We start from the raw sequence: 72,089 nt of genomic DNA, 5'->3' as shown, positions 1-72,089 counted from the left end.
AATAGAAAGTGGCTGTACGAAAATATAGCTAAAGCAATGAAAATTCCCATTTCCAACATCAGGGCAATAATTCAGAAGTTTCAATCAACAGGAAATGTTAAAAATCTGCCAGGAAGAGGACGTGTGTCTATTGTCGTAATGCACAGCGACAAGGAAAGTTTGAGTGGCCATAGACTCTCCAAGGTTCACAGATGGAGAATTGAAGAAAATTGTTGAGTCTTGGGTTCAGAAAGCCTCAAACAAAAATATCAAACTGCACCTGCATCACCACAAATTGTTTGGGAGGGTTTCCAAAAAGAAAATATCCTCCTCACTCATCCAAAAACAAACTCCAGAATATTCAGTTGTCAGACACAACTGGAACTTCAAAAGGGACCAGGTTGTATGGTCAGATGAAAAAAAAAAAAGTTTTGGGTTTGGTGCACATAGGTATAAAAAAGTAGGCTACCCCATATGTAAAATTAAATACACTGCTGGATCTTTATTATTGTGGGCCTATTTTTCTGCCAGAGGTCCTGGACATCTTTTTCAGATACATGGAATCATGGATTCTTTCAAATATCAACAGATAAAAAGTCAAAACTTGACCGCCTCTGCTAGAAATCTTCTAAAGGGCTGTGGTTGGATCTTCCATCAGAACAATGATCCAAAACAAAAATCAAAATCCATACAAAAATGGGTCACAGAGCACAAAATTAAGTTTCTGTCTTGACCATTCCAGTCCCTTGACCTGAATACTTTAGAAGACTGAAGAGGAGAGTGTATAAAACATGGACTTAGGAATTTGAAGGATCTGGAAAGACTCTGTATGGAAAAATGGTGTCTGATCTCTTGTCGGGTGTTCATCCAAACTCATCGTGCATTGAAGACTTGCAAAAAGTATTGAATCAAAGGTTGCCATTAAATATGTCCAATTTGTATAAGAGAAAAACCTTCATAATGAGATTTTCACTGCATTTTCAATTGTTTTATTTGAATATAAGGTTTGATTTTTGTGAATAAAAAAAAAAATAAAAGGTCAAAAGGATTAATAATGCATATTTATTTTCATAATTATAAACTCTAGCACTTTTCTACTGTGTGTACAGGCCCTAATATCATACAGCCCTGGTAAGAATTGGCACCCTTTGTAAATAACAAAGAAGCCTTTATTTATTTTTTGCAAAGGGTGCCAATTCTGACCAGGACTGATATTAGGGCATGTACACACAGTAGAACAAGTGCTCAAGTTTTCTAGTGTATTTGTACCAATGTTAAACATCACAACTCTAAAAAACAAATTCATGTTTGGAGCCAATCATATTAGTTTAAGATCTTAATTTGAAGTTGTATAGCACTTTTGCTGTTGTTAGCACCATAGCTAATGACACTTCAGCTCTGTTGTGACATCTATGGATTCAGTTGGCTATGTGAGCTTTAATATCAATAAGTCGTTTATTGAGCTTTGCTGGGGAGCCATTCATTTGGACAGTGGAGGTTTAGCTGGTTCTTACAGAATCTCAGCAGGGGTTTTTGCACAGACACTGATTTCTTCCACTGGAAAAATTTCTAATTCTTAGAAATGTATTCTTTGCATTCATATTAATGTTTAACTTCAATGCCTTTGAAATGTCATTTGGTAAAAAATAAGTTTCACGAGTTCACACTTACATCAATTAAACAGGAAAGATTATGCGTATTTGGCGTGCTGTCCAGGGGGAGGGCTCCGAGCTCGGAATTTTGCCCGAACCCGGAGTACTCCTCCCGTTGTTGTAAGTGTATTTGGGACTAGAAGTGAGGAGATGGGGTGGTGGAGGGATGCTGTTAAACTGTCAATGAACGGAGGTAAGTTTGCTGTATATATATACACCTCTTGACTTGTTGATTGAGTTGATTAGCAGAGTGCGCTCCACTCGTGTCTAATTAGGTTTGATTATCTGAGTGTGCTCCACATGTGTTTAATTAGGTTTAATTATCTGAACATGCTCCTCCCGAACTTTGTTAATAAAACATAATTTCATGAGTTCACACTTACATCAATTAAACAGAGGAAAGATTATGCGTATTTGGGCTGCTGTCCAGGGGGAGGGCTCCGAGCTCGGAATTTTGCCCGAACCCAGAGTACTCCCCCAAAAGCAAAAAGAGCAAAGGACAGCTGCCATACTAAAAAAAACCAAACGCAGAGATTTAGCGGGCTGGCGTTTTGAGAATAAGCCTGGTTGCTTGACCAGGAGGGCCTGCTGGCTCACGAACGGCGAGCAGTCGTAATTGGAACAACCAGTCGGGAGGGCTTGCGCCGTTTCTTGACGGGAGCAGTTCATGGCGTCAGACGGTCGAGCCCTACCAGCCGATAAATGAGGAACAGCATGATTTATGCCGCCTGACCAGGAGGGCCCGTGTTGCCTCTGGCAGGAGCAGCTCAGTGCACTAGGCGGACGGGCCCTACTGGCTGACGAATGAGGAGCAGCAAGATTTGGGAATGCCTGATCGGCTTGACGGGAGTAGCTCAAGGCGTCGGACGGGTGAGCTCTGCCGACCGATGGGCGGGGAGCAGTGAGGTCAAAGACGGCCGACCGAGAGGGCCCATGTAGCTTCCGACGGGAGCAGCTCACGGTGTCGGGCTGGAGGGCCCTACCTGCCGGCGGCGAAGTGTCAAATTTTGGAAGCCCGGCCGGGAGATTTCTTGCTGTGTCCGCTGGGAAATCAATAACTGCTGGATGGGAAAGAGGAGGCCTAGATGCATGCTACGTCTGCAGGAGACCAATGCTCGCTGGACGGAAGAGAAAACATAAATGCTCTACTGGGTAAGTTCTCGCTGCGTCCGCTGTGAGACCAAATGCTCACTGGACAAAAAGAGGAAACAGGAAAGAGGAACATGATTACTCGACCTGGAGATTTTCTCACTGTGTCCACTGTGAGACCAAATGCTCGCTGGACGGAAGAGAAAACGTAAATGCTCTACAGGGAGGGTTCTCGTTGCGTCCGCTGGAAGACCAATGCTTGCTGGACGGAAGAGAAAACATAAATGCTCTACTGGGTAAGTTCTCGCTGCATCCACTGTGAGACAAATGCTCACTGGACAAAAAGAGGAAACAGGAAAGAGGAACATGAGTACTCGACCTGGAGATTTTCTCACTATGTCCACTGTGAGACCAAATGCTCGCTGGACGGAAGAGAAAACATAAATGCTCTACAGGGAGAGTTCTCGCTGTGTCCGCTGAAAGACCAATGCTTGCTGGACGGAGAAAGAGGAAACATAGATGCATGCTACGTCCGCTGGGAGACCAATGCTCGCTGGACAGAGAAAGAGGAAACATAGATGGATGCTACGTCCACTGCAGCAGGAAAATTATTTAGCCAGAGAAACAGTAGGGGTTTTAACGAGTGAGTTACGGGAATATTAATTCTGATTAGTGAGGTACTGGAGAGGAGACATCACTGCTGAGGCAGTGGAGAAAATAGCCAGATAAACAGAGCTGCTGCGGGAGCAGAGGAGACATCCCTGCTGCGGCTGTGGAGAAAATAGCCGGAGAAACGGAGCTGATGCGGGAGCAGAGGAGACATCACTGCTGCGGCTGTGGAGAAAATAGCCGGAGAAACGGAGCTGATGCGGGAGCAAAGGAGACATTACTGCTGCGGCAGTGGAAAAACTTACGTAGAGAAACAGTTCCTGCGGGAGCAGAGAAGACATCACTGACGCGGCAGTAGAGAAAAATAGCCAGATAAACAGAGCTGCTGCGGGAGCAGAGAAGACATCACTGCGGCGGCAGTGGAGAAAATAGCCGAAGAAACCGAGCTGATGCGGGAGCAGAGGAGACATCACTGCTGCGGCAGTGGAGAAAATTAGCCAGAGAAACAGAGCTCCTGCGGGAGCAGAGGAGACATCACTGCTGTGGCTGTGGAGAAAATAGCCGGAGAAACGGAGCTGATGTGGGAGCAAAGGAGACATCACTGCTGCGGTAGTGGAAAAACGTACCTAGAGAAACAGTTCCTCCGGGAGCAGAGGAGACATCACTGCTGCGGCAGTGGAGAAAATAGCCAGAAAAACAGAGCTCCTGCGGGAACGGAGGATACATCACTGCTGCAGAAGTGGAGAAAATAGCCAGAAAAACAGAGCTCCTTCGGGATTGGAGGAGACATCACTGCTGCGGCAATGGAGAAAATAGCCAGAAAAACAGCTCCTGCGGGAGCGGAGGAGACATCACTGTTGCGACATTGGAGGAAAATTTTGCAAGAGAATGAGCTCCTGCTGGAGCGTCATTGCTGCGGCAATGAAGTTTTACTATAGAACTGAGTTCCTTTTGGAGCAGGGATATAACACTGCTGCGGCAGTGAAGGCAAGGTTAGCCAGAGAAACTGGAATTATATGAGAGCAGAAAGAACTGCTGCGACAGTGGAGAAGGTTAGCCAGAGACGGAACCTCGCGAAAAGTGCTGCTGAATGAGCTGTAGGCCACCGGTAGGGAAAAAGGTTAGAGGCAGCTGGAGGAAAAGGAAGTGTTATCTGTGTCTGCGTCATCAGCGGAGGTATCGTTACACTTGGGTCCGCAGGCCATGGACAATGGGGAGAGTTAAGAGACGGCGGGATGATATGGCTGAGAAGGTTGAGCTTTCCCCATTAGCTGAGATAACCTCACACTAAGGGGTAGGCATTCGTTGAGAGGAGCGGGCATTGTTGTATGGGATGCGGCGCCTTGAAAAGCCACGGTGTATGGCTAAGAGAAGGGAGGAGGAGAGTGGGGCCTGGCGGGCCGATGCTCGTCTTCTTGCACGTTAATAAAAGACGCGAGGAAGAAGAAATGAGAAATGAAATCCTTGCAGGATTATGCCTATCTGACGTTTAAGTGGCCGAATGAAGATAGCAATTCCCATTTAGAACAGTTTAGACTGTCTGGGAAGGTGGACGTGATCCGAAATATCCTATCGATTTTCCTTGTGCAGTGAGGCCTGGAAACTACTGTTTACGTGTGAGTTTACGCCACAAGGGGGCATTGCGTTAATGGCGGCAAATCATTTGTACAGAAACTATTTAAAACGCATATTCCCGATCAAATTGAGTATCCAGATGACATAACTCGGTCGTGATTCAACAACTGAAGTGATGCGAAGTTCAGCCAGGGATGGAAAACGAGTAGGTTTAGAGCTTGAGCACTCACAGAGTTGACCCGGCAGACGTTGAGAGTGTGGACTAGCCAGGACTGAGTCTAAGGCGCAGCTTACTTAGGGTCTGCTGCGGCGGCCTGACGCTGGAGGATGGCCCGTTCCTTCGCGTGAAGAGGTCGGCATTGCCTTATTGTCCATTTCTCTATGGCAGGAATTATTGAATGGTCCGGTTAAGAGAAATATCCGGAAGAAGAATGCGGATGTTTCGCCCGTGGTGGCAAGGACCCGTTTGTTTGGCCTGACGCCCGGGAGATAACACCAGAGGATTGCAGCAAAGATTCCTGATTCTGAATGACGAAAGATTCTTCATCGGACGGGAAGAGCTCGATTCAGACATGTTAGAAAGGTACTGCGGGCCAAATGCTGTTAAACTGTCAATGAACGGAGGTAAGTTTGCTGTGTATGTATACACCTCATGACTTGTTGATTGAGTTGATTAGCAGAGTGCGCTCCACTCATGTCTAATTATGTTTGATTATCTGAGTGTGCTCCACTTGTGTTTAATTAGGTTTAATTATCTGAACGTGCTCCTCCCGAACTTTGTTAATAAAACATCATTTATTCAAGTGTTCTATTAGTATACTTTTAAACTAAAAATAAGAAAGTATACTTTCAGTCTACATTTTATATACTTCTCAGAAATATACTTTATGTACTTCTCAGAAATATACTTAAAATTAAACTAAAGTGTGCTTGACTTATACTGAGAGAAAAGTCCAAGTATATTTGGCCTGTACTTGACACATACATACATAGTTTTTCATATACAGTCTTATGAAACTTACATTGTTTGAAAATATTGATTAGAATATTGATATAAAACAGATATGTTTCTAATTCTGCGTATCTGAATTTTTGTGTAGGCTAGTCCAGTGGTAGTCTACATAGGAATTTACTTTAATTCTACTTTATTCTTTCCCCACCATTGACTGAATTTTCCAGCTATCCATGTTTTCCCTGTTATACTGTAGGGGGTGCTATGACACATCTTCTAGAACAGAATCTCAGGATCAAAACAAAGGAGAAGAAGAAGCTGAAATAAGTGATAGAAGATTGCTCACGCAAATGTAAAATAACGTGATCATCAAACATTAAACAGCAAGTAAATCAAAACTGGTAAATGTTACCAAATTAAATGTCGAACCCATGAAGAGAAAAACGACTGTGAAGCTTTGGGGGTGTCGGACTCGATCTACTCGATCAGATTCAGAACGATGATCAAAACACAGATGAAGGTGTAGCCTAGTCTTTGACAAAAGTGTGATTTTCTCAACCTTTTTGTTTAAAATGTTTCCTTTCTTTATAAAACTTACCGACATTCAAGTGTTGATAAAAAAAGCATGCATGAAGCTAATAAAATGTTTTTAAAATTAGTTATAAGTACACTTAAAGGTATTTTTCAAGTATAAAAATATAGATCTGAACATACAGTAGTATACTGCAAGTGCAAAAATAATATATAAATAGTAAACTATAAGTATAGTGTTATGTTCACTTAAAAAAACTCACAAGTATACTTGCAGTACATTCTAAACTAGTAGTTTACTGAGAGTACACTTCAGTGTGTACTTTTCATAAACTAAAACATTTACTACTTGTGTTAAAATAGTAAACTACTAGTATACTTATAAGTTCAGTTGTAGTACAGATGCATTACAAAACCTAGTTGTGTACTTAGTTTACTACTGTTACACTTATAGTACACTTAAAAGTATACTTTTATATACTGAAAGTGGGCAAATTTAGTCCCAAGCAGTATTGAAATAGTACACTTACAATTTTACTACAAGTAGACATTCATAGTATACTTACTGCATAAAGTATACTTAAAAATATACTTGAACATTACTGAAGTATACTTCATAATATGAACTTGAAGTATGCTTCTTTTTCATAAGGGAAAGCATCAAGCAAAAAAATTTTTTCCTTATAACTTGAATAAATGTGCAAGTATACATATTTTAATCATCCATCCATCCATCCATCCATCCATCCATCCATCCTCCAAAACCACTTGTCCTCCTATAGGGTTGTGGACATCTTAATACGTTTTTTTTTTTAAGTGAAGTATATATTTTTAAATAATTTCACGTTTAATGTTTCCTATTCGCTTACTTGCATGCTGGTTGCAATACTTTTTGAAGGAAACCTTTCGAGGAAATTAATCATTATTTCAAACTACCTTTGCAAGAATCTTTACTTCTTTAATATGATTTCAGGACAGTTGTGTCATATTAATATTTTTGTCTTTATGCACCAAAAATTCTAAATATTTCAATAAAATAAATATGCTCATTATAGAAGAGTTGTATTCAAGGCAAGCTATTTTTATTATTTATTATACCTTTATTTAACTAGGAGGTCCCATTGAGATTCAGAATCTCTTTTACAAGAGAGACCTGGCCAAGGTAGCAGCCAAATCACAACAAATACATACATAAAAAAAAAGGAACAGATTCTGAACAGATTAACAGAGATCTAAAAAATAAAATATAATCTGTATTTCATGTATGTAAACATTTGTTCATATTTATTAAGAATAATTATTGATGGGTTAAAAAAAGAAAAAGGTAATTATTACATTAAGTGGTTTTAAAGAGAATACAAAGACTTATGTTCACACATCAATCCCTTACTAATGCAACAACACACACTGAGCAACAGACACGTCTTTCCATTAAAATTAATTTCACTTGGATCTAAACTTTCAAGCATGACCACTCTACTCCCTGTTGAGCATCTTTAAAAAGCTCCTTCAGCCTGTACAATACTCTAAAAAATAATAATACACTCCTGAGGCTTTCTCAGAGTGTTGCTGTCATGCCCGTGCCCCACGAGACACAGAGGGTTGAATAGACCTGTTCTGACATATGAATTTGTGAAATAATGATAGCGAGACAGAAATAAGGCCGTAATAAAAGAATCTACCTTCTCTAAAACCTGCTTTAGATAAGGTCCCCTGTACGCAGCTAGAGCATTGAAAGCCACACAGAACAGAGAATTTCCATTTAGGTTAATCCACCCATTGGTTTAGAGGAGGGTGTATGCGCACACACAAATGCAATCACACGTGCACACACAATCTCTGTGTCATACTATTGTAAACACATACACAATATCCCTTTACACACAGTCCCTTTTTTTGGTAAACACACACACATACAATGGCAGCAGGTTTTTTTTTTTTTTTTGATTTGCAGGCTGCTGTTTTCCTAAATTTAAGTGTGAACACTGGAACAGATGTTGGCAAATCGTATAAGGAAGAAATCCCAATACCAGCATAATCCCAAAACACAATGTTATTGCTCCAATCCTACACTGTCATGCACAAAATTATCCAAATCTAAGATTTCAGCAGAGCCAAAAACTGAACCGTTTCCAATCTCAAAACTCATTCGGCCTTACAGAGAAGTTGTCAAACGAGAGAAATGCATTTAATAACAAGCATTAGTTCTCATGGCAGACGCACAAATGGCAGACTTCAGTCATGTTGTCACACAGCCGGCGATATGTTATGCCATAAATTAATACATGATTAACTTACTGTATTTTTCTATGTACATTTCCAAAACTTTCTATGCACTTTCTGTAAAGCTGCTTTGAGACAATGTGTATTGTGAAAAGCGCTATACAAATAAATTTGAATTGAATTGAATTGAATGTTCTCTTCTGGCTGAACAGTAGGCAAAACGGCAATCATTCAGTCATAAACAGTTCATTCCAATTCATGGATTGGCTTTTTTGCACTGTTTCAGTTAAAAGCACAGTGAAATGACCATTACTTGGTATGTGTACTGTATCAAAATGTAACCAATTAAAAGACAAAGTATCTAAACACAAATGTACTTGAGTGAAGGTAAAACATATCAATAATTCATTGTAATTATTTAAAAATAATTTAAAAATAATTTATTTTGGAATAGATCAAGGGAATCAGGCAATGGTTGTTGTTGTTTTTTTTTTTCATTAAAAAAATTAGTTTCATCAACATTTGCATGTTAGCGTAAATGAACTTACCTAGAATTGTTTAACTACTACACTACTATTTATTTTATTTTATTGTTTGGGCCAGTGACAAATAAGGTTTTCAACTGATTAAAAATTCAAATAGGTTAAAACTGCACCTCAAAGTAGTTATTATCTTTATGGGGATGTTTTTTACTTATTACTAAAATCTCAATTTTAAACAATGTATTTTAAGCGGTTTAAGTGAGAAATATGTGACGACACCAGTCAAAATGTCATACGGGATAACGTTAATGCATTTTCTAAATATTATAATATTAAAACTTTTCAAATCAAAAATACTTAATGAATATGTAAAGTGATGCAGTAAAACAATATTTAAAGCTCAGAAAAAAAATCTGCACAACTATTTTTTTCTCATTATATTGTGATTTCTTTAAACCTGACCCTACTTGTTCAAGTTCTTTACACACATTTTAACACTGCAATGTGATTTAAAATGCAAAATGTCTGAAAAAGTTTTACAGGACTTGATATCATGTTATTATTGTTTCCTCAACTCCATGAAGTGAAATTATGCATTTCAATGGGAAAAAACAGCGTTATCCCGCCTGACTTAAATTGTTACCCGGTATGACACCATATGAGTTAACACATGAATTGTCATTTTTACAACACTTACACATAATAATGTTCATAAATAATTAATGTTATGCAATGTTTTTCCAAGGAAATTAATTAGGCTCCACTTTAAAGAAATAGAGATGTGGTTTTCAGTGTGTAAACTGTTACACACAAACTCAGTGTGGTTTCTTCCCAGATTTGGCAAGTAAATACATTTAAACCATTTTTTTTCATGTTTATGAATATCAAAACAGCACAACTTTTCAACATTAGGTTTAATTTATTACTGAAAAGTACCTTGAACCATTTTACTGATCATAGTCAATCTACATCAATATTCATAAATAATGTAAAGGGTTAAAGTAGGCGACCTTCACTCATTTCACTGAACAAATTTACAAAAGCATCTAATTGAACAACATATTTATAAAGAAAAAGCTTATTAATGGGTTAAACACTGAATCACTAAATTACATTAAATGAACACAATGTTATTTTAGACAATGTCTATAGTAAATGTAATGTAACTGTAATTGAATATTATTATGAATTATATAATTTGCTAATATTCAACTAAACAATGTTAATGATATGTTAATATCACCATTTGAATGGAAATTATGCAAATTAAAGCTGAAAACTGTATAAGAATATATTGTCAAACACGTCATCCAAGATAACGGATGACATATTGGGCTAACAACTGTTATCCTATATGACAAAATTGTTATCCGGTATGACAAAATTGTTATCCGGTATGACAAAATTGTTATCCGGTATGACAAAACTCAGATTAAATCTTAATCAGGCGGTATTTTTGGCTACCTATAGAAATCTGCAACCTTTACCTTCAACTTCCAAATATATAAAGTCATGCTAAATAAACATATTGACATAAAATCCACATTATATATGTTATTTTAGCGTTATCCCATATGACACAGGATTTTACTACATAGTGTGCTAGTGAGGAAAAAGGGTAAGTTAAACACATTTTATGAAAGACATAAAAGACTTTCACCATTGTTTGGGGGTCCTTCAGGGTCTTCCTGATTGTGTAACATGCTGTATCACATCGTGTCAAAATAAAATTTACAATAAAATTGCTCCAATTTGCTTGTTATCCCGTATGACATTGGCTGGCAGCCAGTTTTGGGACAGAATGCACCAAAGCATAACAATCTACTGGATGTCATATTCGTTGTAATATTTAAATATATTGTTGTCAAGACTCATACAATAATGCCTGTGGCAGAGATGTTAGGGTTTATTAATTTTTTTACAGTTTGTTTGGCTTTTTTGTATGTCACTCTAAGGTCCGGACAGTTATCCGGTATGACATTATAAGACTATAATGTCTAATAATTCTTACACTTTGTAATACCCTCACTATATGTTCATATCATTTGATAAACAGAGATTAATAGATTCAATAAATGTGCTTTTTATTAAACATTTCCTTATTTTGACTTCATAAAGGGGTTTGGACATCAAAATTGCACGTCACGTCATTGGGCCGTTTACAGATGATGGAAAAATGCTAATGTTTTGTGCATGAAAACTAGAAAAACTAGAAAATTAGTTGCATTTAGATCCTCTTCTTTCTTTATTTGAAACAATGCTGCAGATTTTACAGGTGCAAAATTTGAATACAATTCTAATCTAATATATGAAACAGGATGGGTAGTAGCCTATGTGAATTAGGATGAATCTATTCTATTCATACTCTTATTCGTAAACTTAAGAATACGTGTGATTCATAAAGGTTAAGTGTAAAGTAGGTCTCCCCTCCTAAATTATTTAAGAGTGCTGGTGAGGTATCTTAACCTAGTTAGGAGTAACAAGATAGCAGGGAAACACTTTCCAACAAACATTTAATGTATTGGAGTTATAAACTCCAGGAGAAATAAACGATATTTGATCGTAAAGGTATTCTTTTTGTTACTGACCTTGTAAGAAATTGAATAACTCCTCCCACTCAACAAATAAATGCTCTGACTGCAGTAATGAAAAGTAATAATGACATTTTTGGCAACTGGAAAACTGCAGCAGTGGACCGGTGACGACTTGAACCCATCAATCCACAGTTCATTGACTTATCAACTGATCTACGAACTATGCGGCAAAAACAAGCCACTTTTATGAGGATTTCGGGCTTCCCTGGAGTTGTTGGAGCCGCTGATGGAACTCATGTTTGCATTATCACTCCAACTGTAAATGAGGAGACATATCAATAGAAAAGGATTCCACTTTTTAATTTATTTAACTTTTTAAAGTAAATGTAAATATTGAAATAAATGTTTCAATGTCTTAACTACATGATTTTATTATAATTACATTAAATTATTGGTGTAATGCTACTGCGACCTCACCCTTGCAGGCTCACTATTGGCTTCAGAGGTTGAGGGCGGCCATTTTGGGTTGACATCGTTGTAGTCCTTAGTTTGCAGCACTTAAGTGCCACTTCAGTCAGCACTTAAGAATCAGTCTTAGACTTTACTGAAAGTTGCTTTTAGCTTCTTTATAAAAGTCTACTTTTTACTAAGAATTTTTTGACACTTAAGACAAAGCTTAAGACTATTCTTAAGAGCATTTCTGAGAAGTTATATACATACGGGACCTAATCCTTTACAGTCAACTGAAAATAACCAGATACACAACTTGATTGCTGAAATATGATGAAAATGTAACATTGCAGAGAGTGTAATGCTATCCCGCTACTAAATCAATAAAAATCAATAGAAGTGCCAACATTGAAAAATGTAGCCACTGCCCAAACAGTTATCGTGTCATCAATGTCACATCATTGTAATTCTTCTTGAGCATTACTAATATGTCTTTAGCTGATCAAACATATTTTCTTCAATTAAATGTAGGCTGGTACATGTGCCAGTGTGGTTGGACGAGAGTCCATCTGTGTTACAGAGTTTCCCTTATTTACTTATCGTCTCGGTTACGTATGTAACCCTCGTTCCCTGAGTACAGGGAACGGAGACGTGTCGTCGGGGGAGTTCCCTGAAGAATTGGGATCACGCTAGGGAGCCAATTGTCTTCGAGTGAATTAAAAACAAGCCAATAGACATTGGCATGCAAGATTTGCATTCCGCGACCCGCCTACCAGCGCGGGTATAAAAGGCGTAAGTAAACATTGCACAATGCTTTTCACTGAGGAGCCGAACTGTGTCCAGTCCTTCGCGAAGGTACAGCAACATGGCGAAGGGACGACACGTCTCCGTTCCCTGTACTCAGGGAACGAGGGTTACATACGTAACCAAGACGTTCCCTTTCGCCCTGGGAACTCCGACGTGTCGTCGGGGGAGTTCCCTGATGAATTGGGATCCCTAATAAAACCCCATGGTGCTGGCCCCTTCCAGCGCCCGGCAAAGCTACCCTGCAGCAGTTTCTTGAAATAAGTTGCGGGAGCTAGCACGGGAATCACACTGCTGTTCCGCAAGACCCGCACAGTGGATATTGGATAACACTGGGAAAGTGTTAGCCCAAGAGAGGGGAAACGCTGCGGAAGCCCCAGCCTGATTGAGGAAGGCCAGGAATACACATATGTACTAACCCAGTGGGCTAGTGAAACATATGGCAGTCCCTGAGGTGGTCCCAATCCAAGGGAAGTGGGAGCGTACTCAACAGGGACGACGAACGAGTCCGTCAAGGGGAAGACACGGCTGAGCAGCACGTGGCATGATGGGTCACAGTAGAGACCACTGGAGCACCCAGTCTACTAACAACTCCTTACTAGAGGTAGCAGACCTGGCGCTAGGCGGTCCGCCACGCCCAGCACCGGAAAGGTGAAGGAGGAACTCACGAGGCTAACCAACGTAGGGCGCCAACGGAGCAAAGAACGCACGTATCCGCTGATCGAGGCGGAGTGGCATAGCAAGCCGATACAACCTATTCCCTCGACCCACTTGCCGTAGCCAGAACTCGGGAGGAAACAGGTTCCACATGAAGGCTATAGAACCTAGCGAACGTGTTCGGTGTCGCCCAGCCCTCAGCTCTACAAATGTCTGTCAGCGAGGCGCCTTGAGCCAAGGCCCAGGAAGCGGCAACACCTCTAGTGGAGTTAGCCCGCAACCTGGGAGGACAAGGCTCACCCAGAGACTCTTATGCTCGGGTGATAGCATCCACTAACCAGTGGGCTAACCTCTGCTTGGAGACGGCCTTCCCCTTCTGCTGGCCTCCATAACAGACAAAGAGCTGATCTGACGTTCTAAAGCTTTGCGTTCTGTCAATGTAAACCCGCAGGGCACGGACGGGACAGAGAAAAGCTAGGGCTGGGTCTGCTTCCTCCCGGGGCACAGTGGCGATTCCAGGATTTTATAAATGGGGGGCACAGGGTGGACCAAGATCCAGTCAGGGGGGGCCCATGGGAAATCAGAAAATTCAAATGGAAATAAATACGTGTTTAGAAAATATTAAGCACGAGTTAAAAAAAAATCAGTGACCTAATATAGATGGTATTAAATGTGGCACTGAACAAGAGCCTGAAAATCATTTTGTATTATACATGGATTGGACCACACTGTTTTGTTCTAATAAATAAAAAACATCACCTAGGCATTATTTAGTCATTTAACATGCTTTATTCTCAACACAAACACTGAATGTGTGTGTGTGTGTGTGTGTGTGTGTGTGTGTGTGTGTGTGTGTGTGTGTGTGTTTGTTTTTGTGGTTTACGAGGACTTTTGACCTGAATACGCACCAGCACTATGGGGACATTTGGGTTTATGGGGACAGAGGACATGTCCTCATAATTCCGACAGTGTAGATGTCATTTACTACGTTCCAGATGCTCCCTCTCAAAGTTTGGCGCCATGTCTTTATATACCACAAAACCCTGAAATTTTACCATACACAGTGTATCCCTGATTTCGCGAGTGTCGCCCCTGGAGCCAGGTCCTGGTATTACACCTGCGTCATCAAAAATTAGCATTTTTTACACAAGTGTATGCTTTGAGGCCTGTGATTGGACAGATCGATACCAGTTGGCGGGAAATCGCGAAAACAAAATGGCGCCAGTGGGCGGAGCTTCATTCAGCCCTGCTTGCTTGACTGCATCACTACATACACGTGAGTTAATATACAAAATACTAAGTAGTATTATAATTCTCAATAATTTATCGATTGTGAATAAAATATGTGATGCATAGTAATCCTGCAATGAAACGCATTCCTTAAATATCATATAATAAATTATGAAAATAACTTGAAAGCAGTTATCACTCAGTTTAATAGAGAAATGTGAACTGACAATTATCTCATTAGCTTATTTGCAATTAATAATAAGTATAAACACACTGTTTACTCATAGGCGTACATCATAGATGCTCATTTAAATAAAAAATTATATTATTTTTAAGTTTATTTTATAATATGGTAATCAGTGGTGTAGTGATGCGTCACTTTAATTTCAAGGTTGGACCAGAAACTGCACACGAGAAGACCCGTTTTATCCACTGCACCAGGCTGTTTGAAGCAACTATTACTGAGAAGGTAAGTTATACTGCTGTTTAATCGCTTGTGGGTCAGTCTGGCTTGTTTGTGCGTGTCTTGCAAGATATTTGCTGCTCATTTTGCAGTCAGAAAGCAGCTATAGCGCGTGATGCTAACGGCGCTAGCATAACGTTAGTGATTGTCGACAGATTGCAATAGAGAATCAGCGATATTTGTCCGTTTGAACTTGTTTTCGATTTCAATAGAATTGTAACTGCAACTTTTTGAGCACATAATTACTCTATCCATCATAATAATTCATTGTCATGACTTCTGTTGAAGGGGAGGGGGATGGATATAACGTTAATATATATTATATTAATAATACCACCCAGTGCAGTATCCTGACATGCCGCTGTTTATATAACTAGTTCTGCTGGGTATTAAAGAGATTGTTCAAGATGCGCTATTGTGACTCCTGAATGTAATAACATATTCTGTAACAATAGAACTGTCAATGTTTATACTGAAAACAAACTTGCAAATGAAATGCAATATTCACAATTACTGATTTTTTTTTTTCTGTGACAGCAGACACATCAGATACCGTAATGGATGAAGTTAAAAGGCGAAAGAGAAAGCCAAAGCCTCTGGAGGAGGCCATACAGTTTTCCCTTCTAAAAAAGGACAAAGAAGGGCTTGATGGCAGATTTATTAATGATTATAAAGGTCAGTTAAATAAGTGAGTTTTTTTCACATTATATGCTATTTACAGTGATGATTTTACTTATTCTCTCTTGTTGTTTAGGGAGAGGTGTTTTCAGTTGCCCTGAGTTTGAAAAGGGAGATTTTCTGCTGGAATACAGAGGAGACCTCGTAAGCAAAGAAGAATGTGAGCGGAGGCAAAGAATATATCATGACGCCCTCAAAGTATTCTTGTTTGAGTTTCGCTATGATGGAAAACTTCTCTGGTATGTACATGTATTGAAATTAAATGTACAGTACTATGCAGAAGTGTTAGGCACTTTAATATTTTCACCCCGTAAAAAGGTTTTAAGCCTGTTATTTATATATTTTGCTGTAATGTGTCCTTAAGGAAATGTCATTTTACGTTTCCACACATTAATTTTGCCATTAATTGTTATAATCCAGTAAGATTTATATATGCACATAGAGTCTGACAACACATCAGCGAGTCTGTCTGGGATTAGGCTACATTAAGAAACTGCGGAAACGTCTTTCAGATGCTTAAAGAACCCTTCCTGTAAATCTAACTGAAAAACTGTGCAAGTGTACCTGGACAAAAGCCGTTTTAAACACAAAGTGTTATCACACCAAATATTTATTTGATTTATTTAATAGAGGTTAATTGATAAATAAAATATATTCTTGACATTATTTTTTTTATAGCATCCTGACTTTACAGCCCTTGTGCCTATGTGCCTAAAACTTTTCACAGTACTGTAGCTTTGCAGGAAGGTTTCGTCAAGCGTCTTGGAGACATTGCTGCAGTTCTTCTGGATTTAGTCTGTCTCAGTTTTTTTCTGTTTCTTCATGTAATCACAGACAGACTCAGTGAAGGTGAGATCAGATCATACCAGTTGTCAGACTTGTGCATACAAAAATCTCAAATAAATCTGTGTAAATGTAAACTGATAGTTCCTACTGACACACTACAGCAAAATATATTTGAATAACTAGCTTAAAACCATTTTTTGTTTTGGGTGAAAATTAGCCTGTAATTCCCCATACTACCTTGCCGCAGCGCGATTTTATTCACTCTGCTAGGTAGTCTGGATACCATGGACCAAATTTTCGCCTCATCTAGGGAACCAGTCACAGAACAGGGAGGGAGCAGCAAGACGATGACGACGTCTATGCGACACACCGAAGCAGTTTGTTTATATACCTATGGATCCAATTTGGCAGCAGACGCGAAGTTACCTTTCGATGCAGCCTTACGGCCGTTACACACCGCAAGTGTGAGCGGCATTTGAGCAGCGCGATTTTATTCATGCTGCTAGGTAGTCTGGATACCATGGACCAAATTTTCGCCTCATCTAGGGAACCAATCACAGAACAGGGAGGGAGCAGCAAGACGATGACGACGTCTATGCGACACACCGAAGCAGTTTGTTTATACCTATGGATCCAACATGGCAGCAGACGCGAAGTTGCCTTTCGATGCAGCCTTACGGCCGTTACACACCGCAAGCGTGAGCGGCATTTGAGCAGCGCGTCAGCGTTACTACATCGCCACTGCAGCTGCAGATGTGCCAGAGTATTCACACTGGAAGCGTTTGTACAGTGTCACAGCAGCGGCTCCAAAGCTACATACAAGCGAGCAATTCTTTACAAAGACAACTATACATTTGTTTATAGAAGTTGGTCATTTTATAACATTGATAGTCTTGAAAGTTTGTAATGGGGAGGTGTACAACATTCACATATAAATGTTAAACAACAAAACAACCCAGAAAATGTCTCCAATCTATTAGTTTCAGTCATACTTTCGATATGTTTACAAGACTGCAACTCCGCGGATAAAAAAATAAAACGCACACTCGGGTTTGATTTGGGTTGTGCTAGCCTGTAGCTGTCTGTGTGTTACATAAACTAAAAGAACATTTATATATATTTTCTGGCTAGTTTACTTAAGTTTTTTTTTTATATAATACACAACTTTCACCCAAACTGAATAATTAAAAACAAGTTTTTACCGGGTAGCCTAAATCTTCTATAAATATTTTTGAGTCTTTATTTTCTTTTATTTGCCTACTCAAGTTCTTGTTAAAACTCACTTGACATGCTTATTCTGTGCATTTTGGGCACTTTTTGTGTGAAATCATATTTATTTTTGTCCATCAAAAGTGTGCTTTCACTTTAAAATAGCGTGGAGAAGTGCAGCAAAAACAGATTCGACGCCGAAACCCCCGCTCCACTGCTGCTCACGCGCCGCTCCTGCTCGACGCTGCTCCCGGTGTTAATGCACTCATTGATTAACATGCACGCCGAAAAAAATACGCGCTGCTCACGCATGCGGTGTGAAATGGCCATTAGATACACGCCATCGTGTACACGTAAATCTCTGACCCATCGTCGTCTTCCTCGTCTTCTACTTCTAGGATTTAATGGCGGTTGGCAAATTCTTCCTCGTCTAATTTCTGTCGCTCTACATACGTCATCTGGTATAATTAAAACGATTGGCTATGAGCTACGTACAGGCGCATTTGATAGACATTCGTAGCACACAATAAACGGCTCTGGGCATTCGTAAACCATGCCTCAAATACGAGAAAATGATCATGTGGTTCCCAGACCCAAGTCTCAATCAAACTTGAGTCTGACGTTAGCCAGGCTAGGTGAAAATACTAACATGCCTAAGACTTTTGCGCATAGTGTTTATTTATAATTATAATTAAAATGTGAAAGTGGACATGTCAATGATTATTTAATGCAAAGCTTATTGCACGTTTTGTTATAATTATTATATTTATCAGTTATGTATTATCAATGCTGGGTAATGAGCATTAAATGATTGAACGCAAATAATATAATATTTGATGTTCCAAGGTTTTCAGAACTGATATTCTGTTTTTAACCCTCTGGGGTCCAAGGTGTTTTTGGGGTCCTTGAGATGTTTTGACATACTCTGAAATTTGTGCTTTTTTCAGTTGCTTATAAACAAATTACTGGCTAAGGTGTAATTACACTCTATTTAGCACACACAGGGCTACCATAATATGTTATCAACATGTATGTACATGTTTGTATTTTTGAGAAAATATTGTTTATGCATGGTTATTGAAAAAACTAAAACTTAAAGTTTCTGAAATAAGGTCACAAAACACATACTAAATATGTGTCCACACGACTTTTGACTAATGGATGTTGTCGCCTAGAGTTTTTTCTTCAAAATGATCTGAAAATCATCCTGCCTTATCATTCACATAAAACAATAGATTTAAAAATGATTTAAAAAGATAGATTAAAAAAGATTTAAATTTAAAAATGACACTTTTTGTTTGGAAAGGCAATATGCGCAGGGGTGTGACCTGCTGTGATTCACACCTGAGAAGACAATGGGCCCGCATAATGAGCGCATAATGGGGCTGCATACTAATGACCCTTTCATTCAGGTGTGTCACTGAGCCACAAGAATGCAATGACTATATATATATATATATATATATATATGTATGTGTATATATATATATATATGTGTATATATATATATATATATATATAGGCCTATATAATACAAAATTGGTTCACAGTTCCAATTATTTATTTATTTTTCAAATTGTGCTTGCAAATTGTATAATATCAAATGTAAACATTTCGAGTAATTGTGCAGTTAATTCTCATACTGTTTTTACAGAAAGTTTGGGAATATATTCCAAATGTGTCACTAATAAAACACAATACAAATAATTTAAAGAGGAGGCTTATTTTGAGCTTTTAAGATTTACCTAAGATTTATTTATATGTAGCCTACATATATTTTTGCTATTTTAATAAAAAGGTTACAATTACAACAACAATTAAAATTAACTATATTTCAAATGTAATCTTTCTTTGTATATATTAAAGTATACATTTTATCATACATATTTCACAGTTGCGGATTAATTAGTTTGAATATAGCCTACAATCGAACAAACACTATAATAACATCTTAGCAAACAAGCTTATTTGATGTGGCAGTATTTTACAGTAAAAACGACATCTTGTCTTTCATATGTAACATATCGTTTTTATGATTAGGACATATAAATGTTAATTTGCAGTTTAATACGTTGCTTATACAAAAATATTTTATTTCAACATATTTCAGTCGATTTTTACTCAGCTTTTACCTAACTATATTCCAATACTGAGATGTTCATTCATTCACACACAAAAACGCGATTCATATTCAAACAGTCTTTTTGTTTACAGACACTATTCCATATCGCGATTAGAACAAAGCACTTGAAAATAAATAATGTAGCCTACCTATTCCTCAGCTGGATCCGTTGCTCCTCCAAATGAAGCTACCTGTAGGCTACTTCTGAGGTAATTTTTTCCAGGATTATTATTAAGATAGTATTATTCCTCACAGCGTCGTAAATATGAGTCTCTTTCGGTGGGTTATCCAGCTGATGTGGGTGTGGATCGCCTCAGAGCATTTGTTTTTGAATAGAGCGCGCGCTCTGTGGGCGTGGTCAAATTAACTTTAATGACCTGAGACGAGAACGACTATCATCTCTCTCTTTTACCGTCTCTCTTACCGCCGACCCCAGAGGGTTAATGTCAAAACCATTTTAAAAGGAATAAGACTCCTTTATTGATTGTTGATCTCTCTTTTGTTTAGTGTTGATGCAGCCCAAGATGACTCTTCTCTTGGTACACTTGTAAATGATGAACATATTAACCCAAACAGCAAGATGAAGACGATCCGTGTGGATGGAAAACCTCACCTATGCTTATTTGCTATAAGAAGCATCTGTGCTGGTGAAGAGATCACATATAATTACGGGGATTCTGAGTGGCCATGGCGATGCAAGGTATGTAAACCTTTACAATAACAATTTTTATTTATTCAATTATTTCAAAGGTTAAAAATATTAAAGGTCAAATGTAATGGATTTTATGTTTTACATTACATGTGTGTTGATTACAGTACCGGTATGTCAATTTTTGTGTAGCTTTACACCTGTTTTATGAGGACATCTCAAGAACAGTTCATGCCAATATTGAATACTCATAATTGTACTTGTTAGATAAAATGTAATCACAATAGAAGGTAAATAAAGTAGCCTATTCGGTTAAAATAGACTTTCAATAAGTAATTCTACAATAGTAATTATTTGTCAAGTAATAAGTTTCTTATTTGTTTTTTAAAACTTGTTTCAGATGACAACTGAAAAGACTCAGTTGAGACCCAAACAAGATACAGCAAATCTAAAGGTATCCAAGAAGTTAATTTAATAATTTACTAAGTCCTTAAAGAATAGAACATATTTCAATGTTCCTCAGAAACAGATTGTTTGCCACAGTTATCAGTCACTGAAATATGATTGTTTGTGCAAAAATTTGAGTCCTGATCACTTACTGTACAACTGGCAGATGCGTGTTGTCTTGTATCACTCTCATACATACACACACACACACTTGAACTCAGGGTGCCGTCCAAATGTATCTAGTTACCAGTGTCCCAGTAAAACTAGTGTCCTCACAGACCAGGACCTGTCAAACTAACACATCACACCCAGTCAAAGTCACACATCAGGAACATGTTCGTATGATGTCCTCATAATACTGTCTCCTCATAGACCAGGACCTGTCAAACTAACACAAACACACTGAGATTCTCCAGTCAAGTTAAACATCAGGAACATGTTCGTATGATGTCCTCATAATACTGTGTCCTCATAGACCAGGACCTGTCAAACTAACACAAACACACTGAGATTCTCCAGTCAAGTCAAACATCAGGAACATGTTTGTATGATGTCCTCATAATACTGTGTCCTCATAGACCAGGACCTGTCAAACTAACACAAACACACTGAGATTCTTCAGTCAAATTAAACATCAGGAACATGTTCGTATGATGTCCTCATAATACTGTGTCCTCATAGACCAGGACCTGTCAAACTAACACAAACACACTGAGATTCTCCAGTCAAGTCAAACATCAGGAACATGTTTGTATGATGTCCTCATAATACTGTGTCCTCATAAAACGGGTGTAAAGCTACACACAACACAGACATACTGTAATGAACACTCACATAATATAAGTCATATAAAAAGCCATGAACATTACCATGGGTGACACTTAAACATTTCTCTAATATTGAAATATTGTTTTGCAATTAAACCATTTTGTAATCTTGTATATTATCTCAAATTTGTCATGTGCATATACAGCATTTATTGGTCAGTAACTTTGTATGAGGGACCCTGGTCATCCAGTTCATGTATATTTTGCATTAATTACTGGCTGACTGTACATTATCCCTTTGATATATTTAATATATTATGAATGTTTTATAACTTTTATCTGTATGTGAATTTTTATTTCATATTTTTAGATGAGCGATAAGACCCAGTTCTCATCAGGAAGTGATTGTGCTACTCTGACTGTGGGACTAGACCAGGTAAGTGTGAGTTGTGCTTTAAGAGAATAAGTAGGGTTGGTAATCGCTTAATTATTAATTCCAATTCTGCATATCTACGGTATTCCAATTCTTATTGATTCCAATAAGGTAAAAAAAAACTTGTATATCATTCACATTTATTCTAGGTCTGATTCTAAAACATTTCATTGTAGCTGAATCCCATAAACAAAAATCCAGAGTCTTAAGAACTCTTACACAAGAAAATGTTGCCTATGGTTTAAAAATACCGTATAAACAACTAGCCTAGCTATTATAAATTTCAAGCATTAATAAAGACAAGTAGTAGCTAATAAATTAGCTATCGCACAAATACTACAGAAACTGTAATGAAATGTTACCAAACGTATTCAGTCAAAAACAGAGACTGAATTTTCTCTCTTTTGTTGTTTGATTACCTTTATTAAAAAGACAGCAGCAGGAATATTGCGCTGCTGTAACTTTAAGAGCTGCACGGAACTGTTCTCAACTGTTACATTCATTTAAGACAAAACTGACTGTTTACAAAGATATTTTGACACATAATTGTGTGTATTTGTCCATTCATGTGCAAAAAGATGCAGAATGATAATTGAAAAATACTCGTTTCAGTATCACGCCCTATTCAGTATAAAACGTGGATTTGTTTTTGATGTGTGAGCAGCACAGAAGAGCAATGCTTGAGTCTATGGTTTAAATGAACATTAGAACACTTTTTCTGTGAGTGTGCTTTGAATGTTTGTGCAGCACAGAAAAGAATGCATGGGGCTAGCACTTGAATAGTTCAAAGTCATATTAAAATGCACACAAAGGAATAGATCGTATGAATTTAAATGTTAATTTTATAACTAGTATACAATTCCTGACCGTAAGTATCATATTTTAGAATTGGAATTTTTTTGATTCCCAACTCATGAGCAAATGTAGCAAATATGTTTTTGCAACCTAGGCTTTTAACATATTTAGAACAGTGTTTCAAATGTCTAATTTTATGTTTTGTAGACTCTCCGTGAGGTTGAACCCCCCACTCTTAAAGTGAACACTCATTCAGAAGCCAGAGATGTACATAAGGTATTGTTTTTTTCTCTCTCTAAAAATCAAATGGTAATGGACATATATTCAGGATTTTAACTAAATGCATGAATACCACGTTAATATTTCTCCCTCTTTTTAATGTGCAAGTCACTGCTGTAACCTATGAATTTATTTGTCCACTATAATTAGCTAGTGGTTGAAAATGTGCCATCATACCAGAATTTGTTCGGGCATCATCTAATAATGGTATCATTAGCCATCTTTTGCTTAAGTACCTCATTCATAATGTGAGCTTGTTTTTATTTCATGTTTTCAGTTGACAGTTGTCAGTGATCAGTCAGTGTTAATTGAATCAAGGGTCTGTGCATCCACTGAAGGACTGGAAAAGTTATGTCTGTAGCTATATTTCCATCCACAAGTTTTTTATATGAATTAAGTGATATCAAATGAAAAATGCCTTATGGAAACAGTAAAATTCGATTGAAATTCATGAATATTGACTCAAATGAAATGCGTTCGGTCTCATCGGATTTTATCTTGATCGATATACGGATTATGGGATAAATGCTGATGGAAACGTTATTTGCCGAATAAAAAATGAATTGCGATTAAGTTTTAAGGTTATTTTATGGTTGCAAAACGCCACAAAACATAGTTTTAGTTCATTTCCGCCCAGTATTTCCGCTCTGTTTGTGCCTCTTATATACTGTCTATGGTTGGCAATGAGACATTTTAATTGTTTATCAAAGTGTTTTCTGTGTCGGCTGCAAAGATGAAGTTGACGATACTGACTTGCAAAGAGAAATGCACATTTCCTACGGATTACATAGTTTTATTTTGTTTTGGATGGTTCTGTTTAGAACCTGCTTTCTGTAGATAATAGATATATTTCACAGTTTTTAGGCCTGTGAGGCGAGTGGGCTACGGTTCGGTTCATAATGATATAATCTCCAGTTCAGGGACCGTAGCCTCATCTTGTGATTATCTATTCGTCTGCTATATTTACTTTTTATTTATTAAATCCAGGAAATTGGTTAATGAAAAATTTATTAAAATTAAGATGCAATTAATAAAAAACGATATTCGCTTTAATAGGCTTTGTGCTTTCTGTTTTGAGGTCTCTGTGTGAAAGTTTGAAAGTCTTTTAGTGCCGCTTTCAGAGCGGTCACGTCGGTAATGGAGAACTGTCACACAACTTAGTCTTTTGTCTTATTTTTCGTGTTTGCATTTATGAGGAAAAAACATTTTTAAAAAGACAACTTTTTTTTGTTTGATTTATAGTGGTTTGGGAAAAATATGGATGGATTTATAGCGTGCGCATGACGCGGCAGTCTTCACCACTTCTGACCTGGGGTGCGTTTCCCAAAACCATAGTTGCTAACTAAGTCAGCAACTTTGTTGGTTGCAATGCAATTTCCCATTGCCAACCAACGAAGTTGCTAAAAGGTTAGCAACTATGGTTTTGGGAATCGCACCCCAGGTCAGAAGTGGTGAAGACTGCCGCGTCATGCGCACTGCCGGGAGTGCCGACACAAATGTCCCTTATGATGCAACGATCGTCTAGCGATCTGCATCCGTCATAGCAGTGTGTTGATAGCGTCGTTGTTTTCTTATCATAGCTTGATATGCCGCTATCAGCTGGCACATAAGCACTATTACAACTTGTGCAATATTGATAATTTGTTGGTAGATGGCGCGATCCATTTTGTCTAGCAAAACTTTGTTCGCAAATGTTTGGAAAATGAATGGAAACACCTTAAAATGTCTCAAATCAATTCGATATACCAATTTGTTCGCAAAACAGCATGTGACGGCATTACGCACAGGTTTTTATTCGCTTTAAAGCCGTTGGATGGAAACACACTTTCACCAGCTTTATTTGCATGAGTTTTTTTTTTAACTGAACTTCAGATAATTCAATTGACAAGTGGATGGAAACTTAGCTTGTGATGCTGCTTTATTTGGATAATCTCTGAATCCTGTCTGTAATATTGTTTAGTAGCTTTTTTCTTTTCTTTACTTCCAGGTGACTCCTGAGAAGGACAGATTATCATTGGAAGGTCAAGACTGTGTTGAGAAGGATGTTGAGATGGTAATTAAAAGACCATTGCATCATTTTAGAAAATACTAGTTTGTTGTAGTGTATCTTCACCACATTAGCCTTCTTTTTTCATTGTTTTCAGATGCCTCCTGTCAAAGAGTACTTGTTAAATGAGGAGCAGAGTGTTTGTGCACCTAGTGAAGGAGTCAAAGAGGTATTTACATGTTTTAGTTAAATTATTTACACAGTGTTTCCCATTAATTGCCTTTACTCTGCTGGCCCAATACAGTCTAATCTGTCCTGCCCCAGTTTGAACCGAATGAACCAAAAAATATTTTTACACTTTTAATAATAACTTAAAATGTATTTAAAATTGTGTTCTGTGCCATTGCTTAGGCAAAGAATCTGTCAAATGAACTAAAGTCGAAAGCACGATATGACTGAAATTAAGTAAATAGTCTATTGCACTCCGTTTCAAAGTGAAGAGCATGCAGCCTTTTTTTTAATAAGCTCTTTTTAGTAATACTAGAAAATGTCTAAATAAGGATTTGTGTTACAGCATATCAACCAATACCATTTAAGCAATGCAATGTAATGGTCTTTTTTTAATGATATGACCACAGCTTCCCTTTCACCCAAAAAAATGAAACGATTAATGAATGCTAATGTAGCTCATAATGTAGTTTTACATGTGTGTTTTAGAATATTCCCGTTCTACTATTTCACATTCACAATTGTTTTTCTTCACAGGTCTGTAAGCATGACGTGGTCACTTCAGCAATATCAAGCATGGACCGATGTGCTGAATGTGTGGGACCTGTTGCTGCACTGAAGTGGAATGGCCTGAGATGTAAATGTAAGTATAATGTCTATTTTAAAGTATCACATATCTTTAATTCATTTTAGTATCATTCATTTAAGATCAAAATTGAATAACTGTTGCAGGTTATTATCAGATTATTGGTTAGGCTAGTAGTTTTTACTGTGGTATAAAAGTACTTAAAATGTGCTTAAAGAATGCATGTAAAGCAAAGTTACATTTAAACACACACACCTCTTTATTTTTTATTTTATTTTCCTGATCTTAAAATAATATCCTATCTGTTACCAAAAACTGTATATGATCCAAACCTTTGTGAGTTTTGTGATCTATTACACCACTAAAAACCATTAATAAGGAAAAGAGGGTTATAGTAAATTAACATGAGATTATATACCTAAATGCAATACAAATGTTAACAGCTGAAATTGTCCTGATACATGATTTCTCTCATAGTGTGCTCCAGTTTTTGGCACAAGTCCTGTTATTCAAAGTTTCACAAATGGACTAGAAAACAGTCATCACTGGTAAGAGAATGTTTGATTCTATATTGTTTGCTCCTCAGTTTTATGAATGAAGTTTCTATTATTGATGTAAATTAATCATAAGTATATTGACAATAGGAAGTAAGTTCAGAGGAAGACGAGCAGTCAGATGAGGAATACATACCACAGTCTGAGTCAGACAATCAGTCTGACAGTTCAGTTGAACTGACAACAAGACCAGCACGATCTGATCTAGCTAAACTCCTCTCAGATATACAGGGAGCTGTACCCTCTGAGTTTAGTGAACCCCTAAGATCTGATGTAACCCCCCTGAATTTATCTGAGGACAAAGGGAAAACAATCTTAAAGGCCAGGGAAGCAGCATGTGTGTATGAAGAGTCTGGCTTGCTATGTCATGAGGAGCAGTTGTCTGATGTTGAGAGAGACATTGAATCAGAGACAGTTGAATGCCACCTTCCCAGAAAGCAAGGTTCAGAGGTATGCAGGTCAACAGAGGTTATGTCATCACCCCGATCACACAACAGAGAGGACAGTACTGAGAAGCTTTTGAGTGCAAAAAGGGCAGCAACGTTGAGACAGGAAGGTAGAGAAAGCAGTATGTCTGAAGCAGATCAGTGTGAGCAATCAGCAAAGATTTCCTGTTCATCAAATAGTAAGAACTATTGTTACATCTGCGGGAAACCTCAGTCCAAGTTAGCACGCCATTTGAAAACTCATATGTCTGATGTTGAAGTTGGGCAGGCTTTGTCACTCCCTGCGCACTCCAAAGAACGTAAAGCAATGCTAGAAAAACTCAGGAACAAGGGCAACTATCAGCATAACAAAGACGTTTTACAGTGTGGAGAGGGGGCCCTTAAAATAAAACGCGCACCAAAAAAAGAACATGATTCAAAGCATTTTGTGCATTGCATGTACTGCAAAGGGATGTTTGTACAGAGAGATCTATGGCGTAATTTGAAAAGATGTTCCTCAAAACCAGCGTCTGACAGTGAAAACCAAGGGAGAACCAGGGTTTTGGGTCTGGCAACTATGGCAGAGTCTTCATACAGTCAGCCGATATGTCAAGGAGTTTGGAAACTCTTAAGTTTGATGAACCAGGATGACATTTCTGCTGTTGTCAAAAATGACCTGAGTATTCTTCAGCTTGCAGTCTTTCTTTAACAAACATGGACATGACCCTACCAAATTTGAGTACATTCGTCAAAAACTCAGAGAAATTGGAAGATCGTTGTTGACTTTGCGTAGAGAGTTTTCTATATACAGTCTTGAAGAAGCTGTGAAACCTGCCAATTTTCACAGACTCATTGGAGCGGTCCAGAGGGTGTCTGGTTATGACGACGAGAGTCACTGCTATCAATGTCCAAGCCTTGCACTGAAATTGGGGCATTCTTTGAATAAGATTAGTGAAATCATTCACTGCCGAGCACTGATGTCCGAGGACAAGGAACTGATCGCGTCGACAGAGACCTTTAAAAAGCTCTACTCCTCAAAGTGGTCCGAGATGATCTCACACACTGCTTTAGTCACACTGAATGAGGCGAAATTTAACAAGCCTTCAACACTGCCTTTCACTCAGGACTTACAGTGCCTTCATCGGTTCCTTGAGAAGACTGCATACACGGCATTTCAGAAACTAAAAGACACTGGGTCACCTCAAAGCTATGCAGAACTAGCCAAAGCAACGCTCACCAAAATCATTGTTTTCAACCGCAGACGTGCAGGAGAGGTCTCTAAAATGCCACTCAAAGGCTTCCAAGAAAGGGACAGCACTTCTCTCCATGATGATGTTGCCATGGGGCTGAGCAACTTTGAACAGAAACTCTGCAGCCATTTTAGTCGCGTTGAGATCAGGGGGAAAAGAGGAAGAAAGGTTGCGGTTCTTCTCTCACCTGATATGGTTGATGCCCTGACACTGCTGGTCAGCAAGAGAAGTGAATGTGGAGTGCTGGACACTAATGAATTCTTGTTTGCCAGACCCAACTCCCAGAGTCACTACAGAGGCCCAGACTCTCTTAGGGTCTATGCAAGTGAATGTGGAGCTAAAAATCCAGAGTTTCTAAGATCAACTTCTCTGCGCAAACATGTAGCTACTCTCTCCCAAATCCTAAACCTGAAAAACAACGAATTGGATCAGGTGGCAGATTTCTTAGGACACGATATCCGCGTCCACCGCGACTATTACAGGCTGCCTGAAGCCACTACTCAGCTGGCTAAAATATCCAAGTTATTGCTAGCCATGGAAAAGGGCTGTCTTCCTAATATTCAAGGCAAATCGCTTGATGACATTGAGATTGAAGGTATGTCCATCCTAGTGTACATCCACTGACTGGTTACCTTAAAGGTTGTATCAGTGATTTCAGGCCCAAAAATAATTGTCTAATCTTTCCTAACGATCTGCTAGCTGCCCGCCCCATAAGCATGCCGTCCAAAAAGCGCGTCTCTATAGGCAGCGTAGGCTCTGAGATCTGCACACAAAAACAAATGTGTACAACCACCACTCAAAACCAAAATAAACAGTGTTCCAACCAATCACTGACAGGGGCGGGTGTTGTGAGGTTTTGCGCTCGTGCATGGCTGGACGCAAAATCGAAGCAACACCCGCCCCTGTCAGTGATTGGTTGGAACACTGTTTATTTTGGTTTTGAGTGGTGGTTGTACACATTTGTTTTTGTGTGCAGATCTCAGAGCCTACGCTGCCTATAGAGACGCTGTTTTTGGACGGCATGCTTATGGGGCGGGCAGCTAGCGGATCGTTAGGAAAGATTAGACATTTATTTTTGGGCCAGAAATCACTGATACAACCTTTAAATTATCCGTTTATCACTGTGAAGCCGCTTTGGAACAATCTACATTGTTAAAAGCGCTATATAAATGAAGATGTCTTGTCCATCCTAGTGTAGGCAGTACAGTGGATATTTTACACTCATAGGAAGATTTAAGGAAACTTAATTCATGTGACGTACACTGTATCCATTGAGTACACTGTAGGGTGTAGTCTAATTTTCATTTTTCACAAGTTACTTTTGAGTACATGTTAAATATGTAGATGTTTATGTTCTAAATTTCACTTTTTCTTCAAGATGAGATCAGTTTGACGGATTGTGATGCCAGTGATCCTGATGAGAGCCTGTCTGAGGATGATGCTCCTGCTGGAGCTGCAGGTGTCTCCAGTGATTTTGGTATGTGTCAAGTTTATGAACATGTTTGTTTATTATTTTAAGGTGATCACCTGTGTCTATTTAAAGTTGACTTCACTCTACATTGGTATTGTGCCTGATGAAGACCTGATCGAAACGTTGCCTTTTAATAAATCCTTTGGAGCAGTAATTTCCAGTGTGCGGACTTCACACTTCTTTATTTGTTTATTATTTTAACCCATCATTTTCATTAGATTATTGGCATATATAAAATGCATAGATACAATTATACTGTATATTGTGCAGAAAGTGCAACTTTTCTAGCAGAATATTATTGAAATTAGAGATTAACCAATAAATTCGCCAAAAACAGATAAATGACAAATGAACACAAGTTTTAAAAAGCAGCTGTTTAACAGGCTGATGATATTTAATCTCTAGAATAATATTTTAAATAGTTTGTTTGTAATGTCATCAAGATATCCGGTTTATAAACAGTTAACATCGAGTTCTGTAAATTTAAGTTACATCCAAGTTTCCTGATCGGTATATAACTGATTTCTTGCAGATGTTCATCAGATGCCCATTGAGGAAACCACTGAAGTTTCGCAAGGTACCTGAGGTTTAAATTGGTATACAACCATCATTGCAAGTACATGAGCTCTCATATAGTTAGAGCTTACTAACGTATTTATTATTCTGTACAGAGAATGAGAGTGAGGCACAAATTGAAAACCCACGGAGAGGACAAAAAGTGTGCTGGTCGAATGCGGAAGTTAGCGCTGTAATGAAACATTTTAAGGCACATGTAACCAAAGGGAAACTGGCCACACTGACTGAATGCCTGCAGTGTAAGACCGCTGAAGATCCTGTTTTGGCAAGGCGAACTGCACAAAACATCAGAGATTTTGTCAGAAATCGTGGAATTAGTTTAAAAAGGAAAGCCCAAATCAAGTAAAGTTACATCATGTGTCTTATTTAATGTTGTTCTATTTTGATTATTACTTTGTTGTTTTTGTTATTTTCATAACTTAAGAAACTTATGGCAGCAGTGGTTTGTGAGCAAAAGGCAATTCTGTGAGCATTTCTTCACCCTCATGTTGTTTCAAACCAGTATGACTTTCTATCTTCAGTGGAACACAAAAGGAGACGTTTAGCAGAATGTTAGGGCCAAACTCAGCCTCACCTGGAATAGAGTTACAGGCACAAGTTTACTGTATAAACACCTGATAGAATAGAGATACAGAGACGAGTTTACTGTATAAACACTTGAGAGAATAGAGATGCAGAGAGGAGTTTACTGTATAAACACCTGATAGAATAGAGATACAGAGACGAGTTTACTGTATAAACACTTGAGAGAATAGAGATGCAGAGACGAGTTTACTGTATAAACACTTGAGAGAATAGAGATACAGAGACGAGTTTACTGTATAAACACCTGATAGAATAGAGATACAGAGACGAGTTTACTGTATAAACACTTGAGAGAATAGAGATACAGAGACGAGTTTACTGTATAAACACCTGATAGAATAGAGATACAGAGACGAGTTTACTGTATAAACACTTGAGAATAGAGATGCAGAGACGAGTTTACTGTATAAACACTTGAGAGAATAGAGGTACAGAGACGAGTTTACTGTATAAACACTTGAGAGAATAGAGATACAGAGACGAGTTTACATCTATTCTATCAGAAGGTGTTTATACAGTACAGAGACGAGTTTACTGTATAAACATTTGATAGAATAGAGATACAGAGACGAGTTTACCTCTATTTTATCAGAAAGTGTTTATACAGTACAGAGACGAGTTTACTGTATAAACACTTGAGAGAATAGAGATACAGAGACGTATAAACACTTGAGAGAATAGAGATACAGAGACGAGTTTACTGTATAAACACCTTCTGATAGAATAGAGATGAGTTTACTGTATAAACACCTGAGAGAATAGAGATGAGTTTACTGTATAAACACTTGAGAGAAAAGAGATACAGAGACGAGTTTACCTCTATTTTATCAGAAGATGTTTATACAGTACAGAGACGAGTTTACTGTATAAACACTTGAGAGAATAGAGATACAGAGACAAGTTTACCTCTATTCTATCAGAAGGTGTTTATACAGTACAGAGACGAGTTTACTGTATAAACACTTGAGAGAATAGAGATACAGAGACGAGTTTACTGTATAAACACCTTCTGATAGAATAGAGATACAGAGACGAGTTTACTGTATAAACACCTGAGAGAATAGAGATACAGAGATGAGTTTACTGTATAAACACTTGAGAGAATAGAGATACAGAGACGAGTTTACTGTATAAACACCTTCTGATAGAATAGAGATACAATGACGAGTTTACTGTATAAACACCTGAGAGAATAGAGATACAGAGATGAGTTAACTGTATAAACACTTGAGAGAATAGAGATACAGAGACAAGTTTACTGTATAAACACTTGAGAGAATAGAGATACAGAGACGAGTTTACTGTATAAACACTTGAGAGAATAGAGATACAGAGACTAGTTTACTGTATAAACACTTGAGAGAATAGAGATACAGAGACGAGTTTACTGTATAAACACCTTCTGATAGAATAGAGATACAGAGACGAGTTTACTGTATAAACACTTGAGAGAATGGAGATACAGAGACGAGTTTACTGTATAAACACTTGAGAGAATAGAGATACAGAGACGAGTTTACTGTATAAACACTTGAGAGAATAGAGATACAGAGACGAGTTTACCTCTATTCTATCAGAAGGTGTTTATACAGTACAGAGACTAGTTTACTGTATAAACACTTGAGAGAATAGAGATACAGAGACGAGTTTACTGTATAAACACCTTCTGATAGAATAGAGATACACCTTCTGATAGAATAGAGATACAGAGACGAGTTTACTGTATAAAGACCTGAGAGAATAGAGATACAGAGACGAGGTTACATCTATTCTATCAGAAGGTGTTTATACAGTACAGAGACTAGTTTACTGTATAAACACTTGAGAGAATAGAGATACAGAGACGAGAGAATAGAGATACAGAGACGAGTTTATTGTATAAACACTTGAGAGAATAGAGATACAGAGACGAGTTTACATCTATTCTATCAGAAGGTGTTTTATACAGTACAGAGACGAGTTTACTGTATAAACACTTGAGAGAATAGAGATACAGAGACGAGTTTACTGTATAAACACCTGAGAAAAGTTACAGACATGAGTTTACTGCGTGTTTATACAGTAAACTCGTCTCTGTATCTCTATTCTATCAGGTGTTTATACAGTAAACTCGTCTCTGTATCTCTATTCTCTCAAGTGTTTATACAGTAAACTCATCTCTGTATCTCTATTCTATCAGGTGTTTATACAGTAAACTTGTGTCTGTAACTCTATTCTCTCAAGTGTTTATACAGTAAACTCGTCTCTGTATCTCTATTCTATCAGGTGTTTATACAGTAAACTTGTGTCTGTAACTCTATTCCAGGTGAGGCTGAGTTTGGCCCTAACATTCTGCTAAACGTCTCCTTTTGTGTTCCACTGAAGATAGAAAGTCATACTGGTTTGAAACAACATGAGGGTGAAGAAATGCTCACAGAATTATTCATTTTGGTTAGTCTCTCTCATAAAAGTTTCTCATGTGATTAGCATCCATTGCATGTTCAGTAAGTTTATCTTAATACATTTCAATGCCTGTTTAATAACATTTAAAATGTGCCGGTTTTAAAACGGCTGTTTTGTCTTTTTTTGGGGGGAAAGGTTTGAATGATTAATATCTGGGAATTTTTTCCAAATGTTAAGTTGTAATTAAAGTACTTTTAAAACACTCCCTGTAATGTGTTTTTTTTTTTTTTTTTTTTTGTAGATCCAGGACTCTTTAATCATCTTAGTCTTGGTAATACACAGTGTTGTCTTGTTTGTGTGTTGTGTGTGTGTGGTCATGTGCAGGTAAAACACACTGGTCCCTGTAATGTTGGATTGTGGAGTTGTGTATTGTTTAAGATCCAGTACTCTTAAATCGCCTTAGTCTTGGTAATGCACCATATCGTCAGGTTTGTGTGTGTGTGTGGGCATGTACCATTAAACACACTCGTCCTTATAATGTTGGATTGTGCAGTTGTGTATTGTGTTTAAGATCCAGTACTCTTAAATCACCTTAGTCTTGGTAATACACCATGTTGTCACGTTTGTGTTGTGTGTGTGTGGTCATGTGCCTGTAAAACACATAGGTCCCTGTAATCCACTGAAATGACATATTTTGTGTATTGTAAAATGAGTGTCCTCATAATCCGGTTGGGCCCCAGAAATCACAATTATGTCATAGGCGGGAACATTTTAGGATGGGCGGGAATGTCCTTGTATACCACCAAAATATAATTTCTGTTCTGTTGTGTGTATAGAACATTTGAAGTCAGATTTGTGATCTGCAGATCAAAACAAAATTTTTGATAGTTTTATCATCACTGTAGGGCATTGGGAAAGGTGTGTCCCCATATACCACCACGAAACTTGTGTGACCTTCTATACCACATAAACGTGTGTGTGTGTGTGTGTGTGTGTGTGTGTGTGTGTGTGTGTGTGTGTGTGTGTGTGTGTGTGTGTGTGTGTGTGTGTGTGTGTGTGTGTGTGTTCAAACGTTCTCTGCATGAAATCTGTCTCTGACATGGTTTCTTCTTAAAGGAACCTTGGATGTCCTGTTGTGGTGTAAAAATAAACAAAAACCCATTCAGTATAAATTACACAGAGTTGCATGTAAAGTTCTCACATTTTAATGTTTACCACGGCTCTGCTTTTTTTGAAAAATATTATAGTGCCTTTAGTCTTTAAAAACAAAAGATAAAGTAATATGTGGGTCATTCCTAGTATGCGATGACATTTTGGCTTCATAAATGTTGGGAAAAAAGGGCATGATTTTCATGTTTTTAGCATTCTATCAAAATAGTGACATGTTTAACATATAGGTTTGATGTTTGACATAGGTCAAGCTCAGGGACTCTATAATAATAATTATTGGTAGATTGTTCAGACACTGTCCATAAAAATATTCCACCCTGTTAGGGACATATACGTATATCACAACATGTTAATAATGTAAATGTTAAACAATAATGAGCTTTTATTGCATTGTATATGTCCCTTATGCCATCTTAGATTTTTTTCTTCTTCTTGAAACAAGCAAAACAATTTTTGATGAATCGAATATGTTTAAGATTCCACCCTGTTAGGTTTATAGATCTAACAGGGTGGAAAATTCTGAGCTAAGTTAGCCATAGCTCTTTGAGTGATCAACATTTTTAGCAAGCTAACCTTCTACAGATGAACAGAACTTTTATAACTATGTCAAATTTGTTTTTACATTTTTTTGATAGGACAAACATTCTCCATAACATAGCGTGGGGGTGGAACTTTAAGGGTGGGACAAGCAGGATAACATTTCAAAAACTAAAAAAAAAGTTAGGAGTGAGAGCTGAAGCATACCTCAGTTTGTACAGTTGAATTCCAGCAGGTAAAAGAAAAGAAATTTCACTTCTTGAAAATGGTCTCAAGGAAATTGCAGTTGGATTTGGAAGGCAAAAAAGTACATACTAACAGGGTGGAAGATGACTTCAGGTACGCAGTACCTATATTTAGTCTATAAATATATAGACCTATATTTCCACATGATTTATATGTATGATTAGAGGCAATTTAGCCTACTCTATAACATAATCTAAAAATATTTTGAGGTTTTTGTCATTTCATGGTTTATATTTCTTGCAGAAGTTGATTACTGTGCACTGAGGACATGATATAATTGAATGCATACATCAATTAAAATTGTGTAAAATACAAAATAGTATTTTTAATGTCTATTATCTCTGATTAAATGGTAAAGAATACTTAAATCTACAATTTAAGCCATTTATTATAAATATGTGACTCATTTTAGAGAAAATATAAGTAAATAAATCATTGGGACAGGAAAGTCACCGCATACCAGGAATGACCCATGTATCTACTTTATATTTATGTAGACGTGCTGCCGCGGAATAACACTGACAAGTCATCTGCCGAAATTACGTTAGCTAATCTAACGTTACTGGCTTGATCAGTTACACATGAAAGTAATCAGAACAACATATGGTGCGCTATTTCAAAATATATACTGTAATTGAGTGTGTATATACCATAAACAGTGACGTGTCGAGGTGTTTCTCTCTCTCTCCTACTGTTTGAAAAACGCGGACCTGTGATTCCGCTTTGCAAATCGCAAATCAAGCAGTGATTGACAGCGCTCTGATCCAATGGCGTTGGGCATTGTCAGGTTGACAGTAAATCTAGCCCAATGATGTTGGGGGGGCACCAGGGGGGGCCAATCATATTTCAGGGGGGGCCAGTGCCACCCCGTGCCCCGCTTCTAGACACGCCCCTGCTGGGGCAGCGCTTGCAGGTTCACTACCTGGTCCACGAAGGGAGTGATAGGAACCTTGGGCACATATCCGAGCCGGGGTCTCAACACAACGTGAGAAAGGCCAGGCCCGAACTCTAGGCACGATTCGTCGACCGAAAAAGCCTGCAGATCCCCGAACTTCTTGAAGGAGGCCAAAGCTAGCAGGAGCTCTGTCTTAATGGACAGGGTATTAAGCTCTACTGTCAGCAAAGGCTCAAAGGGGGGACTTTGAAGAGCTCTAAGTACCAGAGCTAGGTCCAAAGAGGGTACAGAGTGCAAAACACGAGGTGGATATAATCTCCTGGCACCCTTAAGGAATCTTATGACCAGGTCGGCTTCCCCAGGGACTTACCTTCTACTGCATCGTGATGCGCGGCTATTGCGGCGACATACACTTTGAGGGTGGAGGGAGACAGCCTTCGCTCCAACCCATCTTGCAGGAAGGAAAGCACGACTCCGATCGGGCAAGTTCGGGGGTCCTCCTGACGGGAGGAACACCAACCGACGAACAGGTTCCACTTCAACGCATAGAGGCGCCTCGTAGAGGGGGCTCTAGCGGAAGTGATGGTGTCTACCACTGCCTGTGGCAAAGCACCTAGAACCTCCGCGTCCCGTCCAGGGACCAGACATGGAGTTTCCAGAGGTCTGGACGCGGGTGCCATAGAGTGCCCCTTCTCTGAGAAAGAAGGTCCTTCCTCAGAGGAATCGGCCAAGGAGGGGCTGTCGAAGAGAACTGCTATCCGAAAACTGGGAAGAGGGGAACGGGGGTGTAACCACTCGGGGGCGGCACACGCTGCCGTCCTGGCCCTCTTGGACGGGGGAGACTGTGTGCCCACCAGTCTCGGCCGTGGGTGACCTGGAGGAGGAAGAAGAAACTGCTCTTTATTTGAAAATGCGGAACAGAAACAAAAGTGAAACAAAGATTTTTCGCCCAGCCCTCCCCCGGGGGAAGGAGGCGTGCAGGGGCACCCTCCCGAAGAGCAGTCTCCAGATCCTCGACCAGGTCGCCCGTCTCAGGGACGCTTCCCACCCTTCCTTTTACGGGAAGGGGCAGGAGGCGTCTGAGCGGGTTTGGCCGCCCTCTTACGACCAGACCTCCGTCCTCCAGGGGTAGACTGCTGCCCTGAAGGAGGAGCGGCCGCAGGAGGGCGACCTCGGTGACGAGCATCCGGATGCTCTACGGCCACAGAGGACGGTCCAGCAGCAGTCCGCCTCCTGTGCAGGACGTGCCGTATCGCCTCCGACTGCTTCTGGAGGGTGGAGAACTCTTGGGCGAAGTTCTCCACCGCGTCGCCGAAGAGGCCCCCTTGGGATATGGGGAAGTTGAGAAGTTTGTTCTTCTCCGCTTCCCGCATATCCGCAAGGGTGAGCCACAGGGGGCGCTCCTGGACCACCAAGGTTGTCATCGCCCAACCCAGGGAACGTGCGGTGACTTTCGTCGCCCGGAGGGCGAGGTCCGTCGCCGCACGCAGCTCATGCAGCAAACCCGGGTCGAGACCACCCTCCTGCATTTCATGGAGTGCCTTGGCCTGGTCGACCTGCAGCAGCGCCAAGGCATGCAGGGCGGAAGCGGCGTCTCCACACGCCATGTAGGCAGCCCTGGTCAGACCAGAGGAAAACCTACAGGCGCGGGAGGGGAGTGAAGGGGCACCCCACCAGGAGGAAGCGGTCTTAGGACACAATTGCATCGCAACCGACCGCTCCACTGGGGGGATTCCCTCGTACCCGTGCGCCGCTCCGCCGTCGAGAGTGGTGAGGAAGGAGGAGCGAGTTTGCCTACGTCTGGTCGCGAGGGGGGCCAGCCAACGCAGCATCGCCACGCAATGAGAACATGACTCATTCACAAACACTGCCTCAGCGTGCTTTAAGCCCAAACACGAGAGACAGTGTTTATGACCATCTTCCTGAGGGAGAAGTCGACCGCATCCAGAAACGCACGGGTGAAACGACATCCTGAAAAGGACGCGAAACGCCCGTGTTGCTCTTTTAGAGAGGAAAAAGAAATGCTCTTTTATGTGCCGAGACACAGAGGGACCACCGCAGCAGACAGAACTGCAAGCCTGTGTGCTGCACTCACCAATACTAGTACCAGCCGTTAAAACAGCTCTTTTTTTTTTTTTTATAGAGGGAAAAAGGCCGGCAGCGGGAAGCGATGGTCACTCGAAGCGCCGTCACACCAGCAACAGAGAATCCTTTCTCCTTCCAAAAGGACTCGTTTAATTTCTTTTCGGAAAACACAGCAGCTCAGTTAGAGAGACACACTGGATGGCTCCGAAGCAAAAAGGCATTACGCAATGTTTACTTCCGCCTTTTATACCCGCGCTGGTAGGCGGGTCGCGGAATGCAAATCTTGCATGCCAATGTCTATTGGCTCGTTTTTAATTCTCTCGAAGACAATTGGCTCCCTAGTGTGATCCCAATTCGTCAGGGAACTCCCCCGACGACACGTCGGAGTTCCCAGGACGAAAGGGAACAACATTTTTTTCCTCTCTCTGTATGACCATGTCTTGTTTGTATATAGTGGTCATGGAGGACAGTCTTTGTTTGCGCTTTATACAGGAAGGACACGATTGTTGTTTATTGAAGATAAACAGGTTTCCGTGAGCGCATTTGTTCAACAGAGGGTTATGGCAGGATTTCTTGTTTGTTTTCGATTTGTACTGTTTGTCTTTGGAAGCACTGGTTTGTTTGTCTTTGAATTAGAGTTTGAGTATGAGAGAGAGAGAGAAAGAGAGAGTATGTATAGTTGCTTTATCCATATAACAAGATTAATCTGTGTGTGTGTGTGTGTGTGTGTGTGTGTGTGTGTGTGTGTGTGTGTGTGTGTGTGTGTGTGTGTGTGTGTGTGTGTGTGTGTGTGTGTCACTGTTACAAGGTTCCAGTAGCCGCAGCCATCTTTCCCCTGTAGCCTCCCCTCTCCCCAAAGATCAATGTTGCTCCTGTCTTAGCCTTCACCTCCAAGAACACACATTAATTTCACACATACACCCTGGAACAAACTGCTGACTTTTCAGCACAGCCAAAGCACGCGCACACACACACACGCACACACACATTATTTATGACCTGTTGTGACAGATGGATCAATAGTTTAATATCAGTGTTTGTGGAGTGCAGTGCCTCTGTCTATCAGATATCCAGACAGGCTACTAAACACACACACACACAAACGCACACACACACACACACACATACACACAAACACACACACACACACTCACACACACGCAGAAGTAGCACTTAAACACGCACATTTGAGTGCCATCTGTTTGGTGGACAGACTGCTGCAAAAAATCAGTGACACTCACTGACCCTCAAACATGACAACCACATGAACAGCCCATCAAAAGCTGGATGCCTGCTTCACATTTCATGGTTTGTGATACATATTTTTGGACATTATTATAAAAAGTATGTGAACTCAAAAAAAAAAAAAAAAAAAATTCTCCAGTAAATGAAGTCTCAATATCCAGAAGATACATTTACTTGAGAAGCACACTCTCACATGATAAGTCTTTCAGGAAATAATATCCTAAATGAATGGCACTATGCGCACACACACACACACACACACACACACACAAACTAAAGAATGCACGGGTTCCTCTTTTCCATTAAGTAACAATAAATGGGAATTGAAGTTTAGAAAAACACAACAAAAGTATTACAAATGCAGTCCGATCCATGCGCTATATTGCAAGACAGAAATTTAATTTCTGGGTGACCTGCAAAGAGATATATAAAAAAATAATAATAATAATAATAATAATTTACTCCTCTTCATGTTGTTTCAAACCTGTATGACTTTGTGTTTTCAATAAAACACAAGAGACTATATTGTGAAGAATGTATATCAAATGTTTTTGTCCTGACAATAAAAGTCATTATGGTTCAATACAGGACAATAATATTGGACCTGTTAACTTATTTTATGGGAAAAGAAATTGAATATTAAAAATATATATATATTGTTGTTTACTTATTTTTTACCCATTTTTCCATCGTTTTCTTGTTTTAAGAATAATCCACTCAAATTATTGGATTTATGCTTAAAACAAAATTCTAAACCAATATTTGCGACTGGAGTAAAAAAGCTTAAAGTTTTACTTAACTTAAAATTTAAATGTAATTATAATTTTTCAAAGAAGTCTTAATATGTGGTTTTGCTTCAAAATTATTTATTCAATTTGTTCTTATTCTAAGCTATTTAGATATGTTTACTGGAAAACAAGACTAAAAATACAGATGAATAAAATGATTGTGATGTAATACACTCCAGAGCAAATTTTTATAGCTTTATATATCTCGTATGCAGCTTATTTGTCTTTGTGTTTAATGTTTTGTTTAGCCTGTTTTACAGCCAATCGGATCCCAGCCACATCCGGGTTATTGATTGCTTGCGTGTCCTTATCCTCCAAGGCTGTTCCTTTAATAGACTACAGAGGGCTGTAAATATTATTGCTTACTGTGTGCCTGGTGCACCACAAATGCAATCACTGTTTTATGACAAATATAAACACCAGTGAGCCAGCAGATCAGGAGTTATCTGAGGTAAGCTTAAAAGAGAGATTTTATTCTTTTAATGTGTCACCCTTTCTCCTTTTTCTTTTCTTGTCATCTGCGTTGATTTGAACCTTCTGAGAGCATCATTTTTTTTTTCACTGACCTTTTCATAGAGTGTAACTCAATTTCTGTATTTTTTTTTTAAATAATAAAATTAATAGGAAGACAGGTTTTATTCACATTTATAATATTATTATGCAATCTTGGATGCGGGATACAAACATTAACCCAAGACCAGGTGAACTGCATTTTTAATTTGTGTTATAGATTTAATAATAAATGATCTGTTTTTAATATTTAAGTGTCAGACTGTACATGTACGTATCAAACATTAATAGACTATGGACTACCACTACAGTCATACCCACACTGCACTGTATGAATATGATTGACATGGCATCCTCAGCTTGGTGATGTCAGAGGCTAAGCACTTGAAAACATGTTGTGTCTCTCTTATGCTTCCCTTGCTGCATTTCTTTTTTTCCCCACATTGCAAATATTCTATCCCAATTCTTTCTGTTCCTCCTGCTTGCTCTCCCTCTCTGGGATCGGCTGTCAGAGAAGTGCCAAAAAGTTCTGCAAGTATTTAAAGAGTTTCAGATTTAAAGTGGGTTAAATTACTGCCAGTTTCAGTGCAAACTGTATGTTCTCACAGTAATAGCTGAGATGAAACAGTACAGGCCCATTTAGGCAAAGTGGCACAGTTTAATTCCACTTTTTATAATTTAGTTGCAAGGAAAAACCTGTGTTTTTATTCTACAAATAAAGTCCCCCTCAGATTTACGTCGGGTTAGAGGTCACTCTTCCAGCCGGAACTAGACTCGCTTATGGCAATTACCGAAAGCCCGTGATGATTATAGTTTATAAAAGTTATAAATATTGATATTTTTCTTACAAAAACACATCGCTTTGCTTTAGAAGGACTTTATTAATCCCCTGGAGCCGTATTGATTATTTTTATGATGAATGGATACGCTTTTTGGAGTTTCAAAAACTCTATTCACTCCCATTATAAAGCTTGGAAGAGCCAGGATATTTTTTAATATAACTCTGATTGTGTTTGGCAGAAAGAGGAAAGTCATATATACACCTTGGATGGCTTGAGGGTGAGTAAATTATGGGATCATTTTAATTTTTGGGTGAATTAATTTAACCCTTTAAGTCAGGATTTGAACTCGACTCCCCTTGTGTGTAAAACAAGGACATAACCACTAGACATCTTAATTTTGCACTTATATATAGAGTTACTCGAAAGTTGTAAAAAGTGTTATTTTTTCTTTGGTCGTGCCTTATTTCAACATAGGTACCAAGTGATTCAGGACTAGAACTGGTGCCCCCTCCCAAAAAAATTTAAATAAATCAAGATAATTCACTATACGTTTATTTTTCTAAAATATCTGTAGCCTTAAAATCTTTAGGCCCCACCCACTGCAACTGTTTTCTTTTTCCTAATTCCACCATGTAATCACATGCGAATCACCATGGGCAAAGGTCAAACCAACAGAAAATATGAAACTACCATCCTGTAATATCAATGGGGAGGGTTGCATCAATACTATATTTCTGCCATGCTACAGTTTCATTTATATTCATTGGTATGAAGTGAGGCAGTAATTGTTGCCAGAATACCTCGTGCCCATTCTGGCAAAATTGTCCCCTATTAGTGCAAGGAACCATGCATGACCAGTGGCTCTGCTATTATGATGCAAATGAAAGAATCAATCAAACAGATTCTAAAGTGAATTTGTAATATTCTATAATATTGGTCTCCAGTTCTGAAACTATTACCCCGAGTTCTATTGTCTCTTCACTCAAGGTGAACTGATAGGGGGTGAAATTGACTGTGACACTTCTGATGATGTGGCTGGTTTGGAAACATAACTGTCAATCAATCAAAGAGAAACAGTTAGGCAAATGAGTTGCTCAAAAACAAATATACTTAAATAAATAACAAAGCATCATTTTCAGCCAAAAGCTGTACTTGGTGTCTTCACAAGGTTGAAACTGAAATCAACAGAAACTGCATACTGCATCTTAGATATTTTGACAAAAAAAAAACACTTCAATAATGCAACCATTTATAATTATACAAAATACAGCGATTCAAATGGTAGTGATCAATTTCATCCAGATTATACACATTACCAATTCCTGACAAACCAGTTGAAAGGTGCTGTTTGATAAAGTCCATTGAAAGGTGCTATTTTTTGTTGCAGTATGTTTCAGACTGTATACTGAAAATATGGCGATCAGTACAAATGAGAGGTTTACATCAGTTAAAGCAAATGTACTGTAACATTTTACCTTACACTATCAACAAAAAACTAGACCACAATGCAGTGCATTTAAATTACAATAACAAGCTATTATTAAAAGTAATCTTTTCCAACCATTAGTCATCAAGTACTTTGCAGACACTGCAAGAAACGGTTGAAAACACCTCTTTTGCGAACACAACAAAAACTCCTAATTTTAAAAAAGCTAATACTTGAAAATTGGCATTGTGTACAGCATATATTCTTGGCTCGAATGATAAATTGCTTGCAATGATCCTCATTTGTAAGTCGCTAAATTAATAAATGTAAAATGTTATGTAAATGATGGTGGCAGGCAAATGGTACACCTTTCATTTAAAAGAGCTTAGTGCTTGCTAAAAAAATGCTCTTAGATCTTCACATTTCCATTCAGATAAGACCAGAAGTGATAATGTCTGAGTGGGTGTGCGTTTACTTTGGAATTAGTCTGTCCATATCCATCAGTTTGACCCATTCAGTCAAAACAGCTGCAAACAAAATATTCGGGCATTATTACATTAACAGAGCAATTAGCCAAGATAGGGGCACTTCCTCCTTTTAATTGATGTTACTTAATAAAAATTAGTGATTTACACTCTACATTTTGTCATATTTCAAAACATTACTTTTGTACTATTTCATCTTTAGTGAACTTTAGTGTTAAATGGCGATATACAGTACACGTTTCAAAATAGTACTTTCATCCCTTTAACTGCACGTTTGCAGTTCTGAGTTTGAATTTTCAAAACAGCAACATTAAAAGGTTAAAAATGGGAACCTTAAAAAAAGTCACAGGATTCAGGACACACATCGTAGACTCGGCCAGTAGAATTAACATACTGAAACTAAAGCTTGAGGGATACACTCAAAACCCACTTAGAGTGCTCTCAAGTCAAAGACACAATTTAGTGAAACTGAATAACAGTATAATAAGGTTATTCAAGGTTAATTTGAAGCCATTTCCTCTTATCTTCTGTCCTGATCTCAGTGCTAGAGCTATGGATAGCATTACCTTTCACTTATGGACATATTTTGTTCCCAAAATGGCTGCCTTGTATCACCTCAGAAATGAGGCTTGTCTTTGGGTGGGAAACCAGGATTATGGCTGCATGAATCTGTCCACAGTCCAATATACTTTAAAAGGACATCTCACACTCAGTGACAAATGAGGATAGGATCTCAAAGCAGGGTTTAAACAGCATCACAAAAAAGGTTGGAAGAGAAACATTTATCAAATGCTGGCTCAACATTGGAACACATTGACAGTGATGGAGAAGAGGAGTTAGACTATCGTCAAGGGTGAGAAAATTCCTTGTCTTTTTCAGAGCAACAAAAATGCTGATTAGAGGAGATGAGACGAGACTATATAAGATGAGAGAAGAAAGGAACGAGGGAGAAAATACTGATTTGAATTACTGAGAATTAAAAAAGAGAAAGATAAAGGGGAACATGTCAGGCACAAATCAGAGGGCTGCATGCATCACAATGTCTTACAAGACAAAAGACAAATAGGCAGAGACAGTAAAAGGGAGGAAAATGGAAAAAGTGTAGGGGTAGAAAGAAAGATGATTCATGTTGAGTATGCTGACATATGAGAAAGCTGGAGATGAAGGCACATCAGAGGGAGTAAAAGACAAGACAGTTTGACGTATAAACTGATCGCTTTTCATTCATGTCCATTCACTTTCAAATCTGTTTGGTAAATTTGTCACATTAAATACCTGATTGTCATATAAGTCAGTCAGACAAAAAAAGCTTTTTTTTTCTGAAATTAAATTGAATTAAATGTAGAAAAATATGCCAGTCTATTATTAAGAAAGTCTATTTCAGAGAAATGGGCTTTAAATGGAAAGTTTAAAAAAAATCCATTTACATTTACCAATTTTTTTCTCCTCTTTGAACTGCCACCTTATCGTGGTGGAGGGGTTTGAGAAGGCAAACAGGTCCTAGGTGACGGATCAGACTAAGAGCGGTTCAGAAGCCCATTATGAGACACAATCTATCAAGGACCGAGACGTCGCCTGGCGTGGCGCAGCCAGGGCCCCAACCTGTGTCTGGAGCGCGGCCGGGCCTCGCCCCATGGGACAGCCCGAAGGAGTGATGTGGGGCCGCCCTGCTGTGGGCTCACCACCTGCAGGAGGGACTGTAAGGGGCCGGTTCATAGTGGATCGGGCGGAAAGTGGAAAGTGCTCCGACTGGGGACTCCATCGTTCTACAGGGGACTTCAACGCCCACGTGGGCAGCGACAGTGACACCTGGAGGGCCGTGATTGGAAGGAACGGCTCCCCTGATCTGAACCTGAGCAGTGTTCGGTTATTGTACTTCTGTGCTAGTCACAGCTTGTCCATAACAAACACCATGTTCAAGCATAAGGGTGTCTAGCAATGCACGTTGCACCAGGACACCCTAGGCCGGAGGTCGATGATCAACTCTGTGGTCGTTTCATCCAACCTCCGGTCGTATGTCTTGGACTCTCGGGTGAAGAGAGGGGCAGAGCTGTCAACTGATCACCACCTGATGGTGAGTTGGATCCGATGGCAGGGGAGGAAGCTGGACAGACTCTGCAGACCCAAACGTACTGTGAGGGTCTGTTGGGAACGTTTGGCCGAGTCCCTTGTCAGAAAGATCTTCAACTCCCACCTCTGACGCAGCTTCGACCGGATCCCAAGGGACTCTGGAGACATTGAGTCCGAGGGGACCCTGTTCTCCACCTCATTGTCGCTAGGAGCTGTGGCCTTAAGTTCTCCGGTGCCTGTTGAGGTGGCAATCCCCGAACCCGGAGGTATACACCGGAAGTAAGGAATTGCCGTCAAACTGAAGAAGGAGTCCTATCAGGCCTGGCTGGCTTGTGGGACTCCTGAGGCAGCTGATGGGTACCGGCAGGCCAAGCTGAAGTCACCGAGGTAGTTAAGAAGCTCCTCGTTGGCAACCTCAAGTCTCTGGATGTTGTGGGGCTGTCTTGGCTGACACGCGTCTGCTGCATCGCGTGGCGATCGGGGACAGTACCTCTGGACCTCACTACCCTCAGACTCGTCCTGCTCGCCACATACCCCCATCGCAGGCCGGGGGGACCCACAAGACTGTGTCTACCCCCCCCCCCGCTCTCTCTGGGGGGACTGGTCATGATCGCAGCACCTGGGGGTATGGATAGACGAGACGAGAGAAAAGGAGATGGAAGCATGAGGAGTGACAGATACGAGAGAGGGGAGAGAAGAAAAGAGAGGAAGAAAAAACATAAATCTTGGTCCGGTTCCCACAACGCACTGCCATCTGGTCCTCGACCAGCTGGGTGATCTTCTCTGCGGTGCCTGGCGGTGGCACTGGATAGCCCTCGGTGGACGGCTCGACACTCCTCTGCTGCCTGGTGGACGGCAGCGGCTCTTACGGAAACGGGCAGATGGCAGGAGTCCCCCGTTCCCTGCTCCTCTCCATCATGGCGAATCGCAGCAGGCTCCGGCCCATGGCGAACGGCGGCAACTCCTCCGCTCCCTCACTGATGGTAGCCACCCTTACAGGTGGCCGGCAGCGAGCTCGTCCATCCCCCCAGGCAACTCACTCCAGGGCACCGCCTCTAACGTCCATGGCGACGGACTCTGCTCACCATGCTCGATGGCACTGCGGATTCCCCACAGCAGCGAGAGCTCTTTGACAGGCCTGTCCTCTCTCCATCTTCACTGTAATCGCTCCTCCTTTATGCTTCCGCTCCTCCGTGAGAGATACGAGACCGGTGCATCGCGCAGATGTCGCTCATTATCAACCAGTCCACTGGCCTCGCGCCGTTCTCTCACAGCCCTCAGGCTCATTGCTCACCACAGAGGGATGCAAGAAATAGTTAAAGCTTAGACATTTTTTTTTAAGTCCGCAGGAGTCACATGGTCTGAGTCACATGGTCAAGTGGGCATTTCTTGTTCAGTATAAGGTGCAGTAGGGACAAGACCAAATGCCGTTGAGTCAAAGATTATTGCTAAAAGAGACTATTCTCATATCAATATCAACAATCCATGTTAATGAGTCAGTTAATATCAGTTGTGAACTAATCTAAAAACTATGCGAGATAAGAAAGGAGACAAGAGATGCTGTTAGGTTGATGGAGGTCAAAAGATGGGCTGGAGGAGAGATAACGTGAACCTTTCAGCTGAGAGAGCCCAAAGCAAGGGTTGATAGAGGTGATGAGATAAAATCAAACCTCCCTCGTGCCAACCACTAAAGGAGAGCAAGACAGAGTGTGAGAGAGACAGGAAGAGAGAAAGAGTAAGAGAGAGGGGTCATATTCAGTCACCTCTCCTCTCCAGACACCTCCAGACTTTATCATCAGCCCATCAGAATGGCCTGTGGTCAGCAGAGAGAGATTGACTCACGATTCTTGTCTTATGAGACCACTTAGAAGTATAATGCACACCTTAGTACAAATTCAACCTTAGGTTTGTCTGCCCCTGATTAACGGTACATATAAATTAGGTGAATAATTCGGCAACCAGTCACATGAGAAGTCGTAATAATTTGTACAAGAAATCGTACACATTTGGTAATAAAAAAAAAGTGTAATTAAAAAAAAATATATATATATATCTCAAAAGTGAAAGAAAATACTTTTGTATTATTATAAAAGATTTCTTTTTAAAAAAAATCTGTTATTTTAAACTTTCCATTTATCAAATAATCGTGACTGTTTGTCACGATTATTTGTCACGTGAAATAATCGTTAAGCAGCACAACTGTTTTCAACACTGATAATCAAGAACTGTTACTTGAGCTACAAATCAGAATGATCTCTGAAGGATCATGTGACACTAAAGACTGGAGTAATGATGCTGAAAATTCAGCTTTGTCATCACATGAATAAATCACATTTTAAAATATATTAAAATAGAAAACAGCATTTTAAATCGTAATATTTTAAAGTATAGAGTCCTAACAAGACCTAAAATTATGCATGTGAACATGATATTAGTGTGATTTAAAAAAATTGTTTACTACACTTGTCTGTGTTATACAATATTTTTCAACTCTTGTCATGATCAGGTGAAGTCAGTGACCCCTTAAACTTTCACACAGTATGCAAAGACATTACATTGGCAACGCATAACCAGGTATTCATACAACTAGAAAAGTAGTTCCACCACTAAAAGGACGATTTAAATAACTGCACTGCTCAATAACACATACAGTATTTTGTAGAAAGGAATTAATATAAGTGCTTTAACAACTATAACTACATTTCTGTTTTAAACCCTCCAGAATGTCGTGCCCCATAGCCATAGGATACCATACAATTAAACAATTTTTGCTTGTTTTTAAAAATTGTGAAATTAGTGAAAATTATTTTCTCCCTATCACAGATGGAATCAAAGGAGCTTAGCTTGTATTGAACCCAGAACATTGTTTTAACACAACAGTTGTAAGCTATCAATGTTCACCAAACGTCCAACTCTTACAATAGTGCACAGGCAGTGAATGGAAAAAGGAGTAAATCCTCTTGCAGTAGCATTATAGGGGGGGGGGGGGGAGGGTGTGTTTTGCCCCACACTCAACAGTATCCTGTGCTTTCTTTCTCTCTCCATCTATGTCATTCTGCTGAAATACCCACACCCCAAATAAACGATTCGTCCTGATGAGGTCACTATACCCTGCATGAGATGACAGGGAAGGGACAGAAAAGCCTGCAGAATGGAGGCTGGTATAATCAGAGCCAGGACAACAGTTGGCTGACCATTTCCAAAGGTTCTCTTCCAACTCTCTTTTGTGTGTGTAAGTGTGTGTGTCGCCTGGTGTGGTTCCAGCTCATATCAGCGTTAAACCTCCCTGAGATAATTTCTGTTGTGTGTGTGTGTGTGTGTGTGTGTGTGTGTGTGTGTGTGTGTGTGTGTGTGTGTGTGTGTGTGTGTGTGTGTGTGTGTGTGAGAGTGTGTGTGTGTGTGTGTGTGTGTGTGAGAGTGTGTGTGTGTGTGTGTGAGAGTGTGTGTGTGTGTGTGTGAGAGTGTGTGTGTGTGTGTGTGAGAGTGTGTGTGTGTGAGAGTGTGTGTGTGTGTGTGTGTGTGTGTGTGTGTGTGTGTGTGTGTGTGTGTGTGTGTGTGTGTGTGTGTGTGTGTGTGTGTGTGTGTGTGTGTGCCATGTCTAAGCTGTTTTCGGTGCTAAATCTCACTAAGACGACTACTACTGGAAATGAAGAATTTAATCTTCAATCTACACACAACCTGTAAATATAAATCTTGTACACCCACCACACACCTGACTTTGATGACTTGACTATGACTCACTTATGACGATCTATGTGGGTTTGGTAAATTCAATCAATTTAAACAGGGTAATAGGGATTTCGCACAAATATCACCACAAGGAAAGTTAAACCAAAAAATTTAATAAAGAATAATTTAAATGCGGATAAGTTTGTGTGAGTGTTATGTGTCCTTCAAGTGGATTTTTAATTGCAAATTCAGAGCATTTAAATGACAGAGCCAAGTCATATTTATCAGTAGAAAACTCAGAATTTTAGATGATACACAAGTTGCAAAATCAAGAGTCGATTTGAAACATTGCATTAACGATCTATAATGAAGATGTTATCATACAGCCTATCTATATTCTATATAGAGATCAGTGAACAAGAATTATGAAGTGCATTATAATGAATGATTATAAAAAGTTATTTTAATTTTACTGTATTTCAGTTGTGATGGATTTTTAATAGATAAGATAGAAAACTGTCTTTTAGAACTAATCATGTTTCTGACTCTAAAAATCTGACATTTAGATTATCTAACCTTATGATAAACTTTTACCTGACTTCCCCTTTGGGTCTAATATTATGACTAACTCTTACCTGACTTCCCCTTTTAGGCATCCTAACATTCTAACATTTGTACTGTTCGAAACTAGTGAAAACTCATGACTTTGGTTGTGTGAGTGTAAAAATAACAAATATGGGAAATGAAACTAAACAGATGTCTAAACTTGAAACCTTTTGGTTACCTAGTAACAAGAGGGCTTGTCTATGAACAACCAATCAAATTGTGGGAAAATTATGTAATGTATTATGTAATTTTGCCATACCTCTATTCTATAAAAACTGTTGTATTTGTGTTTACTTGTGGGACTCTCAATGGAATTTGTCTGAGATCCTCCGGCCGTGATTAAAGCATGTTCGAAGGCGTTGTCTGAAGTCTGTTGGTTATTACAGCTGCGCAGCAAGTTAGGGGTATTAGGCTCAGCCGACGTCGTTGTGTAGACGCGCTGGAGCATAGGATTAGACTCAGCAGCCGTCAATGGTTAGACACGCTAGGGTACAGGATTAGACTCTGCCGACGTCGATGTGTAGACGCGCTACATTATAGGATTAGACTCACCCGCCGTCGATATGTAGACGCGCTACGGCGCTAGGGTATAGGATTAGACTCAGCCGCCGTCGATGTGTAGACGCGCTGGGGTATAGGATTAGACTCAGCCGCCGTCGATGTGTAGACGCGCTAGGGTATACGCTTATTTCACGCAGCCGTTATTTTGAAATCGAAAGCGAAGAAAACCGGAAGTGTCGCCTTTAATCACAGGAAATCGCCAATGCGATGGTGTATTGTTGTGTTTAATGTAGAAATTAGTTATTCTAAAACTGTACATACATGTCTTTCATACTTTAGACTATATGCAGTGAAATTAATTTATAAATAAAATATTTTTTTATATATATAATTCAGAAAGTAAAAAAGAAGCAGGAACGAACTATATACACATCCTATATTGGGTATTAACATCCAATACTGTAAATCGCGGCAGCAGATTCAGGTTGGTAGTCCGAGGCATTGTTGTTTATCTTTACTTCCGGGGTTCTTCCCACCGGAGCCTCGCTTTTGATTTCAAAATAACGGCTGCGTGAAATAAGCATATACCCTAGCGATGTGTTGACACGCTAGGTTATAGGGTTAGACTCAGCCGACGTCGATGTGTAGACGCGCTAGGGTATAGGGTTAGACTCAGCCGACGTCGATGTGTAGACACGCTAGGGTATAGGATTAGACTCGGCCGACGTCGATATGTAGACGGGCTAGGGTATAGGACTAGACTCAGCCGACGTAGATGTGTAGACGCGCTAGAGTATAGGATTAGACTCAGCCGACGTCGATGTGTAGACGCGCTAGGGTATAGGGTTAGACTCAGCCGACGTCGATGTGTAGACGCGCTAGGGTATAGGGTTAGACTCAGCCGACGTCGATGTGTAGACGCGCTAGGGTAGACTCCGCCGACGTCGATGTGTAGACACACTAGAGTATAGGATTAGACTCAGCCAACATCGATGTGTAGACACGCTAGAGTATAGGATTAGACTCAGCCACCGTCGATGTGTAGACGCGCTGGAGCATAGGATTAGACTCAGCCGACGTCGATGTGTAGACGCGCTAGGGTATAGGGTTAGACTCGGCCGACGGCGACTGTAGACGCGGTAGAGTATAAATATTATAGGACGTAGTTAGGTTTAGGAAAAAATCTATGACACAGTCATCTTAAAAGGTATGATACGGAACAACTGATGATATACAAAACGTTTAATAAATGTAATAGCAAAATTTGGTAAAAATCTAATCTTGACATATTTTGAAATAGATCTACATAGATTGACATATTTGAAAGACAAACTTTATGTTGACTTGAGGTCTTTTCTTAAAATGTAAAATAATTTGAAGGTCAAGATTAGATAGAGATAGATATTTTTGTGTTCTGGGTTGTTGCTCAAGTGCTGCTAGGCTGTTGCTAGGTTGTTCTCTGGGTGACCTTCCATTATGCCCACATACAGACATCTGTTAAGAGGTCTCAGAAGTCTCAGTGCTTTTGTTGCTCTTAAACCTGATCTAAAACCATTTTTTATGTTATCCAAGTAGCCTACATAATATAAACAAATTCTTCTTTATATGGGGAACAAAATAGTACTTTTAACTAATAATGTATTTTCCAAATAAATGTTTTAGTTTGAGCAGGACAAGCATAAGAAATCCCTTTATAATTCTATCAATTTCAATACGAGTTATAAATGATAGGCCTAACAAGCTCAGAAACATTTAGAATGTGTTGAAGTTTTAATAGACAGTGTCTTGGTGCCCTGGATATTAATATTTTGTCATTAAGGAGAGCAAGAGCCAAAGGTGAATTGGACCCCTAGCGAATTTTATGCTAACTGCAAATTGTAAACTATCAACCAAATGGTGAATCAACCAAAAGGCTGTGAAATTAGTGTTGTCTACTAGAGGGAGCCACAGGATAAGGAATATTTTAAGGCTAATGTTTTTCTAGCAGTCTCCATCCCTTTGAATGGAAAAAAAACACATTGATCTAGTTTACTATGATGAACTATGATGTACTCACAGTATAGTTTTATATAGTGTAGGCTATAGAAATCTGTGAAAATGCATAGCTTACAGATCATTAAATGTTTATTCAACATTTATAGATTAAATATTGCTGTACATTTAAAATAAAGAGATAATTTTATTTGTCTTTTTCAAGATAATACATATACTATTTCTATAAAGACACATATTCATTGTTGTGGTATGCATAATAAAACAAACTAAAAATGAAAAGGGCCATAAGATAAACGCTTCAGATAAATACGATTTTGAATGGCATATTATATTGTCACATTTATTTGAAATGGTCCTGTGACATCCTATGACATAAGATTAATCTAAATTTAAATATTGAATATAACACATAGGCTACACCACATTATAATCACATTACTTACAATAGTTAACATGTTTATACAGTTTTTTTCCCCTTCTCTTTGAATATAACCGAAAAAAGGAAATTCCTTTGAAATTCAGTTGCTCTTTTTGATACCTGTATGTTTCTGTTGACCGTTTCATCAAACACTAACGTTAACTTTAAAGATTCAAGATGGTCTTCTCCAACTTGAATCAAACCACATCATAGGCTATATACATTACTTAAAACTGCATATGATCGCTATCATGAGCAATTTTGGTGCTTGGACCCTGATGCCATTTGTGGCTATATTTTGGTTTTTAATTATGGTATAATTAGTATAGATGATAGTAGATTAAACATAGATCATTAAATGCGTGTTTGCTATGATGTTGCCACCCCTCGAAGTCCTAATAATGCCACCCTATAAATAATGTGACGCCCCTGAATAAAATGTGACGTGAATTAAATTGATAGCAACTTACCTGAAAAATAACACATCCGATTTCATGTCAGACATTTCAGGTTTGTTACCGTCAGACCAACGCAAGGCGCCACGTCAAGTATGTTCAAACCGACAGCGCGGGACAGTGAGTTGGCCAAGCTTTCGCGCCCCGTCATTCAACTAGTAGAGTCCCGGACCACGTGCTCTTCCTATGTACATTCTAGCACTTGCGTTCGCGTGCTTGTTGTTTGAAACATGTTTACATTTATATTTTAATTTATAGGCTTCATGTTTTTGGCCTTAGGAGTTAGGAAATAGAAAACATTTAGCTCATATTACAAAAACAATACCCAATGTCAAAGTCGTGTTGCAACTGAGGGACGGTTTTTATTTATCAGTGCAATAAATGTCTTTGCCACTATTATCTGAATAAATAAAAAATGATAAGATGTATAATTGATAGTGAGACCAATTGTGTGCATGAGTGTTGCATATTCTTCCCCTTTATTTGACCCAACCTTGAGTTAGTGGTCTAATCACAATGTGACTCTTTTAGATGATTACAGCTAAAGGCATATCAGCTGAAATAAAGCAGTGTAGGCTAATCTATTCTAATTGCACAGAAATATGGTAGGCCTAGTAGAATTTTTTTTTTTCACACACTCATTCTCAGCATTGCTGAGGTTTATCAGAAAGCAGAGACATGAGATGCAGTTATGAGAGTTAATGAATGGAGAATTGGTGGCACAAGAACTGAAACAGAAGAAAAGCGTCTGGATTCATCTTACTGCAGTAGGCTACACTTATGCCGTGAGTTTTGCTGTAGTTCTGGTCTGCTACATTTATAAATCAACAGTGCCACCTGCTGTTCTCATCGAAACAGTACTACATATAGTGTTATGTAGGGCCCGGACATCAACTCTCCCTAGAAATTTACAAACAACACTAAATCTAATCAGATTCAGATTAAAGGTTTTGTTAATGTTTATTATGTTGCTAACTTCAGCCACGCACACCTCGGGTCTAAACCCCACCCTCCAAAGACAAGTCAGCTACCTTAACATATAAATGACAGAGCACATTCTGTATTTGGATTGGTTTTCTGGCTGGATTAAAACTCTTGTTTGTTTGTTTGTTTGTTTGTTTGTTTGTTTGTTTGTTTGTTTGTTTGTTTTGTTGTTTGTTTGTTTATTATTTACAGTAAAGGGTCCAGGTTTGGCTGATCAGTATGTCCCCATTAGCCACTGTCGATTTGATATAATTATACAATCTGGCAGATGGTACTATAATTACTTCAATCTGGACAATGTTCTGCTGGGAAACCCTGGGTCCGGCCATTCATGTGGATGTAAATTTGACACGTGCCACCTACCTAAACATTGTTGCAGACCAGGTACACCCCTTCATGACAATGATGTTCCCTTGGGGACGTGGCCTCTTTCAGCAGGATAATGCACCCTGCCACACTGCACACATTATTCAGGAATGGTTTGAGGAACATTATGAAGAGTTCAGTGTGTTGCCCTGGCCTACAAAATCCCCAGATATCAATCCAATTGACCTCCTGTGGGATGTGCTGGACCAACAAGTTTGCACCTTGCAACCTACAGGACTTCAAGGATCTGCTGCTTTTAATGTCTTGGTCCAGATACATTTTATTGTAAGAAAAAAATTATGTGGACGTCGAAGATCTCAAAAATGAAGTTTATTACAACATAGCAGTGGCAAAGTACACAAAGCACCTTGGGTTCACCGGCGTCAGCATGAACCCGGAACATTCAAAGCTTAAACGTTTTATCCTGTTTCAGTTTACCACTCTTTTTGTTTTTCACAAAATCTTTATTAATTTTTAAATGATTTTCAAACATACAAAAAAAAAAGTTTACATGTCACTTTACATTGTCACATGTCTTTTACAAGGCACAAGAAAGGCAGCCACATATCATTAAAATCCTCAAGTTTAAAAAAATCTGAAGTTCCAGACACTGCCACATACAATGAAGAAGAGTGCCCTTATCTACACCACATTTTACACAGGCATCAGGAATATTAGAATTGAAATGGTGAAGTTTTACAGGAGTAATATAGGTTCTAAATAACCATTTGTACTGCAGCAATCTAAACCTGGTGTTAATAGTTTCCGTCTGTGCCAACAGGCAAGAATTGTTCCACTCATCATCTGAGATTTCTTTTTGTAAATCAGTTTTCCATGCTTGTAAATACGAAAGACTACTTTCTTTTGAGGAAAGTAGTAAAATTTGGAAAGCAGGCCTCTACTCTGATGATGGTTAACTGCTATGCAGTGGCGGTTTTAGGCACGGGCGAACCGGGCAGTCGCCCGGGGCGGCATTTTTCATGTCACATGGGGGACGGCACGAGCAGTTAAAAAAAAAAATCCTTTGCTGGTTTTCTATGTGGGGAATTGGCAAATTGGCGCCCGTGCTTGCGGAGAAGGTGTCGTGTGTGACGCCGGTTTCACTCTGCACGGGTTAGCAGTGCGTATTTTTTTCGGCCCCCATGTTAACAGATTAGAGCATTCACACACCGCACGCAGAGGCGGCGCGGCAGCGCGTAGCAGGAGCACTGTATCAGCAATACTCTAATGGAATTAGTGGGCTAAAGTCAGTCACATCACCTCGACTTTCTTCCAAAATAACGCACATTTCATTCATAATATTATAAATGCAGGCATATAGTTCCTGTAAATTTTTGTTTTTCTGAATTGTGTGAAATAAAAATAAGTAATACAAAACGATTATGTGGGTCACCTCACCAAGGTGAATTGGTTTATTCTTGACTTCTGGTCGTGACGGTGACTCGTGACGTGAGTGACAGTGTTTGGGGGGGGGGGGGGGGGGGGGGGATTCTGTTGATTGTCGAGTGCCAAATAAACAGAGATCGACAGGAAAAGGTCAAAGCCATCAGGTGCACAATTTAGAAAAAAAAAGAAAAGAAGAAGAGGAGGAGAAACAAGCAAAAGATAAAGGTATGCAACTGTTCTCTCTGTGGTATGATTACGGTATCCATGTTGTTATAAATGAAGGGCTAATATTAATTGTGGGCAACTCGTCTCTTACGTTTCTTAGCCTTTTTGCTATGATGCTTGTTATGCTTATACAACAATAGTTAGGTTTTAAGTCAACAAACACGAGATTTAATTTCACCATAATATTGTGCTTTGCAACAATACTGTTACAAGTTCGGTTATTATTTATTTCCATCAGTTGGGTTAACGTTAGGCCCTGTATTTAGTCAATGGAATTTTCAAATCTCTAGGTAGTTTCAAGTCATGTATACATTTCTTGACCTCAACTACAGTGGTACAATGACATTTTAATGACAAATTCAATTTGCACCTCTGTAGTTGAGGTCAAGAAATATTCATGACACAGTTATAATGGCCTCATGATGACAGCCAATGTTCTGTTCTTAGTGCAATAGTGTAATAATTACATTCTCTTTAGTGTGTTTTCACATTTGTGTGATAAAGTATTTGTGCTATAGTATATTTTATTTGTATATTATGTTTAATTTTTTATATATCTGATTGTATATATTTTTTGGCACATTTATAGTGTAGCCTATATTTAAGTTCTGATAACTTACACTGTCAAAAGACAATGGACACAATTCTGCACAAACTATGACAATGTTGGATGTAATGAAGGATTTGTGCAATTGAGAAATATAATTTTCTCTTTATCTTATGTTGTTATAATAAAATATGACTGTTTGTGGATATTTTTTTGTTTTATTTATTTATTTTAAATAAATAAATAAATCGCTCGAAGGTGGTCTCGCCCAGGGTGTAATTCAATGTAGAACTGCCACTGCGGCTATGTTCTCTATAGTGGAGAGTGGGGGTTTCACAGTAGACTTTAGTTGGGTAGTGATGAAACTTCTAACCTGTAGGTATACTTAAAAAGGTGTTTTTTGGGCAAACCATATTTATTTATCAATTGCCCGAAAGACATTAATACTCATCCACTATATAGGTCCCCAATTGTATTCAAGCCATTATTCAGCCAAATTCTAAACCCCCTGTCTGCTCTTCCTGGTTTAAATCTATCATTTCCCCAAATTGGCGACAAACATGAGAGCTTAGATACCTCTGACAAGGCAGAATGAGATTGGTGCCAGATTGATATTGTATTTTTGAGAAAAGGATTTTTCGTGTCTTTTAATAATTGTTTGATTTCGGCTGCATAAAGATAAGATGTCAAAGGTAGCTTCAATGTGTTGTTCTCAATGTGTATCCAAGATGGTGTAACAGTGGTAGAAAAATAATAAGTAGCAGCACAAAGTTGAACTGCCCAATAGTACAACTTAAAATTAGGCAATCTAAGCCCCCCTCGGTCATAGGGCAGATATAGAAAGGAGAGCCGCAGCCTGGGGCGTTTACTATTCCATATAAATTCGGTAAAGGTTTTATTCAAGGAGGAAAAGGAGGCTGTAATGTGTAAAGGGATGGACTGGAAAAGATATAAGAATTTTGGGAGAATGGACATTTTAATAATATTAATGCGACCTATCATAGAAATTGGCATCCCACCCCATCTTTCTAAGGAATCCAATACATTTTTTACGAAGGGATCATAATTAATTTGTATTGTAGGGTTATTTTTGTTCAGCATTAACAGGGAACTTTTCTTTTGGTTCATTTTATACCCTGAGAATTCACCAAACGTCTTCAGAATTTGGCAAACAGCCTGAACAGACCTCCCTAGATAAGTTAAGAACAAAACGACGTCATCTGCAAAAAGAGACAAGCGATGTTCTGTTCCTCCGATTTGAATACCAGTAATATCAGGGGTACTGTACAATAATACGTATTGCCATAACAAGTGGCTCGATAGCAAACAAGAAAAGAAGGGGCTATAATGGGCATCCTTGCCGTGTCGATCTACATAGGCTAAAAGGTCTCGATTACTGGCTGTTTGTTACAACTTTGGCTATGGGCTCTGTATATAGTAATTGAATCCATTTCAAATATTTTTCTCCCAAGCCAAATCTTTTGAGTGACCCAAAAAAAAAAACCATTTGATCCTGTCAAACGCCTTTTCGGCATCTAATGACAGAAAAGCATGATCCATGGCAAATTGTTTTTCGTATAAAATATTCAATAATCGGCGGGTATTGTGAAAAGCTTGGCGGCCAAGAACAAATCCATTTTGGTCGTTCGAAATTAAATTAGGAAAATGTGATTCAATCCTCCGAGCTAGAGCCTTGCATAGTATTTTGGTGTCACATGACATCAAGGATATAGGCCTGTATGAGCCCATGTCTGTCGGAGCTTTTCCTGGTTTTAACAGAAGTGAAATAGCTGCCAATCTTAAGGATGGGGGTAGGATACCCTTCTCATTGGACTCATTATACATTTCAAGTAGATGAGGTAATAATTTATCTGAAAATCTCTTATAAAGCTCAATAGACAGGCCATCAGGGCCAGGGGCTTTGCCTGTATTCATATGGGTAAGTGCCTCCTTAAGTTCTTGAATGCTCAGTTTTCCATCTAGATCATTTTTAGTTTCCTCTGACAAGGTTGGGAATTCAAGTTGGTCCAGAAACTGATCCTGTTTATCCATATTATCTGGATATTGGGATTTATATAAATTTTCATAATATTCGGCAAAAGCATCATTTATACATTATAAGGGTGGTGATGGCGCAGTGGATAAGACACATGCCTTTGGTGTGAGAGACCTGGGTTTGAATCCACTGTGAGACACCAATGTGTCCCTGAGCAAGACACTTAACCCCTATTTGCTCCAGAGGCGTGCGACCTCTGAAATATAGCAATTGTAAGTCGCTTTGGATAAAAGCGTCAGCTAAAGGAATAAATGTAAATGTTATACATTTTGGATCCACTAAATACTCTCCATTATACAATTGAATTAATAGCCCTACTTGTCTGTATTTTTTTAAGCCTCCAAGCCAGGAGTTTTCCTACCTTCTCACCCTGATCATAGTGTAAGCCTGTTTCTTGGTCCAATGAGGGTTTCCAATAATACAGGTGAAGGTCTCTGCGGGTTACTGTCTTTCCTTTTACGCAACACAACAAGATTAAATGGAACACATTTTTCTCATATGTATTGACTCGTTATTTCATCTGACCAGTGGCGGTTCTAGACCATTTCAACTGGGGGGGCCAAGCTGGGGCCAGTTGTGCTGTTAGAGGGGCCAGTTACATTTAGACCTTATTGTTGCATTACATATTCAGTATTAGTCACAGTAACTGTAATTGACATGATGTCCTTCTTTCTCTTCATTTTGGTGAGAACTATAGAGCAAAAGCAATGGGGACCAAGAAGCGTATTAATTCATTTACTGAAAATAACTGACTTGCTAGGTAACTACTAACCGTTTACAGGGTTCCTGCACACTTTTTAAAGTCAAATTTAAGGCTTTTTAAGACCTGAAGAAATCAAAATTCATACCGTACATTAGGGGTGTGCAATATTGACAAAAATATATCTCAATATTTTCAATGTTTTGTTGATAATTAGATGATATTTTACTGATTGTGTTTTTGTGCTGGTGCCATGGCTGGTTTAGGCCTGTTGTTGACAGCAGACTCACAAAGATATTCATATTTTTTAATATTCTATACAGTGGTCAGTTAACAGCAGGGACCGAAATTAATTTTCTAATTACTTTTTTATTAATTTAATTTGCCACCTTAAATTGATTTCCAGGGGCATTTTCACCTATATATGGACATTCTTTCTAAACTTATTATGAGTTATTATGAGTTATGAATCACCTTTTATGTCAAATACTAACGTTCAAAGTATACAGTAATTATACTTATTTATACAATAATACTTAATTATACAATAATTATACAGTACCACTGTTACCAGTCAAATTAAATAATTTAATCAAAATCCATTTTTGCAGTGCAGAGGTGACACAGAAGTGGCATTAATATATTTACACTCCATTTACAATTGCATAAATAAAGCTATGAGATTTATTTTAAATCAATATTTAAATATGAAATGATTTCTAATTTTAATGTTTTAGTTAAAGGGTACTTTAAATATGAAACTAAAACCGCCAGTAGGCGGCGGCAAGTCACGCTCTTAATAAGTGAGTTGAGGGATTCATTCATTCAACCGATTCGTTCAAACGGCTGATTCATTCGGGAAAGGAGCAAGTGATTCCTTCAAAACGCGGATTTCAGGTCAATAAATCATCGCTGTCTGTTGCGTTGAGACTCTGCTACGGTTTCATTTTGAAATTCTAGTCGGCGAAATAAAGGGAAAACAAACAATATTGACAATATTGTGTCTAAAAAGTAACAATGTTCACTTATTGTTATTTTAACTGTTGTATAACATCAATATCACAGTTGCAATTGTGCACGGGAAAACGGCACTCTTGCTGATCTGATATTCTAATATAAGAACATAATATGATATAAATATAAGACATAAACTAATTTGGGGACATAGCCTAAGTTACCTATGAACCGCACACAGCAGTGAAAGGACTATAGACAAATGCGATGTCAGCTCACAGTGCCTCGTAGCCAGTTAATCAGTTAAAACATTGATTACAATATCATAATAGACAATACGCATCGCACACCCGATACGCACATAAAGAATGAACTTGCAACTGAACTGACATTTACCAGCTTTCTCCTTCTCTCTCGCGTGCAGGAGACAGACGTTATTCTGCCGCGATTCCCGCGAATGTGATGCGAATTGTCACGTGAACAAGCAAATCCACGAAGATAGAATAATAAAAAATAATACGCATACAACGATAACAACGATAGCATAAAAACAGTTTTGTAAAAATTATTTCACACTCCACATTTAGGGGGGGCCACAAGGGGGGCCAAGCTTGTTGTCACAGGGGCACGGGCCCCTCTGCCCGCCCCCCCCCCTAGAACCGCCACTGCGACTCCATAAATGAAAAGGGTTTTAATGATATCTGGGTATCATTAAAAGTGAGCGAATGTTTGATTATTCTTTTATTCTCTTTACTCTTTAATTATGTTTTACCCGTTCAGATTAGGAAACTATGCCACTTAGAGGTCCTCGCATCTTCTGCGGGTCTCACGATCACAATCTCGTCAGTTTCTTCACTAAACAGAGGTTTTGATATCTCAGACGGTCGGATTCACCCAAAACACAATCAGAGATACTTTTCTTTTAGTCCCCTTTAATTGCATACACTTGAACTTAATTCAATAGTTATACTTTAGTAGAGGTTTTGGCCCTATTATAGGTATGAGTTGACCAACGATACTTTCCTCATAGTAGACTGGCCAAGCCCGTGATCTCTCACGTACACTTATCTAAAGTTACATTAAATTAAGACAGAGGTAAAATAGACGTACCCAAATTTAGGCTGGTCAGGCAGCACGTTAGCTACCCCTAAACGGGAATGCCCCGTCTCTACGAAACAAGTACACTTGAACTAGTGACAAAGTATTAGCCGTCGCCAATCTCACGCAGAATTGCGGGAGCATACGAATCCGATAATCTCCTTGGGAGAACAAACTCAAGAGTCAATCAGAGTAAAATCAAACGTTTACAATTTATTGACCAAGTAATGACGCAATAATTCAAAATCCAATTCATGAGAATAAAATCATCAGTTGATCATATCATAACAGAAATCGAGGCATTTGTAGAAAGTATTACCTGGCAATGAAAATTACACACAGCGATTGTGTGGGCAGTCAACCTACAGACTCCCCGCACCTTTTGCCCATTTTCCTTATAAACCCAGATAATTCAATTTGCTTACCAAATGGTGGTGTCTGTCATTATAATTAGATTTGGTCCCCTAGTGAGGGGCTCACAACTGTGAGATCAGAATGGAGGATCTGGGGGAGGGAACACCTTAGAGGGACACACTACTTCTCATATTTTGTAACTTCTTTTAGCTTTCCATTATGGTTGGGAGAATGAGACAATTTTACCAGGTGCACTGAGATACTTTAAATGATACCAAACATGCATAGTTACTTATTTGTACACATTTAACATTTCATGGGTTTTCAGTGAGTTTCAGGTGAGCAGGAGAAGGGGGAGATTGTTCAAGTGAGGTGTGAGTTGCATTGTGTTCCACCAGGGGTAGCCCAGACTTTTCGGCACCCGCCTTACAATAGTATGACTGTTTCCACCACAGTAAACTAGTTGCTATTTTATTGGTAGTGAGTTCATTATATTCAGATTTTAATAGGAGAAGCTTTTTATACTTTTCAGTATCATCACAGTAATACAGCTGGTCCTGCAGTTCCTTTATTTGCTTGTCAATGTCTTTCAATTTATTTAGATGTGTTTTAGATTTATGCCGAGTGTAGCTCATTATCTCCCCCCTAATATAGCCTTTAAATGCTTCCCATTTTATTGATGCACTGGTCTGGTCTTTATTAAAATTAAAGTATTTTGTTATTTTTTCTTCAAGAAATTCCTCAAATTCTGCGGACTTCAGCCATTTAGCTTGAAACCGAAATGAAAGTGGAGATGAATAATAATTGGGAAACTTAATTGATAAGATAATTGGGGCGTGGTCAGTGAGTAGTAAAGTCTCATACCAGCAATTCTGAATCATAGATACCAGACCAGAAGAAACCAAAAAGAAATCTATCCGAGAATACGTTTTATAGGTAGCAGAAAAACATGAATACTCAATCTTGTTTGGATAAAGTTGTCTCCAAATCTCCACTAAATTAAGATCTTTCATAAATTTTTCAATCGTTTTCCTGGCTTGTTGGTGGGATGTGTCAGAGGTATTTGAACGGTCTACTGCAGGATCTATCACACAATTAAAATCTCCTCCGATGATGAACTGGCCCCTATAAGCTGACATTGTTAAAAAGAAATGTTGGTAAAAGACAGGATCATCCCAATTGGGGGCGTATAAACATACCAAGTTTATTAATGTAGAGATTATAGTTCCACTAAGTATAATAAATCTCCCAGATGGATTCAAATATTTATCTTTTAGATCAAAGGGAACTAATTTGTGAATCAATATTATGACCCCTCTTGCATGAGTCGTAAAACTAGAGGAGAATACCTGACCAGGCCACCTAGATCTAATCTAATTCACATCTTCATCTACCAAGTGTGTCTCTTGTAAGAAACACACTGTACTCTTCATTTGTTTAATTCTGCCCAGCACCTGTTTAAGCTTGACAATTTTGTTCAGACCTCTTACATTCCAACTAGACACATTTATAACTGAGGTATCAAACATAAATTATGTAATTGAAAATATCTCTGGCCATGTAAAGTCATCAAACACAAAAAAATGGAGTGAGCCCCTTATCACAAAACCCCACACATTTCCCCAAACAAAATGTGATACTAAACCCTTTAAGACTAGGAACTTGGGTTATATAAAACGTTTCATCCACATAGTGGGTAACGTGTAAATCTGCACACATAACATAGCCACACATGGGCTAGCTGTAGTAGAACTATTTGGACCATAATAAAAATTGACGCACATAAACGTGCACCCAGTGCGTCATAAATCAAAAATCTATATCAATAATACCAAAACAAAAGAAATATATCTTAAGACAATCGTGCCAGTAACGTATTTTAACAAAAAGGCAACTTACTAAATTATCCGTTTGATTTTGTCCATTTTTATTCGCCATTACTCGTCAGTGGCTCTATGCAAGAGAAACGAAAGAAGCTGTGAGCACAAAGCTTTAAGTCACGGAGTCGTCACAAGACTCCGAGCTTATTTCCTGAACGTATTCTTCAGCCTCAACAACCGATTTAAAAATCCTGCGTTTGTCATTGTGCGTGATGATCAGATGACCTGGGTACAGCATGCCATACTGAACATTCAGTGCACGAGTTTTTCACACCGTTGAAGCGCTGCTGCAGTTTACGTGTTTCCGCGGAGAGGTCAGGGAAAAAGGCGACTCGTTGATTCTCATAGCATACCTCCATCATCTTCCTGGCGGTTCTCAGGGTTGCTTCCCGGTCCTGGTAGTTCAGAAACTTCATTATTACCACCCGTGGCGATGTAGATTTAGGGTTAATAGGCCCGATCCTGTGTGCTCTCTCTATGATGGGGGGCGAGGTGAAACCTTCACCTAGTGTATCTCGGAGCCACTTCTCCAGAAAATCACACAGATCTGAGCCCTCCGATTTTTCGGGTAGCCCAACCAGTCTCAAGTTAGAGCATCTGCTTCTGTCTTCTTGCTCTGTAATTCTGTCGCAAAGAGTCTCCACAGTTTTCTCCAGTATTTTAACTTTGCCTTGAAGAGAAGTTACATCATCTACTGTTTGCGAGATTCGCTCTTCCGTCTCATTGATCCTTTGAGAGTGTAACTGTATATCCCCTTTTATATTGTTAATTGCTTTCAGCATGTTGGTAGATTGTTTGGCCATGTCACCTTTTAACGACAGAATTTCCTTGAGAAGGTCACTGTTTGTCGGACTCGGCGCCAACGTCGTCTCCGATGTTTCAGGTGTCTCTAGAGTCTCCGATGCCTCCCGTGTATTGGCTTCATTGGAAATATCCACCGGTGTTTTGTTAGCATTAGCCATGTCCACATTAGCCCCTTTGCCTTGTGAAGCCGTTTTAGCCGGTTGTTGGCCAGTCTTAGCGTTTTTTGGTGGCATATTGTCCAGTAAAAGCGCTTGGGTCAAGAACAAGTAGAATTATGTTTATTGGTCCAAGTTAAGGATAGTTTCAAGGGATTTCATAGCGAGCCTCACGCACATGCAGCCTACCACTAAGACGCCATAACCGGAAGTTCTCCAGTTTACCACTCTTAATGTAAATGAAGTTGCTCTTGTTGCAACAGCTGTGGTCTGTATGTTAATAAAGTTGAACACCCCATTGTCTGAGATGGTTCTCTGTGTCCCACACCCATTCCCATTCTACAATTGACCATTTGCTCAGGATGTGATCAACCCCAATGGTGAGGAAACAATATAACTTGACTTTCTTTCATCTCTATGATAATTAAGCTATTTTGGGGATGAGCTCATTCTAAAATATATTTTGTAGTGGAAGTCGAGGCAGACTACAGTTTCTTACAACACCTTAAGGGATCTTGTTGGGTCCATGCCTTGGGTCGGCGCTGTTTTGGCAGCACACGGAGGACAAACAGTATATTAGACGTGGTTATAATGGTTTGGCGTATTTTTAAAAATACTGTATTTTAAAGATAATTATGTAAAATCCAAATTAAGTTTTACAGATCTTTATTGGAATGGGTTTAAGCATTGTTTTTCTTGTTTCTTCAGTGAACTATAAACAATTATTGCACCTGTGGAACAGTCCTAAACACTTTACAGACAATTAAAGTCACCGTTTTATGACATTAAAGAAACCTTACTGACTCTGAAAAACACCAAAAGAAAGATTCTTGACGTGTTGTTATCGCTGAATTTTTTTTTTTTTTTTTTTTTTGCTGAGTTTATAAAAGCAATATTAGTATTGCAGTCTGCGATGTGCCTTTATATCAACATGGCTGTGATTACTTTCTGTATATATGGGTAATATTTTACTATTAGTACTATAGTTTTTAGGGAACGTTTTACTTATCTTTTACCCTGCCTGCTGCCTTTTAGGCTTGTCAAGTTCAGTAATGAAGGATTTGGGATTGCATGCTCTTGTGGTGCCATCAGTCAGGAAGTGTTGTCATCACATAATTTCCCCTTGGTTCTTCAGTGGTTAGTCTCATTACATTTACAGACCAGTAATTGGCTCAAAAGCATTCAAGGTGCCCTGCTTTGTGCCTGACCAGCTGATCAGGTCAGCTTATGGTTGGTGCCTCATTAGCCTGTCAGGTTAGAATCGAGGCACCTATCTGCAATGAAGAAAGAGTGTTTCTCAGAACTCTAATTGAAGCTTGTTTCCTTACTCCTCCTTTTTCGACCTCTGACCTTTAAATCGATTGAAGTCTGCCACCATGAAGGACATATCCATTCTCTGAACACACTGAGGAGGCAACAAGAGAAAGGAAGCTTCCAAAAGAGCTAAGCGGATCACATTTTAATCTTCTACTCATGCTCCATGTTTCCAGAAGCACAATTCTCTAATTGCAATTTAGGCTCATTGGAAAAATGTGCCTCTATTGTACATTTTTGCATAACTCCATACAATTCACTGCAGTTTCCAGCTGAAATGAACACTAGTGGCTGTAAAACACCAGCAAATGTTATCCCTGTTCACATGATCCATTCTGTTTCATTGTGATTATAGGGCAAATTATTGATTACAGTTTTTTTCGATTGCTAAACGACAGTGAGCACAACTGGAGCTACATTTGCAAAACTCTAACTACAGTCTGCACAGCAGCAGTTCATGTGGACCAAACTCTAGTTTGTTTTTCATTGCTTAAACACAGTTTTAAAAACAGGCGTCTTGCAAACATGACAAATCACCTTATCGTCTGAAGGGACTGTACGGTAGGCAAGCCCTGAGGCATGGCAGGGAGACGTTGTAACAATATCCAGGTTCAATATTGAGGATGGAAGAAGACAAGGGGTCGGTGTGATTGGGTCTCGTACACTTTATTTAGTTCGGAACACAAATCAGAGTTGCGTATGAGCGCCTTCACCATAGATAGTCTATAGCACATTCCACAAAACAGCAAAGTCCAGAGTACCCTCAGTCCATCTGTGCACGAGATCCCAGTCCTTCTCTCTCTCCTGAACTCTCGCACCAACCGGCTTTTATCAGGTCTCCCCACGGCAATCACTGCAATCAGAAACAGGTGTTCGTCATTTTGCACTTGACCTACTTAATTAACGCTCGGCTCCAACCCCGCTCTCCTGCTGCAGACCTCGCTGAACCACTCCCACCTCACTACATACCCCCACCGCCGGGGAGACTCAGGCCGGGGAGCCATCCGGACTGCAGCCTCCTCCCCAAACCCCCCCCCCCATCCTCCTGGAAAGGAAGTCGGCCACAGCCATCTGTACAAACGGCCTGTGGACCACATGGAATTTAACGCTAGATAGTCCATAGAGGAACTCAAAGGGGGAAAACCCCGTGGAGGCTTGGGGAACCTCGCGTACAGCGAACAAGAGGGGTTCTAGCCATCAATCCCAATTTCTGGAGTGTTCCTGTACGAACTTCCGAATCATGGATTTCAACGTGCGATTAAAACGTTCCACCAGTCCGTCTGTTTGCGGGTGATAGACGCTGGTGCGAATCGATTTAATGCCCAACAATTCGTTAAGTTCGCGAATCGTCCGTGACATAAACGCTGTGCCTTGATCGGTGAGAATCTCTTTCGGGATTCCCACCCGGGAGATTAATTGAAACAGTGCACTCGCTACGCTCTTTGCGGAAATAGTACGAAGTGGCACTGCTTCTGGGTATCGCATTGCATAATCCACTAAGACTAAAGCAAAGCGATGCCCCCGTGCAGATCGCTCCAATGGCCCGATGAGGTCCATACCAATTCTCTCGAAGGGGACCTCTATTAAATGAAGAGGGCAAAAAGGTGCTTTTGGGTTGGCCGGCGGATTCACCAGCTGACATTCAGGACAAGAGGCGCACCACTTGCGCACATTCTCTTGGATGCCCGGCCAAAAAAATCGGGTCATTAGACGATTGAGTGTAGCTGCCTGCCCTAAATGCCCAGCCATTGGATTACAATGAGCTGCCTGAAAAAGCATTTCCCGGCGGCTTTTTGGAACTAATAACTGCGTTGTATCTTGCTTTGACTGGGTGTCTTGGGTCACCCTATACAACTTATCTTTTATAATCGCAAAATAAGGATATGAAAGAGGCTGGTCTGGGTGAAGAGGCTACCCGTCGATTGTGCGGACCTGATCAAATGCATTTTTAAGTGTTTCATCCCGGAACTGCTCCAGAGGAAAATCATCACGCTCTGAAAGATCTCTTCTTTCAATCGCTCTCCGTTCAACAGGAACAGGCTCCGATGGTCTCGGAACAGCCTCTCCCACCTGAGCAACCGCTCTCTTCCCCCGCTTTCTATTTTTCCCAGAAGCACCCGCACACAAATGTCCCAATAAAGTTTTAAACCATGGCCAATTGGTCCCCAAAATCAGCGGATGCCGGAGATGCTGACTAACCGCCACCTCCACATTATGCTTTTGTCCCCTGAATTGGATAATGACTGGCATTAAAGGGTATTCTATCACCTCCCCGTGCACACACCTCACCTTAACCGCGGGGCTCTTATACAATGCCTCGGATTGCATCAGGCTTTGATGAATCAAGGTTTGGTTACAACCTGAATCCACCAACGCCTGATACGTACCCCCCTTTATACTCACAGGTATTTGGTACAATCCGCCATGACCGGGGGCAGCCTGCGGTGTGTCGGGATCCCTGACCAGTGTCCCTACCTCCATCACTGGACACTGGTTGACAAAATGCAACGCCAACAGGCCCGCCCAGACCTTCCCACCGCTCCAATGGCGGGAAGTGGGTCAAGAGGTTGGCGTGGGGAGAGAGTGTGTCAGTGCTGAAACGCTGCCGGTCACGGCGACGAACTTCCGAGGTGATGGCCTCGGACCCGAACCTGGCTCCATGGCAACCCCAGGCCTCTATCTTGGTGCTGGTCTGGGCGGAGCCGATCCTCGGTACCTGGGAGCAGGAACAGGAGGAGAAGAAAAGGAAGAAGAAAAAGAAGAAGAGAGAGAAGATGTTGGCAGGCTTTCACCAACCCCCGGGCACGCCACCAGCTGGTCCTCCCCCAATTGGATGGCCTGGTTCAGCGACGTCGGGCGGTGGCACTGGACCCACTGCGCAGTCCTCTTTGGCAGCCTCGACACGAACTGCTCCAGTACCACCTGATCGATTATTCCCACGACATCACGATCCTCGGCCACCAGCCACTTGCGGCACGCGTCCCGGAGCTGTTGCGCAAACAAGAAGGGTCGGCCAGACTCCCCGAGTTCCAGAGACCGGAACCGCTGTCTACTCTCCTCAGGGGTCAGACCGACCCGCTGGAGAATAGCGCGCCTCAGGTCCTGATAGACCAGGAGGTTCTGGACTGGCAGTTGTTGTGCCGCGATCTGTGCCTCTCCGGACAGCAGGGGGATCAGCCGCATTGGCCAGCCCGAGGGGGGCCAGCCCCCAGCCTCGGCCGTCTTCTCAAACAAGTCGAGGAATGCCTCCGGATCGTCATTGGGACTCATTTTCTGTAGGGGAATGGGTACGGCCGAGGCGGAAGTTGGTGGTAATGGGCTGGCCCGAACCTCCCGGTCCATCCAGCTCCGGAACAGTTCGCGGTCCTCTTGTTGGGACCTGAGGAGCATCTCGAAGCGACGCTCCTGCTCCTCCTTTACATCGATCAGGGCCCGATGTTTCTCTTGGTGGAGTCCTGCGAGCGCGTGGATGATATCCTCAAATGGCGATGGAGATGATCTGGCGGCGGCTCCTTCTTCCATCCCGGGTTTTCGGCACCAGTGTAACAATATCCAGGTTCAATATTGAGGATGGAAGAAGACAAGGGGTCGGTGTGACTGGGTCTCGTACACTTTTATTTAGTTCGGAACACAAATCAGAGTTGCGCATGAGCGCCTTCACCATAGATAGTCTATAGCACGTTCCACAAAACAGCAAAGTCCAGAGTACGCTCAGTCCATGTGTGCACGAGATCCCAGTCCTTCTCTCTCTCCCGAACTCTCGCACCAACCGGCTTTTATCCGGTCTCCCCACGCCAATCACTGCAATCAGAAACAGGTGTTCGTCATTTTGCACTTGACCTACTTACTTACCGCTCGGCTCCACCCCCGCTCTCCTGCTGCAGACCCCGGTGAACCACGCCCCCCTCACTACAGACGTATTGTCTCGTTCCCTGTTCTCAGGGAACATAGGTTACAGCCGTAACCTGAGACGTTCCCTTTCGAAGGGAACTCAACAATACGTCATCGACGCTATGGGGAACGAAATACCCAATCCGCCATGCTGAGGGGAGTGCATGCCCAAGGGCAGTGACAACTGCCAGAACCAGCAACTTCAAATGAAACCCTAGAACCACTCACCCTCAGGTCACACTGGGCTGTCAGTGACAGCATTCCCTACGGTCATAGCCCAAGCTACAGCCTCACAGGAAAAACCTTCATAAACATGGTTAAATGAAAGGCCTACCTGGGCCGGCTCCGGGCCTGGAACCACAGCTTCCAATTAGAAGGGGTCCCTTCTAGGGAATGTGGCTAGGGAACCCAAAGGAACCCCAGCCAATCACTATTCAGGGGAACGTACTCACCCCGAAAACCCACCAGGACGGCCTGACCTGGCGTCAGAACATAGATACTTAGTCTGGCCACTTCCTGTCTGACTGAAGACAGTGCCTCTGGACAAATGCCAAAAGAAAGGCATCCAACCCAAGGGACTGCGAAGCTGGCAGTGAACCACTCGGCCGGATCTCAGAGACGGGATAGCCCGGAGAGTATGATTCAGATGCTGGCTCACAAGAGTCCTACGACCATCTGACCAGACTCAGGAGGCCACATGCTCATAGTGACCCTCGGTGAGGGGAGTACAAGGTCCGCCTGGTAGGCAAACCAGGCTGAAGGCAGGAAAGGTTCCGGGAGGGAACCAGCAGCAGAGAATGAACACTTTAGAGAGCCAGGGCGCAAGCTCGCCTCCAGCAGTTGCCTACTAAGGCTAGCTGAGACTGATAGCAAGAGGCCACTAGCTTCATAAACCCAGCACCATAGGGAACCATTAACAGGGAGGCCTGGAGAGGCCTACAACCTGATAACCGCAGTATGCGGGGAACTTCAGGGAGGCCTGGTGAGGCCTACTACCTGACCGTACTCACTCAAGGAGGCCTGGAGGAGCCTACTACCCAATAACCACAATCTGTGGGAACTCACCTTCAGGGAGGCCTGGTGAGGCCTACTACCTGAAAGCCAACGTAAGTGGGAAATCGCCTTCAGGGCGGCCGAATGAGGCCCACCACCTGACAGCCACAATATTTGGGAGCTCACATTCAGGGAGGCCCAGAGAGGCCTGCTACCTGATAGCCAACGTAAATGGGAACTCACCTTCAGGGAGGCCTGGTGAGGCCTACTACCTGACAGCCAAAATATTTGGAGAATCACATTCAGGGAGGCCCAGAGGCCTACTACCTGACAACCACAATATTTTGGAGCTCACATTCAGGGAGGACCAGAGAGGCCTACTACCTGATAGCCAACATAAGTGGGAATTCGCCTTCAGGGCGGCCGGGTGAGGCCTACTACCTGATAACCATCTTAAGTGGGAATTCACCTTCAGGGAGGCCTGAGTGGCCTACTACCTGATAACCACAGGTAGCTATGAGCCCTGAGTTCGGATGATAGTACAAGGTGGCTTGCTAAGGCCAGCCAGCTGGGGACTCGCCTATCAGGGAGGCCCGGTCAGGCCTACTAGCTGATAGCAAGTCAAATTCTGCTATAACGTACACTGTTGGGAACCATACCACACAAGCATAAATTACTATTGGGCTTCCAGTAGCGCTATAAGGTATGTCCCACAATGTTGGGACTCACCTCCGAGTAGGCCTGTTTAAGGCCTACTACCCATCAGTGAGTCAACTGCCCGAACCACCAAGGCCAACCACATAAAGTGAGCTGGCCTACAGTGCCCTCTAGGGGACTGTCCAATCAAGGAGGCCTGCTGAGGCCTACTACCTAATGGCGCTGCCTTCGTTGGCAGAAAAGTTGTTAACACAGCGCCTACAGCATCATGGTGCCTAATCACATTGCCCATGGCAGTGTACTCCACAAGAAAGCTAGCACCCTTAAAACAAGGGGAGTACAACATACGCCACTCTGCCTCAACGGAGGTCCCAGTTAATCAGGGGCCTACCATCTATGTATG

This window comes from Siphateles boraxobius, unplaced genomic scaffold (genome assembly GCF_051911475.1).
Source record: "Siphateles boraxobius isolate OS27281-9 unplaced genomic scaffold, OSU_SipBor_1 119, whole genome shotgun sequence".
In the NCBI taxonomy this organism is placed as follows: Eukaryota; Metazoa; Chordata; class Actinopteri; order Cypriniformes; family Leuciscidae; genus Siphateles; species Siphateles boraxobius.
The sequence above is the reverse complement of the archived record's forward strand: the minus strand, read 5'-3'. Positions refer to the sequence as shown.